The 72,089-nt window shown below is 46.6% G+C and overlaps 2 pseudogenes; one reads left to right on the forward strand and one right to left on the reverse strand.

The window, feature by feature from the left end:
- Positions 1–1,363: 1,363 nt before the first annotated feature.
- LOC146188972 (uncharacterized) lies at positions 1,364–32,992 on the reverse strand (annotated as a pseudogene).
- Positions 25,585–45,595, forward strand: LOC146188973 (uncharacterized; annotated as a pseudogene).
- The last annotated feature ends 26,494 nt before the right edge of the window (positions 45,596–72,089 follow it).

A 72,089-nucleotide genomic window follows, 5' to 3' on the forward strand; every position in this document is an offset into this window, starting at 1 on the left:
CGAGGAATTCGTGTATGGCTACTAAATAATTGATAATTCAATTTTGTTCTCTTGTTTTCATTTCAACAGATGAGCGATGGCTGACGTCAAAGTGGCTTATAGATCACGTGAGGGATGGAAAAAACGGATGTAATTGCTCCATTGTCGTTTTGATTCAGTACTGCACTAAAACTAGCATGCCTCAAAAGCTGGAATTATGAGGAAAGAAGCAGTCATTATATCGCAGCTTTTCCATTCCTAAGCTCACCTATATGCTACTTTGACGTAACTGCAATCGCTTGGCCGCTGACACTGAAGCGTGACAGAGGAAATTTCATTATAAATTATTTTAACAGTAATGGGCAAATACCATCTGGTGATGTGTGTATATATCAATGCACTTTGCAAACAGTAAAATATGCAACCAAAAATGTCATGTCTCTGCTCATTGGAGCTTCGCCTCAAGAGTGAAATGTGATAGCGCCTTTTCCTTCCTTGTTTGTTTTGCTGTGCGCCACTACAGTACTCATACACATGCAACTGTTGCAGGCATCACAACGCATTCTGTATGTCCTCAACATGCTTCGCCCAACGAACTTTGTTTCATGTGCACATTACTGGAGAGAGTGAGTTCCACTCCAGCATTATACTAATACGTTTGGCCCCCATCGGCTTTCAATCTTCGGTCGGACTCAGGCCTGCAACATGTTTCTGGCGACAAAAATTTATTACGTGCTTCAAGTTCTCCACTGTGCTAGACATTACATCCAGCATTTTCACCGAATATTTGTGACGTTTATTTGGTTATCAAATTTTGAACCGATTTGATGTGATAACTTATTCAGACCTGTTTGTGCAGGGGGCTGCTTTGTGCACCTGTATGCGAGGCAGTTTGTTGCCCATTTCTTTCATGATTTCATGAATTTCATGAATTTGCTGGTTTCTTCAGATTTTACTGACCGCTCACATTTACTAGGGTTTTTGCAGGAAGTTTATGCTTTGGTGCAGTTTTGACAGTACGGTTCTTGAATGAGTTCTTATATTCTGTTTCGCACAAGAGTCTATACAAGGAAATAATAATGATGCTTTTTCTGCTACCATTGTATCATTCTTTATACTTTGGTCTTGTGGGATTCTCCACGGGGATGCGGCTCTGCTCTCAGAGCAAACAGAGCTCCGCTAGTTTAGACCACAGTGGTGGCCCCAAAGAACAACACGAACACTGAGGACCAAAGGATTAACCGTTTAATGGACTTCCTCGACCGCGCGCGCGATCAAGCAACGCTGGGTTCATCTGAGCAGTCCGTCTCTCCGTGGACGCGTCCGATCTCTTGGCCGGTCCGATCCGCACTGTTCTCGGTACACACACAACACGCGCACTCACTCACTGTCGCTTGCGCCGCCGCCGAAGAAGATTGAGATCCGCGAGGAGGAACGGCCCCTTGCCATTGGGTACCACGGGTGGGGCGCCTTCCCCACGTTCTTTGCCGCAGAGGGCACCACTGAGAGGGCGACAGCCCCGAGAGGAGAGAGAGGAGAGCAGCGACAGGCCCAAAGTGGACTGTTTTCCACAGTCTTGAGGGTCATGGTGTGCTAAAGAGGGTGCGAAAAATGACGATTTCTCCTTGCATTAAAACATTTCTTTAAATTACACTGCCATGAGTGCTATGTACATTTTCCTTGCCTCATTTTCTTTTTCTGTGCCCTCCTTCATAGCTTTGCTCTGAAAGTTACTTTGTCGAGTACTGTCTTGTTTGTACAAGCTACCCAGATTGTGGGGCAATGGCTCTGAATTGAGTTTTCTGGTCTTCGTTAAAAAGAATGGCAAACAGTACTGTAGCAATACCTTTGCGATAGCTGTGCCAGAATAACACAGCTATCGCAAAGGTATTGCTACCTGTATAAGCTGGTCATTGTGAAGTGCGCTGCTGTGTAACACTTAACACATTTTCATCAAAACATTCGCATGCTTCTGTAATAAAGGAGTCGAATTCTGCTGCTTGCGTCCTTTTCATCATTAGCCTCTCTTGTACTGTCCTGGTGGGGAATGTTGATGCCTGCAGAAAAACAAGGTAATTTTCACTGTCTTTAGAGAGCATTATCTGAGCATAAATATCTCAATCATGCTATGAAGTCATTTACATTTCAAACTTAATGAGAGTTCTACAACGACCACTGCATTAGCCAATGATTTGCATTTGTAGAGCTCTCTTGAATAAAGGTTTTTTTTTTAAACAATATCATCTGAAAGTTTTTGAGGTGGCCTTACTTTGTGCTTTATGCATATCAGCTCAAGTCATTGTACGACCAAAGATATAAAACAAACCTTTACAGTCCATTGCGTGAGTATTGATATCTGAAACCTGAATGAATATCACATGATTTTGACAACCTGCATGCATGCATTTCAAAGCTCATGATAGGAAAAAAAGATTATGCAAATCAGTCGAGTAGGCATGAATTTAACACCATAGCTTTAACATGCCTTTTCTTTCCTGTGTACATCTAGTACATGACGTTGGTGATGCAAAATTTTGTGCCGACTTCAATAGCTCTTGCTTGTAATAAAATTTAGTTCTTTTGCTTTAGCCTGGAGGTCGGTGATCTCCTGGCATAGCTGCCGGATTACAGGGTGGGCGGGTTGTGGGGCCACGATGGGAGCTTGGGGGGATTTGAGGATGCTGGGTCTGGGGGTGGAAGAGCCGCTACAAAATCAGCCCATCTGAGCCCAGGACGTAGGGGAGGAGAGCGAGGTTGGGATATTGAGGAAGAATTCTTACTTTCCTGCTGGGGTGGCCGGCGGACGTTACCCCACGCTGTGGCGTGGAGCGGGAGTTGGCAGTGTACTAGAGTTCGTGGGAGGAAGAACGAATAGTTGGTCAGACAGTTGCACGTTGCTCGCTGGGGGGTCCTCGCGGAGCCGGAGGTTGAGGGTGCAGTGTAGGGTAGCGGCGAGGGCAAGTAGGATCCCCAGTCTTGTGCTCGGCGTTGCACAAGGACCCAGGGCATACATCACGGTGATGGCCTTTCCGGCAGCACAGTGCGCACACTTTCGTAGCTATTTGAAAGGGCAGCAGTGAGTTTCGCCACCATAAAGGTAGATGCAATAAGGAACCTGACAGCCAGAGAAAATTATCATTGCCATGTTGGAGGATCCCATGCGCCGAGCGTAGACGACCTTGTAGCCGGGTGCACGAATGTACTTCTGGAGTTCAGCTGGCGTGATGTCCAGTGGCGCATTATGAATGACTTCTTTGCAGGAGTCTGGGGCAGCGACGTAGGCAGCAATGGGGTAGGTTTTGTTATCCAAAGTGACCGACGTGATTTGGTAGAGCCTGCCTCTCAGGGGAGCAGGAGTGCTTACAATGGCCGTGTTGGTGCTGTGGCGAACACGGCATACAGCTTGGTGCTCGGCGTCGCACAAGGACCCAGGGCATACATCACGGTGATGCCCTTTCCGGCAGCACAGTGTGCACACTTCCCGTAGCGATTTGAAAGGGCAGCAATGGGTTTCGCCGCCATAAAGGTAGATGAAATAGGGGACCTGACGGCCAGAGAAAATTATCATTGCCGTGTTGGAGGATCCCATGCGCTGACCGTAGACGACCTTGTAGCCGGGTACACCAATGTACTTCTGGAGTTAAGCTGGCGTGATGTCCAGTGGCACATTATGAATAACTTCTTTGCATGAGTGGGGCAGCGACGTAGGCGGCAAAGGGGTACGTTTTGTTATCCGAAGTGACAGACGTGATTTGATGGAGCCTGTCTCTCAGTGGAGCAGAAGGAGTACTTACAATGGTCGTGTTGGTGTGCTGGCAAACACGGCATACAGCTTGAGCTTGCAATTCCATCAGCTGCAGTTCGCAAATGGCAGCGATGCCACAAGCGAAAGTGTGGTGCAAGGTGGGCGAGGTTCAAACCTTTGCGGGGTCGGAATATAACCTTATAGTCTGCCTCCGGAAGGCGAGGGAGAGTTGGTGGCCGGAGTTGGCGCTGTGGGGATGGAGGAGGGGGTACCGCTGCATCTGAAGCTCCAGAGACTGGACAGAAGTGCGATCCTACGTAGTGTGCTGTAAACCAGCCACTGTCTTCCCGACTGGCAGCATTGTGGTTGTCATTCTGCGTCGACCGGGCGAGATTATTTTCCGGCCAGTTGGGCAGCACGTCCTCGTCGGCATCGTCTACATCTGTTGCGCAGTCGTATGGTGTGTGCATCGCCGAACTGGTTGAGGCAGCAGACACCGGAGTGGCAGCCGTGTGGCTTGTAGAGATCGTTGTTGCCATCACAAAAACCGGGCAGGCAGCGATGTGTGAGATGTGGGCGCGGAGATGGCGATAGCCGCCGGGAGGAAGAGGCAGCAGCTACGGCAGCGCGGGCTGGAGCAGACGTTTTTCGGAGAATTTCAGCCTCACTTGGGGCGGCGGATCGCGGTTCGTGCAGAGACATCGGAGACGACGGAAACACGTCTGCTCTCAGTGCGCACTTAAGGTGAACTCCCGGAAATTTCGACCACCTGGGGTTCTTCATGCCCTGACACTGCACAGTGCACGGGTGCATTGCTGTTCACCTCCATCGAAAAGTGGCCGCCGACGCCGAGATTTGACTAAATTTATGAAATCCAGGAGTGAGCAATATGTGGTCCCTGCGTCTAGGCGATATACGAGGCAGGATTGCTTGCTGATAGACCAGCTATCATCAGATGCCAGACTCGTGTCTGTTTTGGAAACTTACCTGCAGTGTATGGTCCGCACTCCGGATAGTTAGCTACATCTCCTCGTCAATACGTTGCCACAGCTTGGCATGCAGATTAGTGTCTGAGTAGTCGTTGCTGGGAATATCCCACAGAGCGGGAAAATTCGATAGAAAAGAAAGTTGCTTCATCTAAACCTCGAACCGTGCAAGCATGATGGACTTTGAATGATTGAAACATCAGAGTACTCAGAAAACGAAGCGGCCATCAGGGTGGGTTGTTGACGATCATGCTTTATGTGTCGAAATTTAGCGCTTAGCCTCAGCTCGGCAGACAATTTTTGCGCTCATGTACTTCGGATCGACCAGAAGCTCGGATTGGATCTGAAAAGCTGCTTGTTGCCAGACTAAAACATTTTATTAATGCATCGAGAGTCATGGCTACAGACCTGAAGTGTAAAAAGGCCTTTTGGTCATATCATGAGTCTGCTCGTGGACTGAAGCGAAGCAGCAGAAATCAGTGACTTATAGGTTCATGTCGTGGCGGATCGCGAGAGCGCTTCGCGGTTTGGTTTGTCGTGTGAATCCACCTGAACAAACTTAGTGTTATGTACTACATACATAATGTACCATTGCACTCAATAAGTCTTGCAACGTCCACCACCTTGGTTGCAGGGTTTCCTGAAAGCAAGGTCGGGCCGCTTAAATAACACCAATTGCTACATTCAAAGTTGTTAGCTTACCACTACATGGCCATAGCTGCTCCAGATTGTGAATGATGCATACCGACGTGTGAAGCTACGATGAGAACGTGCACTCATGCTCGGTGCCTACAACTGGCTGGCTTAGCTAAGACTTTGGCCAAGCTGCCAATTACTTGAATGTAACATATTACCGCATTGTTCTGAAAAAAAAAAAGAACTTCAAATTCAATTTCATTCGTTTCACATTGAAATATATATATCATTTTTTATTCAAGCAATTTTTAACTTTTATTTATTATTATACGCTTTCAACTAGCAAAGAGTGGCCTTCTAAGAATCTGATCATTGCCATGTTGGAGGCAGTGATCATGGCAGAAGAGCATTCGAACTTACTATAGTACGTCTTCTTCTATGCATTCGAAGTGTTGGTTAACCCTTTTTGAGTTCATATATTATTTCCTAGTAACGTAGGGAAATGGTTTGGTTTTTTAAGCTCCTGAAGGCCTTAGAAATGATATGAAACAAATTTGAGGTCGATAACATAAGTAGTTTATTAGAAAAAAGTGGGACATATATGTCCCATCGGCATATTCTGTAACTTGGAAGTGGGACAACACTGTCCCATTGTCTCATGAAGACGCCATCCTAGGCTCACTTACGTGCCTATTTAGTATGAAAGGCACCAAAACAAGTGGCACAAATGGGCACTTTGCACACCCCGCACATGAACTTTGTGCGGACCTCATTTCCTGTGGTTGAGCACCACCTGCATCTTCGCCTTGTGGGCACTTTTTGTGGATTGTGGCCGCTGCCTGTGAATCTGATTTCATCACAGACTCCAACCATCTGGCCGTGCTTTCGTTCCTCCTTGTTCTTCTGGAATGGTCCAGAGCTAGCGTAGTGCCTGAATGTTTGTCCATTTATCAATTGCCGTTCAAAAACAAGCCGAAACCACAAGATTGATATGCCGTTCAACGTTACTAGACTAGCTTCAGTTGTCAAACTCTCCACGCGCGCCATTACCGGCGCTGTCTCCATTCCTTTGCACGCCACCAGATGGCGGTGCTGCTCCATCCAGCTCCACAGCAGACGCCCTGCCGCAGCCTAGAGCTCGTGCGGACTTGTAGCTTGCGCGCGTTTCACGCTCGCTGGCGTTATCCCTTGATGAATTTCTGATACCATGCAAAAGCGATATCCATCTACAGCAGGTTGGGACGCTTCCTCGCTGCTTTTTTTTTTTTAAGAATGCATCCCCGCTGCTGCTCCAGGAACCTAGCATAGAAATTCATGGGTATCGCTCAATAAATTTTAATGATGCGCGCACAGTTCCTGAAATTGCAAGGAGCACCCGACAAGACTGAGAATATTCTCTGACAGCGTTACAGCTCTCTTAGTCAAATCACCATTCATGCTTTAGGGTTCTGGTCTCGCGTGCCCTTGCGACAGAAGCAGGTTTCCAGCGGTCGTTCGCTTGTTTACCGCGATTCCAGTTCAGAGCGAATGGAGAGCTGAGAAGTCGCAGGACGATTTCTGCGTGTTGTGCCTTTGCTTAATCACGTTGATGTGGGCAGTTATGAACCAGCCAGTAAAAAATTTATCGCCACAAAAATAACAGCATAACTTTGTTGTGAAGCAACTAATGTTTTATTAAACAAAAATCAAGTAATAGAAACAACTGTGTGCCTCACATATGTAACCAAGACCAAAATTATCGCGAGACATAATCTAGGCCAAATGATCTGATCGATCTCATGAGGAAACCATTCGCACCTACAGCAACTTGGCACGTTTCCTCGCTGCCTTCGCTTCAATGCTGGCTCCCCGCCGCTGCTCCAGGAACCTAGCATAGAAATGCATGCGCGTGGCTAAATAAAATTGAATGATGCGCGCACTGAGTTCCTGATAGTGCAAGGAGCACCCAACACGACAGAGCGTATTCTCTGACAGTTCCTCTAGGATGGCCCAGAACAAGTCACCAAACACCTTGTTTGACCTTGTTTGCCGCTCTATGATACATTCAATTCCTGACAACATACACGTTAGAGCTCCAGATAGGTTCTTTAAAGCACCAGGCACAAAGGACCTAAGTTCGGTGAGAATGGCTGCATGTGGAACGGGTGGAGCATCTGATGCAGCTTCCAAAGTCGCAAGACAATCAGTGCAGCCTGTCATCTTGGAAGCCTTCTTAACAACGTAGCCACCAAGATAGTGGAGAACGGCTGTAGATGCAGAAGGGGGGCTGTCGCTGCGTTGGAGTGAGTCACTGTTGAAATCGACCGACTCCCGCAGCTTGATCTCGTCCAATACAAGGGTGCCACACCGCTCCACAGGACGTACATCTTTGAAAAAGGCCTTGATGGACTCAAGTGAAACCTCATTGTACCCATATTCACAAGGTACACCAGAAAGAATCTGGTTTAGGCGGCTGGTCGTTGGAAGGGGAAGCAGCTTCGTGTTCCGCAGAAGGTTGTAAGCTTTCGGGCTTGCGATGCGAAGTAGGAGGCAGTTCATAACCCACATTCTTGTGTATCGGACACCTCGAGGACCCTTTGCCTTCACCTGCTTCAGTGATGTCTGAAAGGCAAGTTGTTGCACTGGTGGTAGAGAGCTCAGTGCCTCCTCGATCGCAACTGATTTTTGGCTTGCAAGCTGCTTCTTTAGGTTTTCAACCTCAGCCATAAAAGAAACTCTAGCAGATGCAGCTCGTATAGCTTTCTTGTGAAGATTTTTTTATCTTTTTCTGTTTTTGCAACGCCTTTGTTTGCTTATGAAGCATTTGCATTTTCTGCTGTTCATTTTTTTTTGGGCACGGCTTGCACATCGCTTCAGAAGAGAGCACCTTGCACCTGCGTGCAAAGCTCGTACCATTCACTGCTTCTATCCCGTGACAGACATTAAGCTCGTCAACTCTGTCTATTAGCACGGCTAGGTCATTCAATGTGTGGATGCTTACGTTCTTGAAGGCCGCGACCACACGGCCGAGAGCACTTGCAGTGGCTGTATTTTCAGTACCCACCGTAACGCATTTCTCGATTTGCGGGAGCCTTTTTTGCGTTTTCAAAGTGAAGAAGACCACATATTGGCCAGTGTTGTCCTCGAGAGTAAGCGTCCGCCACAAATGCGGTAGCCGGATGCCTTCCATGTCGCTTAAAGTAACTTCCTTAAACGCTTCCAGACCGGAACATGGGTTACAAGCGATTTGCTCTTGTGCGTTTTCACATTGAACCGCACTTGAAGGTGAAAGGGTGACACCTACTGCTTGTTCAGTGTTGTGTTCTCTTCGTTTGCGTTTCTTTTCCGGCGGCTTCGACAGGTAGGAAGGGAGGTTCGGGAACACTTTCGGCACCGCGCCCTCATCAAGCGTCCATTTGCCTCGTGGTACCTCAACTGTCTGCCTGTTGATAACGTGCACATAATTCTTTAGGATGTCTTGCTCATGAAAGTGCAAATCACAAACCTTGGATTTTGCAGAAAGTTTCCGGTCCGCCCGAGGAATCGCTCTGTCCCACGCCGAGCGAAGCGTATCATTGCTGGGAGCACAAAAGAAATGACGTGCCGAACTGTTGACATCGTTCCGGTAGCCGTTCGTGCAGCCAGGAACGCAGCACGTCGGCATCGCCTGCTGTCGGTAATACACAGAGCGAAGGCTAATGCTTCACAAACGGCATGCGGGTTGAAACTCGCCGTCAAATTGCACCCACAGAACAAGACAACTCTGCACCGCGTCCCGTACTTCCCGCCAGTCCGTGGAGACGGCTACCGACGAAGTGAAGCTGTGTGCGACTGCAGCGCCACGAACTCGCGGGCGAGTGGCGGTTCCACGCGGCGCCGCGGAGTTTGACAACTGAAGCTAGTCTAGTAACGTTGGCCGTTGTTGGCGTTGTGCTGCATGAATGCATTGACAACAGAAGAATCGAAAATAAAATAAAATAGCCTATACCAGGACTTCTTGGAGCGCCTATCAGAAGTATAGGCATTTTGCTTCTGGTCAAATTTGTCCACAGCCCCCATCGACATGTTGTATGTAGTCTGCCAGAGCTTTTGGACAGGTGACAGCCACTGAACAACCATTGGCAAGCTTCCACGATACTTCCAGTTTCTGCTGGATTGTGGAAATTGGACAATAGGTGAACGTCTTTAGTGTCATGCCATTGATAGGCGGTGACCTGACCTTTAGAGCGCCACAGGTATTCACCCTTCTTCAGCTTGCTTTTGCGCTTCAATTCCTCAGGCAAGTCCTTTCTGTTAATGCGGACGGTCCCTGCAGCTAGGATGCTCCTCTCAGCGAGCGCTTCCATTAGCCGAGTGCAGGTAAAGTAGTCGAAAAATAGCTGCATTCCAGGATGTACGTTCTCTGACAGAGAAAGCACGACATGCTCACCAAGGCTCTGATTGGCAGGACTTTGTGCGTTCTTCCCCTCATACACCTCGAACTGAAGCAAATAGCCTGTCTTTGAGTCTGCCCTGCACCAGACTTTATAACCCCTCTTTATGGGCTTCATGGGAAGATACTGTTCTATACTTGATCTCCCTTTGAAAGCAACCATGCTCTCATTAATGGCCTGGTGAGATGACGACATATATTCTTCCTGATATTTCTTGTTGATTTTATCGATGAGGGGACGAAGTTTTCCAAAGCCATCTTCCCCTCTCTTCTCTTTGCTTGGGTCATTTAGCCGAAGCGAGTTCATGATGTACTGAAAGCGCTTGAAGGACATCACTTTGGAGATTTCTTCGCAGCTGAAAAGGGGGTCTCGGCTCCAGTAGTGATAGATGTTGTGTCGTGGTGTCACGCTCATCAGAAGCAGCTATCCAAAATAAGCGCAGCTCCTTTCTTGTCAGTACCACCCATTTCTTAGGGTATTTTTGCGCTCCGGCACGATTTGTGTGCTCAAATCATTTGGAACACTTCTTCATCAAAGTACAAATCAAAACAGTCTGCTGCGTGCACCAGAGGCTTTACTGAAAACTGAGGGTCCCGTGACTTTGGAATCCCAAACTGGATCTGCGATTCATTTGTAGTCCAGTTGTCACCAACTTCATTTTCTAGTACATCTACTTCGTGATCCAGGTTGACTGTTTCGCGCCTGCTTTTTCTTCTTTTCTTTGAAATTGTTGGTCGGCTTGATGGGCCGGCTTCGTTTTCATCTTCGTTGGTACTCGAATCTGGTGGTGCAAGCTGCGGCACAAACTCTTCCTCGCTACTCACAGCCTCATCCTCACTGGTTTCGGACTCATCTGGAAGGCTGACAAAGAGTTCCAGTGCCTCTTCGCGTGTTAGTGAGTCCACTGCAATTTCATACAGGCAGTTAGGCCTTAGCAATATAAGCTGATGATTTTAGAGTACCCTGGCTATAACGCAACTGTTGTGTGTCCCGCTGCTGCGATTTTCAAAACGCTGACACAAACGCATGCGCAAAACATTCCTCTGAATGGGCAGAAAAGGAAAACCTTCCCATTCATGCCGAAATCTCGTGGATCTAGTAGGACGAGCGCGAAAATTCTGAGTGCTAGAATCAAACTTTTCAACTTTACGTATCAGAGGTGCCATCTGTGAAAGTTCTTCAAAAACATCAGCAGAAATATCTTCACACATCCACATTAGATGGCAGCACAATGCTGTGGCGCTGCATTTGAATGGATTCGGCTCCTAATGCATTTTAAAGTCATAGTAAAAAGTGGGACGATTTTGTCCCGTTATGCATGTGAGATTCAAGTTCATGAATTGTGGGTGTGAGAAAACATGACCATTGTTCTCATGGTAGCCCTTTTGAATACATTCCACTCATCTTTTGACCACATCAAACTGTCCTTGTTGTGGCCCGGAGAGATTATTTTTCTGAAACAATTGCATTATGCTGGGGCAGTTGTAGCTATCCCATAGTCCTAATGATAAAAACCTCTTAGGTATATCCACCACAATGTAGATGCGCCACTAAACCTAACACAATGCAACACACAACACTACACACAAAAACTGAAACCGCACCTGAAAATGCTGGAAGAACAGGAGGTTTAGACTCGTACCGATCGGTCGAAAATGGCTGTGTACACTAGAAGTGCAGTTGTGCGAGGAGGTTGAGTAATAAGATTTCCACACTGCATCTATTTCACTGCTGAATCCCATACCACTTCTGTTGCCATAGAGAAAACAGAAGAGAACATCACAGACGGCATTATATGCACACTCACTAAGCATTCTCACACCTCTTAATGCCAGAAATGCTGTCACTCCCTTACTCGGAGACATCATAAACAATGTAACAACAGCCATTGCTCGAGAATATTACATAAAATTTTGCTAGGCCCCTAGGTCACGTGCTAGGTCACTTGGGCATTAAAGGCAATGAGAGAGCAGGCACATATGCTGCTAAAATCCGTGACAAGCAAAGAGTATAAACATACTGTACAAAGACTGTATGAAACTTGTACATTGCAGACTAAAAGAAAAATGGCAGTCTTCCTGGAATAGTGAAGTGGATAATAATCTACACTTAGTAAAACCCATTTTTGGGAGAATGGAAATCATGCCGGCGTCAGGAACGTTTCATAGAAGGGATTTTATGCAGTCTCTGCATTGGTCACACAAATGACACAATTTTTTGTTGTCAATGAAGACAAGCACCAATGCGAAAAGTGTGGAGAGGAGCTAACCACGTTTTCTCATGCACAGGTCTTGAAATGCTGAGAAAAAAATTTACCCCATTTTATAGACACATTCCTTTTCACCCAAAACTGATTCTAGGGGAAAGTGGACCTTTTGATTTGTCTTATGTTTTCAGTTTTCTGCAGGAAGCAAGTCTTACGCAAACTCTAGAATAAATGAAGTGTGCTACAAATAACAAATAAATAACCTTGTGCTGGGCACATGATGGCCCTAAGCTGCTTATGCGCCATTAAAACCAACACAGCACGACTACGCATATAGTTCTAACCTGCTTGGCCACAGCTCGCATGCTCCGTTTTACTTTCAGTGCACCTATATAGAAATTGCACAGCTTAGGCAGAATAATTTTACCAAAACAGCTTCCAAGAGCATGGATATGATTATCCATGAAGCTCACTTCTTTTTCCACTTGTCAAAATGTCTACTTTCACAGTGCTAGCAGCATCTAAGCAAAAGTCTGCTTTAGTTTGCCCTTCCTTGATATGGTCAACAGGGTCCACACCTTAAAGGCTGTACAAACACTTCACCTCGATTACCAATGGTGTGCGGCACTTGCAGTGAAAAACCCTATCTTGTCTGCATTCAAGATGGATATTCTGTCAGTATCATGAGTCTGCACTCTTCTAGTCTGGCATCTATGTGCTGCATTTTATAGGCATTGAGGGTTCCTTCCTTGACTAGAGGCCCAAGCCAATGCCATATTGGATGCGAGCACTGAAAATCTGCATAGGATGCAGTAATCTATTAATCAGAGAAGTGCATCTGACCTTAAACCAGCTTACTTCTATAAAGCAGTCAGTAATCCATACTTTATTGTGGTGGAACCACACAGCACTATATGCTCTTTTGCAGCAGCTTCAATTTCTTGTAATTATTATGATTGCTGCATGGTAACTTTTTTTCTCTTGCTTTGGAGGTTTGAACTTGCAGAGTGGTTTGTCAACTCTTATTTCATACTCTGAATTCTCTACCTCACTCTGGTTGGCCTCGTTGCACTCATTTTGATACTTATCTGCAGGAGTGAAGTATCTTACCCTTAGAGCAACCTGTAAAATGAAATTTTCAGTGTGATATTAACCCAAATCACAAACATGAAGTATGGAGCACAACCAAAACTGAATATAACATAGACAAAGTTAATGAGCTCTGTGTTGAGAGATGAGCAGCTCAATGGTTTCAGAGACAGTGCCACTAAGACTAGAAGTATAAAAAGTTTGTGCCAAAACATGACTGCTTGTTTTAATGAGGTCATAAAATATGTAATGCTTATATAAAAATTCAAGGAATATAAGCTTAGCTTAGGTTAGCCAATGTTTTAAATCAAATATAAATATAACCACAGATGTCTGATAGATCATGTAACCTTGTGTTTGGCACATGATAGCCACCGTTGCTTATGTGCCATAAAATGTCATACAACTAATCTTATCTCAATAACAATAGAAGGTCTTGAGAGTCATCCATGTTGTATGAACCACTCTGGCTGGGCTGAGAAAACAGCCAAAACAATCTCTGAAAGTTGATATTAACTCCCTAGCACATGGCACAGGTGTCCTAAATCTGATGGGGCTAAACAAATTCTCCAAAGTGTTTTGGCTTAATCTGCTCAACATCAGAAATTTAAAGCCTAATTTGGCTACATACTGCCTCTAAGCTAATGCTGGAACTGTAGTTTTAAAATGGCACCAGTTCACACTGGTTTCCAGGCTCCTTTGCCCATTTTGTCCACGATCGTAAGCCCTGAGAACAAATCAATAAAGTCCCGTAGGGACTGCTTCGCATCATCTGCTTTTTGTGGGCAAAGATCACCTAATGCAGTCTTTATAGTGCGTGATGTCGTCATTGTGAACCAGAAGCACACTCTATCAATAAGGAATGCAGTCGAGGGCCACTTTTGGCAGAAGCACTTTGAATATCAAATATCACAAAGCTGCAGCAGTGCTGTGATGCAACAGTGTGTGGGCAGATGCAACATTAATTTTTTTAATGTGATCTGGGTCCCCAAATCACGTCTTCAGATGTGGCATTAATTTTAATTTGTGCGTGCTTATCTATATATGTGCCTGCCAGACATGTCCAAAGAGACTTTCAAGAACAAGCAAAGACGTTTATAGCCCAGGAAAAATTTCAAGGCCTGCATTAGTTACTAAAGAATACGTAGAAGCATGCAATCATGTTGCAGAAGTCAGAAGCCGTATGTGCTCACACTTCCTACGTGTTCGTGACAGGGGTAATACAATCTCTTATTCCTGACGGCCGCGCGCCAACTTCGTGTCCCGTGTTTTGCACTTATTGCGGCAGAACACCGAAGGCATCCCAGGCGACAGTGACGGAACTCAATATGCACGAGGCGGCGCAGTGAATAAGTGCCCGGCGGTTATATTACTGTTTTCCAAATATTGTGTGAATGCCGCTCTTCTTTCTATAGAACAATCGGGAATGATAGAACTGTTATTCGATAGTTCAAGTGCAGAACATGCTGCCAATGCAGCAACTACCTCGCTGTTTTCTGTGATCAAAGTCGACATTCTTAGATCCCGGAGCGATCTATACTTTTGAAGGTGATCTGCAAGCGCAGAGTACAATGAGACTGGCCTCTTCGCAGTTGAACCACACTCCAGCATTTGATGATAAGAAAGTGATGGTATGGTCCACAAAAAATCTAGCAGCAGTAGCAGCAGAGTGCCTTGCCTACAATTTTTTATGCACACTTGTAACATTTATCATTTATCATCCTTGAAATTAGATGTCTGTCGTGACCCAGATTGCGTGTTCTAGGCCCAGTTGGTTGTCGGAGCAGGAACAAGGACCAGGCTGGAAACCGGACTTTGAAGTGTGATAGGAAAACTTTATGTATAAAATTTACATGGTAGCGTTTTAGTAGGAGACTGACTGGAGCAACAGGTCTCCGTTTTACTGATCTACGACACTCACTTGTCATCCGTTTTATAGGGCTGATACCTATGTTCCCCAGATGGAAAGGCAGGGCAGTTTCTGAGGGAGTGTCTCTGTCACTGCACTCTCACACACACGCACCAACACCTTTCGCGCTCATTGACACACCCTGCTGTCTTGTTCTGGCTTGAGGGTGAGGAGGTGGTCGTCTAGACGGCGTAGATGGCACCAGCCGCTTGTCTTCATGCTTGTTTGCACCTGGGCCGGCATATCGGTTCCGGCGTTGCCAGGCTGCATTCCGCGAGGCCTCTTAGCCGAAAGCTGTCCCCCTAGCTCACCACTCTCCTCCGTAGCAAGGCTCGACAATTGAACGGACCGGAATTTGGTCGCTTCCACTCCATTGTCCGTTCGTCGACTTGTTGGTGGGACCCCTAATTGCCGCTGCGTAACGAAATGTTCCCTCTGGCCAGGGTGGTTAGGGCGCTAGACTACTGTTCCCAAGGAGGCGGGATCAAATCCCGGCCTCGGCGGCCGCTTTTCGATGGAGGCGAAAAGCTAGGCGCCCGTGAGTTGTGCGATGTCAGTGCACGTTAAAGAACTTCAGGTGGTCGAAATTTACGGTGTCCTCCACTACTGTGTCTCTCATAGCCTGAGTTGCTTTGAGATGTTAAACCCCAAAACCAAACCAAAACAAGGCCCCAGTTGCAATAGCGTCTCACCGGCGCCGAGGTTGGGCGCTCATCGCCAGACGATTCCCCCGCTCTAGCTTGGGAGGGCAGCTCACCCGATCACAGAGGGGTGAGTGGCACCTGCTTCCCGTCTCGATCTTTTGTCGCCGCTCATCCGATCACAACACTGCCTGCTGGGGTGCGCCACTGGTATCTAGCAGGCAGCACGCGCCAATTAATGAATGCTGAATTGAGCATTAACTGATGATTTTCGGGTGAAATGCTAATTGTTCCCTGGCTTTTAGGTCTAGTGGCTCTACGTCTAGCAGTAAGCAAAAAGGAGATTCGTCTACACTGAGCATTCTGCATAAACATGCCTTGTAAGCTTCGTTGCTGGATCCTTAGTTCAAAGACGGGGTACCCTTTGCCAGCGGAAGCGGATATGAATATGCCACATTTGCTTATTGCATCCTTAGACTCGCCCGCTAGAAGGGTCTCGGCCAGGAGAGTATGACCGAGCTGGAGGGCTTAGAAAGCGGTTTGATAGGATCTACCTCTAAGGCACGTTTTTAGAGAACTAAAAAGCCATTTTTGCCTGTAACAGATTTTTTATAAGTGGGCTCACCTTCATCACTATGAACTGTCACTACATCATCATAAAATTGAAAAGAACCAATTCATACAACTGCCTCCAAAATTTGGCAATCATTATATTTAATACATGCTTGTTATGCGTACCTTGCATTTTTGGTTTGGGATTATGTATTAATGCTTTTTAAGTAAAGTAATCCTGACAATAATGTACCTCAGGCTATAGATTAGGAACTTCTGCCCGGCTTTGTGGCACTTGCAGTGCTCGGTGAAACTGGTGTCATCCTCCATGCTTTGGTTGTCATAACTTGTGGAGGGAACTGCAGCGTCGGGCCCTTCTACACCTTGATGGGCAATCATCAGCATGAGGAACTCCAGTGGAGGACACTTTTCCCCGAGTGCAGGATAGCCGAGTTGGCGACTGTCCTCTGGTGTCAACTCTGGGGAGTTCGAAAGCAGCCCCCCCCCCCCCCCCCCCCCCAAGGCCTTTTGCACAGCTTTATGGTGTTTGCAGAAGGCCCTTTGGCTCCCTTTCCAGCAGGTACAAAAACCGAGGTCAGCAATGACCTCATATATTGCCAGCTGCTTCGTGCACACTGAACAAATTTCCACCCAGGTGAGTGACAGACTGGCGGTCGGGCAGCCTCTGCAGTGTCTTTTCAAACATGAGCCGATGTGATGGCTCGCGGTGCTGGGCATGCCGCAGTAGTCTAGTTTCCAAGTACTGCTCCAAGGTCGTTGCAATTGTTTCCGTCGCAACAACTGGATTGAAGGCCTTGCTTCGGCCAAGCACCACATCCTTGAGTATTCAAATTGAAGATTCGCTGTAGTTGTTAGTGTTGTGCCCTCTAGTTGTCAGTCCGGTGCAGTGCGGAAGGACTCACTCTTCCTCGCACTTCGAAAAGGCCTCGCCCTTTTGGTGTATAAAGGGTAGGCAAGGGACTGAAGGAAGTCCTTTGCTATTCATCATCAGCATCATTTATTCATCATTTATTATTTCTTTAAAGATCCCTATCAGGGACATTACATAAGGGGGGGAGACAACGGTGAGAAAGTGTCATACATTGGCATAAAAACAATGGAAAAGAATAATTGACGAGAGATTTCAACATTGAAATTTTGAACAGATTATTATTGAGTTTTAGTAGGATTGTGCTAGAAAGTCTCCGTGTTGTAGCTAATTTTATCCTTATCAACTCTTCATAACTGGAAGTGCCCGGGTGACAGCTCTTTCACACTTCACCTTCCACCATTCTATTTTTCATTTTCATCTGCCCTACCCTCCTTAAATTTAGGTCTCCTTCCATTGTGCATTGTGATTTTTTGAAGTTTCTTCTCTAGAGGAGTGTCCATTCAAGTTGCTACCTTCTTGAAGGTGATCATGTGTTGTCTGTCTGCAGTGTCAGCTACTGGTATTCATCTAGATTTGAGCAGCCATTCATTTTTTAGCACTTTTAGAGTGGCAAATATTGGTAGGAACTGCTCACTGTCGCTTCCAGATTTTTTAAATACAACTATGTTACATGAGGATACATAGAATTCTTTCAGGTTTCCAATTTACTCCTGACCATGTACAATTGATAGATCAATTTTCTTGTTTTGCTTTTTCATTTCTGCATCATGCTACCTACTCTTTCTATAGCTGCTGAGGCTCTAGTAATTTGAAAAATGAAAAAACTATCGTTGCTATACCTTTTGGAAGGCTGCCATCAACTTCTGCCCGCCTTCTTTTGGCACTTTGCTGCGTACAAATGTGAGCCAGCACCACTCATTTTGCAGCGTGTGAAAGTGGTAGAAAAACTGCTTAGCTCCTGGCCATGTCTTGCGCAAGGCGTCCTCAACCCTTGAATTATCCGTCATGAAGGCCATACAAGCCTGCAATCAGAACGCCCATACATTACAAATGCATTTGGATATAATCAGTCATGACTTCAAAGGACTGATTCTGGTGCTGGGGTGAAAAATAGGGGAGTCGGTATATTGGTAAAGCAGTACTCACTGAAGTTTATTGCAACTGCAAAACTAAGGATACATGTTCATATTACGCACTATATAAAATACACACTGTCCAACACTATGTCATACAATGATATACAAGTTGCAGGTCCATCCTACACTATGACCATTGCACTAATGCCAAGTTACAAAGCACACATCATGCATGTGTTAAGACTTCAACATCCGTCCCCAAAAAAGGGAGGGGGGGGGACGTTCAGAAGAAACACCACACGACACTTGATGACACTCAATAGAGCAGTGCCGGCGGCATGGCGAGACCATCCGGACGAACAACAAATAAATGTGTATGCCAGATTTCACAGTGCTAAATACATTGCGCGTGCCGGTTGCCTGCGTGCTTCCGCCAGGCAGCGGCGACACCACAAAATAGACATGACACAACACACAAACAGACATGCAAACACTCGGCGCGGGCGACAAACGCCTGGCCCATAGTGTACAGAAAACACGTCTCACGAGGCGCCACATGACTCACGCCGCAGTTGAGATTTGGCGTTACGACGCCCCATCAAGCCAGATGCTGACGCGTGGGCAGAACCCCTCAGTGCCGTCGCCACTCAAAGTCTGACCTCGGGGGGCAGGTGGCTGACTGCCCAAGGCCTCCATCTATTTGAGGTGTGCCGCTGATCGTCCAGGCTGAATCGCAAGCTGGCGACCATCTCGCTAACTACTGTTGGTGGAACCGCATCTATGTCCACCTCGGGTAGGTCGGGCCCCCCAACACCACTTCACTCAGTAGAGAGGTCATCTTTTGATGCACATTGAAGCAACACAGCCTGCATGCAGCGCAGTGTTAGGATGATGAAGTCGGCATTAGAAATTCCGAGGTCTCGGAAGTCCATCAACGCTGGCTTTTGCCCAGCATCCTTCAAAGTTGATCGTTGCAGTGGCAATGACTACTGGTTCAGTAGATACCTGTCTCAGGAGGTCTTGGTTAGAGTACTTTGTTTTCTTGGCGTGATGGGTATCCGACAGCGCTACTGTTTGGCTCACCACCTGGACGTCCAGGATCACGACCTGGCTCTCCCTTTTAAGGACCAGGTCTGGTTTCTGAGGTCCGAGGTCTGTTTGGAACACCGGTTCCACCCGAACATTCCAGCCAACGGCCTGCAACCGTTTCACCAGGTAATTCACCATGAGATCATGGCGGTGGATTCTGGCACTGTTCGTTCTGGGGCAGATTTGCAAGATGTGGCCGAGGTACTCTGGGGCATTACCCTTTTTCCTCTTCTCGGCCTCTTTTCGTTCTTACTCGGCATGGGAGCACATTCAGGCAAAGCTTCATGATGTTGACGAATTCTTTTCCTGCCAGTAGTGAGGTCCCTTTGGCCGACCACTTCATGGCCGCCGGCATATTCTTCGTCTCCCGGAGGCCGAATCCATCCGTTCTCCTGTGCAGCTCCCTCGCCTGAAATCTGCTGCAACGCGATAGAATGGGTGTGGCTTTCGGCCTGTGGGCCACTCTGTCGATCCGCGGTGAAAGCTCGACTAGCTGTGCTCATTAATTAGTAAGAGCGATCTCGCCCCAGGTACCAATCACTATCTAGCAGTGTTGTAACTTAACCATGAGGACTCGAGCCACTGTGTTCATGCAAGGCAGCCCGAGCCCTCCTCTGCTAGTTTGTAGGTTGCAGGAGGTGGCGCGCGATAAGAGCCGTCCCACCATCCCACACAAACGTGCCTATCAAAGACGCGAGACGGCTAGCCGTGCGGTGCAGCAGGATGGCCACTCGTGCCACATAAAATGTGAATGCGCATGCCCGAGATTTTAGTAACGCGACCCTGGAGTTAGCGACAGCTCGAAGCACACGGAGTCAGCGAGCATTCGAGTCGTGCGTGAAACTACTTCGTCCCTTGTGCGAGCCGATACTCTGCTTGGTTCAAATAGTACTCCCAGTACGCAGACCGCGTCCACAAAGGGGACCTCGGCTGGCAATTAACCCTGGAATGATTCAAATCTGAGCGTGAGGATTTCCTGACACTGTGGTGCATGGTTCATTCCGCTATTATGAATCTTGTTATAGCGCTTAATGTTTTGTGAAGCGCATTCTTTGTTGGTACGTGTCATTCTTAGAATAGGGGGGGGGGGTTCTCTCTGCCAAGCTCCTTATGCTATAAGTTCCCAGTAAATTTTGTTCTGATGCCTGTGCTATTATGATCAATTGCCTATCACTGATTTAGCCACTTTCTTTTTAATTCTGTCGATTTGCATTTGATTTGCAATATTTTGTTATATGTGACGAAAGTTTGTCAGAATTACTAGAGAAACAAGATGTTGCTGTTCTCGATGTGCCAATAAAAGGCAGGTGCTGATGTTGCGTGCACTGATGGCTAATAACCTCACTTGAGTTTTTCTTAGAATCTCATTGTCCAGCAATTATGTTCAAAAATGCTGCAGAAAACCCCTTCAAGGTAGTCTGTGTTGCTTTGGCTTTTCACAGTCCTATAGCATCTTCCTAAAGAGCAGCTGCATCACTTTTCGAGAATTTTGCAATATATAAGGATTGAAATCTACATAGGCTGTAGGGAATGCATGCAAATTATTTTTGCGCTAGCATTCAAACCAAGGGCGTATTCGGCGATTAAACCTCGAGCTTCTCCTAACAGCATTTAAGTTCTACGGAAAAGCTCGGTCATGACGTCACGAACGGTACTAGTTCTGATGCTCGTTGCCTTCGCGCACGTCCTGCCGTGCCTTTTTTGACGGTGCCAATCAACATTTTTAGGGCTTTGTTTTCGGCAGCCTTGTTTTTGTTTCTTCAAACCAAGTGTGCCTATGAAGTAAACAAACCGGTACCGTCAATGACGTCATCATGCATCCCCCCATCCGTCGCTGTGCAGTACGGTGAAGCCCGATAGCCATCGCGGTTTTAATCGCTAATTGCTCCATTGTTTCAAATGCTAGCACTAAGATATTTTGCATGCTTCAACTGCAAGCTATATATAATCATTCAACCACTGAAAACTGACCGAAATCTAAAACCGATGCAGCTTTCCTTAAATAAGGTGTGCATTATTTTTTATCACACCCACAGCTTTCCATGACGATGACACAAAATGCTGTAATGCTTCTGTGCCTTTAAGTGCATTGATAATTATCAGCTATAGGAAATGAGCTATGGATGTTTACAGCAAACTCGCTTCTTCAGCAAATTAAGCACTTTTGGCAGAGATTCGTTGCTATGTATTGAAGCTTTATACTAATCAGAATTGCTTGTTGCAAACAGTCATACAAAACCTGCAGATTTTTTACCTAGGGGGTTTCACTGTCGGCTCTGTTTCTCTGACTCGAACCTCTTTATTTAGCTTATTGCAAGTTGCTTTTTTTTTTACAGTCCTTTGCATTACTTTCTTTGATATTTAGAGCCCCTTAATAGTGTCTGAAGAATGTTACACCTAGGTGGTGAGGTGTTATTTCCGGAACACACAGCTTTAAATAAATTTTTGAAAGTACAGTCGACGACCGATTTTTCGGACGCCCAATTTTTTTGGACATGCTTGATTATTCGGACTTTTTCCCGGCCCCAGAACATACCTTATAGGGAACCAAAGCTGGAGTTTGCTCCGCGACGCCAGCGCTCGGTTTCCAGCGGAGCGGAGAGGAACTACAAAACCTACGCGCATCCGCGCCCGCGCTGCGCGCGGCTGTCTGCGGAGTCTGTGCAGCCCGCTCGCTCGGGAGCACGTGCTACAGGCAGCCGCACGTGCTCGCGGAGCGGGAGGAGAGTGAGGACGAGGGGGGATGGTCGTGCGTCTGTGCGTGCAAAGCCGCTCTTTGCCAGTGGTGTTTCTTATTTTTGCTTTTTTCTGTGCCCCGGCTGACATAGAGGCTGGCTGGAGTCACGCTTTTTATCGGTGCTTTCGAAAGTGAGAAATTATGATTAATTGATCGCCGCGGACATTGTTTTCAAAGAGCGCTTGTTGGCAGGCTCAGACAAAAAAAAAAACGAACGCTAATTCGGTACTCCAAGGCAGAGGCAAGCGACAGGTATTTTGAAGGACTTGAGGCGGCATCTCTTGATGTCTCTTCCCTGTTGTTCAGAGAATGAAGGGTCCAGCCTTCTCGTTGAGAATTGATACGCGTGTACACAGCGACGAGTGCTCTGGGCACTGGTTGGGGAGCTTCCTTTCCATTTGTGACTGCTCACTTGAAAGGGGCCTATTCAACTCTTTGGGGACAGACGTTTTAGGCGATGCTGCCGGCGCCGTGGTGCCTGCTTTCGACGCGTTTAGGACGCGTTCCCTAGAAAGGCACAAAGCATGCCGCCTTACCCTTTGTTTCCTGCTGACAGCGGTCAGGGGGAGTTCGCTGCTGTGGCGCTGCCATCCGAAATCAATGACTTATCTACCTTTAACGATGAAAGGTTTCTTAACGACCTGGATCACTGACGAGAAGCCGAGGCATGTCATTCTTTCGGCAGTTTCCTCTCTCCGTGAGACGAAGAGCGAGGAAATGCCTGACGACTTTTCATGCAGGCGGGAACATCTCTCCAAGTAAACCTTTGTTTTCTTAATTCCACAGCTACGCTGTGCAATCCCTAGTTCAGTTATCTCCTCTAACGAATGCGTAGTTTTGAGCTCCCGAAGCAGGATCGCGTATTAACGTATGTGTTTTCCCTTTATAAGCGCCGAGTGATGGCATTAATGACATATATCTGTTTCTTGAGGCCGACTTGGTTCTGCGATGGCTGCTGCGGCACCGCCAGTTAAAAACAGAGGTGCGAGATACGAGCGGTACGAGATACCTAAAAAAAAAACCGACAACCATCGTTTCAACACGAAAGAGAGAAGAGAGAAAAACACTTTCACGAGTTTTGCGAAAAAGCGCGCCGTCACTTTTCCATTCCAGTTTTTTTTTTTCTTGCCCCCTTTGTTGGAGCGCGACGGCGGCCAGAATGCGGCCGGAGGAGGAGAGAAACAACCGAGCGCGCGCGCGCAAACACGTGCTGGAGAGCAGCGCGGAGCAGACAACAGCATGCTTTTCTATGCGGCGGCTAGCAGACGACGCGGCCGAGCTGCGCATAGATTTTGACGGGGTCTCCATGGAGGGCGCTGACGCACAGAGCGGCGCAGCGCCCCCTGGCCCAGGTTTTCTCCCCTATAAAGTCAACGTGTTTTAAGCGGTGTCGCCTCCATCTTGTTTGTTTACTTTTTCCTTCAATAGCCTCGAAACCGGTGCAGGCCTTGCCTGCCGCTCCTCAGCTAAACACGCTGGATCGAGGCTATATTATTTGCCTATCAGCTTCCGTTTCCGGGACGTCGCTGCTCGTCGCCAGAGTGCTTTTTTTTTCTTTTAGCATGATCGCGTAGCGAGTAGGCCTAGTCATGGTCGATGCGAGAACTACGTTCTGTCGCTACTGTGGCTCGCATTTAATTGAATCGACTTCAGTTCTTCAAGAAGCTGTTTCTGGATTTTATAAGGAGTTCTGTTTTTTTTTTTCGTGCAACGCGGCAGCGAGAAGGCACTCAACAGAGTCTGTGTTGTGATTCAGTGGTTGCTGGTTGTGGTGTGCCTCGGCAGTGGGAAAACCTACTCTGTTGATCTGATTTCAGTGTATTCAGTGTATATTAAAGAACTCCATCCATGTGGCCTAAATTCCCAGAGTCCTGCACAGCGACATCTCTCATGCCCAAGTCTCTCTGGGATAAACTCTACAAACCACTACTGTTTCAAATTTCAACACTAAATCAATGACATTTTCCTCCTGGCACATTTTTCAAACACACTGCCTGAAGCTTGAGTGCGTTTTGCTTTTTTTTTTTGTCTCCTGCTTTAGCTAGTTGCTCAGAAGCAGTATGTACTGAGTGCCGTGGCTGTCCAGGTCGGCGTCTTGCCAGGCTTGTGGGTTGCACTTTGATTTTTCGTCCTCGTCACCGGTCGGTAGCAGTTGCAGCCGTTATCCGCATCACAGTGGCACATGTGGCACTGCTAGTGGCTACCGTATTTATTTGTGCGGTGACTGTTTTTAACAGTGACCAGTAAGCTGGATTGTTTCCTGCTATGTAGGACTACGTGGTTGATGTGCGGGTGCGTGTGAAGAAGCACTTCCTCGCCGACTGTGAACTCCACTGTTCGTCTGCCCTCGTATTGGTTGCAATGTTCCAGGTGGGTGAGGTCTAAGTTCTGTCTGGCCTCCCTCAGAGTTCCGGCAAGGCGACTAGATATGTTCTGGGTGAATCTCGAATAACTGGGAGGCTTTGGTTCAGTGTAATTGGTAAAGGCATGTTCAATAGGACATCGAAGCTCACGACCACGAAGTATAGCCGCAGGCGTAAAACCAGTTAACCGTTCTCTTATTTTTGTTGGTCTGAAGGTGGTAGGGAGTAGTCTTTTTATGCTGCACTCCGAGAGGTTTTCAGGTGTCACCAAATATCCTGCCCGTAAAATATGTCACATTATTAGTGATCAGCTGTGCCAGAAATCCAAACTGAGTGAATGCGTCTAGGAGCTTATCCCCAGATTACAGTTCAGTTTACGCAGCGGGTATATAATTCTACCCATTTAGAAAAATGGTCAGACCCCAATAGCAAGTAGCGGTTTTCTTTCACTGATCTAGTAGGATAAGAGCCTATAATGTCACAGGCAACAATTTCCCATTTGTAACGGCTCTCCACAGGTTGGAAGAAGCCCGGTGGTTTCCCTCCCCTTGGCTTTGCTGTCTGGAATGTAAGACGAGTACGGACGTATGTCACGACATCCTTTTTATACGTTTTCTTGCCATCACTGTGGCCTACGAGGCGTGTGTCGTCAAAATACTCTAAAAAGGGCTTGCGGAGGCTCTTCGGTACAACACGGAATGAGAACTCACCATTGTCCATGTTGGCAGCGGGTTATATACCGTAGGAGTCTATGTGCCCATCCCACGCAGAACACCTGTCACATATATTAGTCTATAGCGAGGCTTGTCGCCACGCGTGTCAAACTCCGCATCTTCCCCGCGTTCACCATCGCCTCGCCCAGCAGCATGCAGCGCAGGTAAGCTGCCTCGTCGCACTGCCCCCCGGGGGAGGAGCGGACGGCCTCAACCAATACTGCCATAAACTTGGTGTCGATGCACGCAGGAAAGGAGAAGAAACGATTTGCCTGAAATTCACCGGTAGGCTTCGATAGCATTGAAGCGATCGTGTTGAATCTCTGTGTCACTTCCAAAGTCGGTTCCCCGGGCCGCGATTGTGCATTTACTCTCACGAACCTCATGGGAAGAGTGTCAGCATATGATGTTAACGTCGTGGGTATTACAGAAGTGGGGTCAACGACGTACTTGATACCCCCTAAGGTCAACGGGTCAGCCCAGCTCCAGGGTGTCATCTGGGATGGCGTTTTCGCCACGTTCTGGGTGACCATTTGGTCTAACGGGGGGAGGGGGGGGGGGTTCCCCCACGTTTAGGTCCATGGCCTGCGGAAGGCTCTGTTTCCAGTATGCCTGGGCAAGTTGTAGTGGCAGGCTCTGATTTTCATCTAGCTTGGTTTCTTGCTTTGTGTCTTCCATCGGTTTTTGTTGGTTTTGTTTTACATGGTGTCAAGCACCACCACAACTAGTTGAGCGAGGGGCCTAGAACCCACAGTGAATTGTCACTGCTTCCCAGCATAAATGCTATCCCAGAAAGAATGATTTTGACCCAAAGTTTCTGAATAGAGGGGGCGCTCATCCCGCCTCTTCAAAGCAGTCATAGCTGCCAGTAGGCGCTGTGCTTCCTGCATGCAGGATTGGTGCTGTCCAGGCCTTTTTGTATCCGGATGCACTGAGCATCACTTAGCTGAGCTTCGAGCAGCTGTTGACGGGAAACCAGTGTGCCCGATGCATTAACCAGGAGTTGCGGTGCTTGCTCACCACCTGCAGGCCGGACAAGGCGTCAGCTGCCTTGTTAAAGGTGCCTTTCTTGTATTCCATCCTGTTTCTATACCTCTGATGAGTGAGCGCCCAGCGGGCTAGGTGGCAGGTTGGGTTTACAACCAAGATAGTGCCTGATGATCGGTCTTAATCGTAAATTCGGCCCCATCTAAATACGTGTCGAACTTTTTTGGTGGAAATACAATCGCCAAGCACTCTTTCTTTGTTACCGTGTAGTTTCGCTCCGACGATGAGAGAGTGTGACTTGCAAATGCAAAGGGCCAAAGCTTCCCTTCATGCTCCTGAAGCAGAACAGCACTAATGACATAAGTCTGCACTTTAAAGGGCCGGTTTAGGTCCCGGGAGCTGCAGATGAGCAGTATCGGCGATAGGCGTTGACAGCACCCGAAACGATCCTTGCTTTGTTTTCGTCCAGGGCCAACACGGCCCTTTCCAGAGAAGCTGATGAAGGGGTCTCACCAGGTGCGCGCAGTTTGGAATGAAATGGTGGTAGAACCACCATGCCCAAGAATCGCTGCAGGCTCTAGGATCTCATATTTATAAAAGATGACGAAATTTCGAACGTAGAAAACAAACATTCTGCTTTCCCAGAGGTTGCAGCTAATGTTGAATATTGATTAATGCGTGTGGAACGCTTTGAAACAGTTCTTTGCACTTGATATACATAGGTGGACGTTGCACTTTTCGCATTTCATTTTTGCCCGACTTTGTCATATCTCATGTCATACAGGCCTCTGGGCTGTGAACTTTTTTTGCCTTTTGAGAGGCTGCAGGGGAGAGAATGATGATGGTCTTCCACATTTTCGTGGCATGTTAGTAGCATCAGCTTTCCACGATACTTAGAGTAAATTCAAGCAAATCCATCTTCTCTTTGCTTAGCCCTTGAATTTCAACATCGCGCCTGTATTCAAGCCACGAGTTAGTTACAGCCAGGTTCATGAAATGCGTGATGACTCGTAGTGTCCATTTTCGGCTGCGAATGGATGTACGGTACGAGCTTATCAAGAAGTCAGTCTTGTCGACACCTTCCATGCTTCTTCGGTTGTATTCCCGGACAACTGCGGGGCGCTTCACATTTACATATTTCCCGTCTGCTTTACTCCATCGAGAAACTTCATCCTCATCTTCAATGCCGAGGAAATTTGAGGCTAAGTTGACCGCCCTATTGTCCATCCATCTCGTGACGATGACTTTTCCATCGCTGCTCACCATGCCGTCAGAGGACCCTCGTCCCTCCTTTTTCATTTAGCCTTCTGGCTTCAGCGGGCATTTCTCTGTCCGATTTGATCGGATTGTCCCTGCAGCATATATTGTCTTCTCACGAAGCACTCGCAGAACAGGCAAGGAAGTAAAATAATTGTCAAAGAAAAGTTTATGCCCAGCACCATCTGGTATGCGCCTCGCAAGATGGAGGACAAAAGCTCCGGTCACACTGAAGTCCTTCTTGTCTGCTGGGATAAGTTCCGTAGTCGAACCTTGATAGACGAGGAAGTCGTAGATAATCCCCGAGGCACCGCATAACGTAGCTTTGGGCATCTTTCACGAAATGCGTCTAAAAGTGACCTGACCTTCCAGAGGCGATCGCTACTGATGTGGTTTTCATTCACATCAACAATGTGCAAGCAGTTCCTCAGCTTCTCAAACCGGTTTCGTGACATATTCACAATTGAGAAAAGCTCAGTTCTGAGTGATGGCTTCCAGTACAAGCAAAGGCGGGGGTAACGAAAGATGCCCATCGCCATATGCAATGAGATCAGCTTTCTGATTTCTTCTTCATCAGTCTCAACAGATTTTCCCTCTTGGGAAACAGAATACCTGTTTGTTTTGTCCGCAAGGTCAGCAAATATGCTCTTTGGCATATACTTGGAAAAATACTCATACGGGGTCGGTGGATCATCAGAATCATTCTCTTTATAATCACCAGACACTTCAACTTGGCTGCTGGCTTTTTGAAAGCTCTCCTGCTCCATCTTTCCTCCTGTGTTGCTTTCTCACCTTCATCATCGCTGGAGGAAGCTGACTGCTCCTCTTGTGCATCACTAGCACCGTCACACACGTCATCAAGAGCGTCATCCACGTCATCCTCTCCATCTTCTACCTCCGACACGTCACCATCCCTCAGAGCGGCAAACATGACGTCTGGATCCTCGAGGCGCACACCTTAATCGAAGCCGCTTTGCAGTTGAATAAAACAACCCGGTCAGAATTCTGGCTTCTGCAATAGAAAAAGAATCCAAGAGAATGTTGTCATTAGAAAAAAATGTTTTGCCTTCTCATGCAACACATCCGATGGTTTATAACCACTGAGCCCTGGTGTCCTTTATTTAGGACACGCACATCGCGGAGTGCTACGACAAATATATTAACAATTGAGAATCCTTTGTACAACTGTTTAGGCATAATCTATACAGATTCTTTAAATGTGCTTACGGCATTACATTCCAAAAATGCAGTTGAGCCTATAGTAGGGAACATCATTCACGGCATAGAAAAAATCACAACGCAAGGCCAAACCATAATCTTTTGCTGGGTTCCTAGCCATGTTGGGATAGATGGTAATGAAGTAGCCGACTCATGTGCTGCACAAGCTCGAACTAAGGAAATAAAGAAAATACCAATTCCCTACAAGGATTGTATTAAGTTAGTAAAAAGAAGCCTGATAGATAAATGGCAGAAAAAATGGAATAACGAAGAGCAAAATAAACTACGCACAGTAAAACCCATAGTAGGAGAATGGAAATCATGCACACAGAACAAACGCTTCAGTGAGGTGATTTTGTGCCGTCTTCGAATCGGACATACACATTTGACACACAATTTCTTACTCAGAAAAGAGCAAAACCCATTATGTGAAGAATGTGGAGGTGAGTTAACCGTGAACCACATTTTGAGCAAAACCCATTATGTGAAGAATGTGGAGGTGAGTTCACCGTGAACCACATTTTGATCTCATGCACAGAACTTGAACAGTTAAGGAAAAAATATTTCGCTCCATTCTATAATGAATGCATCCCATTCCACCCCTGTTTACTATTAGGAGACAACCCGCTTGTTAAAATTTCATCTGTTTGTAGTTTTCTTAAAGAGTTAGGGATTCTAAATCAGCTGTAATTTTCTAAACTTTTCATTTTCACTCATAAAGAAGCTCAGCAACCTAGTATTTCGGACAACACATTTTTTTAGGTACACCTCGCAGAAGAGGATTCGAAACAGTGTAGAGAGGGTATTCGGCATTTGGAAAAGGTGCTTTCTAAGCCTTGATATGAAATTGCAGATGAAGACATTCACTTCTGCACTGGTAATAACAGATGTGCTGCCTTTCACAACCTAACCTGCAGGATCCAATCCCTCCCAATGTCCAGCCTTCCACCATCACGCTGCCCTCTCCTGCTGTGCATCCTGCCGTACCCGGAGACAGCTGCACAGCCACAGGACACCCAAAATGGATTCAGAGTCCGTAACTTGATTGTTCGACAGCACTTTTCATCCCCATAATAGTCATCTGAAGTTTATGCCACTAATCATACAGGGCCAAGGTATGCGTATGACAAGGAGAATTGCTGGCTACATACCAATATTCACATATTAGTCACACTTCATGGGAGGACTCGGGATATATCGTAACCCTTCCGATACATGTAAAGTATGGCAATTTAGTTTTCAATATAATCAACCTAGGATGAGAGAAGCCTGCAGTAAACTTTTAGTGATTCTTTGGGTTTGGTTGATCCTTGATTGATAAAAAATTACCATACCCAACCTTCTTCAAGCATCGGAAGGTTTCATTGTATAATGTGTTTATTGCAAGTCAGCATCATTGCTTGCTGCCGCATAATCGAGCTACTCAGATCAAAAAGGCCGAACTTGACTTATTGCTGCACCAGTCATTTATTCATCCGCATGCGGAGAAGGTGGTCATTTTGCTTTTGCTGTTTTTCATCAGAATCAGCTTGCGGCTGTGCTTCAAGCTCTTTTTCGAGAGCTGTCCGGCGTCTGTTCGCTGGGTGGGGCTGTGGTGGTGCCGTAACCCTAGCAGTAGGTTACGGAGAGGAATGCCGTAAGTGTTGCAGTCCTGGATACATTTTTCCTGACAACTGCCGACAGTACCTGCGCTCAACGAATACATAGCTGCTGTGACTAATGGACACATTAGAGAGAAGCGCAAGTTTTACTGTGCGTTATAGCATGCGATGAGAAGGCAACTTACCTGTACGGAACAACTCCTTTGCGTCCGTGGCCTTAGCTCTATGCCACTTTTCTTTAAGGTTTTCCCAGCATTTCCGAAGCTGCTGGCTGCAGCAAGGCCGCACACCGTGCCGGCTGTTAAACTGAAGAGCGATCTCCCACTTTTTTTTTTTCTGGTGCACAGAAACTGTGTCCGTGCGCTTGTTTTCGATGGTCTTTTTTGTGTCACCAGATCAATTAGTAGCGCTCGCTCTCCTTCGGTAAAGTTAATCTTCCTTTCTGATGCCATTGCAGAAAAAATACACTGACAGGCTACAGTATAAAAAAAGCATGAACTTGATGAAATCAGCTGACTTTGAGGAGGAGTGAGTGAGTGAGTGAGTGAAAACTTTATTGGATATTTCAAGGGTTTCGCGGTTGTGAATTCTCCGTCGCCTTCTCTGGCGCTGGCGACTTGAGGCTTCTCGTCAGCAAGGAAGGCTCCACTGAGTCGTGCTGCATCAGTCGCGTGCTGCACTAAGGCCCTTTGGGTCGCGAGCTCGCCGCTGGTGAGCCGACTCTCCCATTGCTCCGCACTCGGGTCTTCGTGTTGGTGGAATGCTTTGTTGCGTTCGCATTCCCACGTGATATGATAGTGTAGGTGTGGCATCGCACCAAGGGCACTGTATTGTGTCGGGAACATTAAATTAAGTATGTGTAGGTTAGGAAAGGAGTTGGTCTGTAATCTGCGCCAGCCGGTCGCTTCCTCCTTTGTTAGGGCTTTGTGTGGTGGTGGATATCTAATTCTAGCTCCCCTATGCAAGTGCAAGATCTCTGCGTATCCCCCCTCGCAAGCCTGTAGGCGGAGCTCCGGAGCATTTGACTGCCCTGCTCGGAATGCATAACCTCGAGCTAGGCTGTCTGCCCTTTCGTTCCCCCCTATGCCCGTGTGGCCCGGGATCCAGATTAGGTTATGCCTGGGTTTCTCCTCGGCGGAGGTTGTCCCGCTGAGTATTTTAAGGGCTGTTCTGCAGATCCTGCCCCTCATGTAGTTCCTGCACGTCTCCTTCGAGTCCGTCAGTATGTTGAGAGATCGGCCCGTTCTGTAGCCTTCTGCTGCCGCCAGCGCGACGGCAATCCGCCTTTTGCGCGAGTTTTCTGCGCATGCGCGAAGCCCCAGCGGCGACTGATGAAAACACACTGAGCGGTGTCGACTGCGCTTCTCGTCGCCGCACTCATAGCCAACGCACGGGGCTGGAGGCGCGGTCACGTTCACAGCCTCGGTAAAACGATGCCAACCACCTGTGCCGCTTACGGCTGCCACTCTCGAGGCGTGCCAGGATGCAAGACGTGTTTTGTTAGGTTTCCTTCGGCGAGCCGCAACCTGCAACGGTGTGAAGCTTGGATTAGGGCAACCAAGCGTCAAGACGTGAATGGGCGACCTTGGCAGCCGACTGCGTGCTCTCGACTGTGCGAAAAACACTTCGTTACAGGTATGTATGCATCTAAAGGAAATGTGCATGATTAAAAGTATCTACCGGAGTTTGCACCAAGCCTATAACCCACCAGTGATAGCCGCAATGAGCATTTGTTCGGCGCGTCTGATGGCGATGTATTTTGTCGTTTGTTTTATTTATGTGCGAAGGGGCCGGGTAGCGCAGATATCACAGGGGGCTATGTGCGCTAGACCGTAATATTTAGAATGTTTTATCGCGACTGCCGCCTGACTAAAAAGAAAAAAAAGGGTGTTTGTTGTGATGCACCGCCGAGTGGTTGAGCACACAGCACACAGGCACATCTTTCGTGTACTACATTCATTTTGTTACATATGAATTTTTTTATTTACCTTTATTTAGCGAGCCGAGTGGTTGAGCACACAGCACACAGGCACATCTTTCGTGTACTGCATTCATTTTGTTACATATGAATTTTTTTATTTACCTTTATTTAGCGAGCCGAGTGGTTGAGCACACAGCACACAGGCACATCTTTCGTGTACTACATTCATTTTGTTACATATGAATTTTTTTATTTACCTTTATTTAGCGAGCCGAGTGGTTGAGCACACAGCACACAGGCACATCTTTCGTGTACTGCATTCATTTTGTTACATATGAATTTTTTTATTTACCTTTGAGTCCACACACTGACCAGCGGCTTTCCACGTTACACCATTGCTGGCCAAGTCTTCGATCTGCTTGACGAACGTCCTTAGGAGGAGGTTCATGTTGGGATGACTTTATCCATACCACAAATCTGACACAAGAACATTTTTGTGCTGCAGCTGCGGCGGCAGGTCACTGTCAGCTGCACAGGCCAAATCGAGAATTTGGAAGACTTAAAACACAGGGCTTCCATCTGCATTAAAGCTCAATAAAGTCAGATTGCTTTTCGAGGGCAATTTCTGCCTGAATTCCTTGTATACTGACCCGTCAGTGATGTCTGACATTAAGTCTGTGTCTGCAGCGAGGTTTTGATTAATGCATTGCAGTCTTTCATGAAGCGCGTTGGCAACAGAGTTTTCAGCAAGCAGTGACAACAGTCCTTGCAAAACAGTCCTTGCAGTAGTTATAGTAAGAGTGAAACACAGCACTCTTAATCCCAGCTCCCACATACTTCTTGAAGCGATATTTTGTCGCAGGTGTATCATGTCTATCGAGAATGTGAATAATCAGTTTCTGTAGCGCTTCGACACCTTTCCAGGCCAGGTCAAACTCGATGACAAAGTTCAGTGCCAGTGCAAGCAAGTCACTACACTGCATCCTATCCGATGAATCGGTTTCTCTATTGTTGGATGGCTGTGCCTGATGCATCTCGAAGTGTGTGCCGCCATGAGGATCGATAGAATGTGACGTCTCGCGGCCTTCACCACAATCCAATGGATCACTTTCAGGGTATTGCATACGATGCGACGAATCGATACCTGTTACCGGATGGCTGCGCAAGATTTGCCTCTGTTACCCCGCTGTCAGGAGCTTGCATGCACCACGACGTCTTTGTGTCTTCTCCACAATTTGAAGGTGGGGAATCACTTGACGAGGACGTCGAAGGCGTTGCAGGTACAAGCGTAGCGTCAGGGCTTGTCCAGCAGGCTGTGAGCGCACAGACCTCCGCAGATAAGTTGTGGTAGCATACGGCCACATTTTTGTGATCTAACCAAGGGAGACCAAGTGCCCAAAACGCGACGCAAAATATCAATTCAGCAGGAAACACATTTGAGAACTACTAGCGTATGCATATGCCCTCGTGAAGCACGCCAAAGCACGCGACGTAGGGCTTATAAAGATTACTAACGTGATTGCCCGTTCAAAAGGATGCCAGCATGCGGCCATATCGCCTTGTGTCCACTGTTGCAGTTGTTGCAGTGAACGCACGTCAGTCGTGTGAAGTAAATGATGTTTGCTCTTGTGCGGTTTGTTCACGACATCGACCGAAAACTGTATGTCATACCAACAAAGGATATATTGAATTTTCAACCAAAGGAGAAGACTGATTTCAATAAGCACACTGCTTACACTGCATTCTGGCAGGACCCTGCTGATGAAGACAGCGGCAATTACAGCGCCCAAATCCTCATGCTTGGAGGTAGGACTGAATTTTGTATCAGATTTTGTCACTGCATGGGCTAATTATGTGCGCACTTCCCACTGCAGACGGAAAATGAAATTAAAGACAAAATGGTGGCAAAAAAAAGGCCTCTGCCTAAAATCCCCGAGGCTGCAGAGGAGTCGTTGAGTGATGAAGCCGCAGAGACGCCAGCCCAGAAAAAAATGAAGAAACAGCTTTTGTTTTGGTGTTCAAGAAAAATACTAATCTTTCCACGAATTATTTGCAGCCCCAGAAAAAAATTTGGCGCCAAGCTAGTACGGAGACCTCTAGTAGTGAGGATTCTCTGTGCGCGAAAAGCGAGCTCCAAGAAGCTTTGCGCCAAAAGGAGCACTGGAAAAAAAGCCAAAGAGCTGCAACAGGAAAACCAGTTCCTGAGAGGACAAGTCACGACATTGCAGAGATGCTTAGAAAGCAACATTTTTCAATGTAATGCATCTTACTGCTTTTAAAATCCTACTGGTTTATGTTTGGCTCTCATTGTTATATTTGCAAACATATCTCTTCGTACAGTGGAAGACAGACAAGGGACAGCAATGCAAGGGGGTGCAAGAGGCAGTGCAGGTTTGTTTGATTTTCATAATGGTAAGCATTTACCATCACTTCCAGATGAATATAGATCCCACTGCAGTGTAAAGTCTCCTTGCTTACCTCGCGAAAAGGTTTTGCATATGCAAAATAATTTTTTACTTTTGCCCTTGTACATGAAGGGAGCAAACATTTCATTTCCACGATGTGACAAAGCATTTTGAATGCTGGAGCTTGGTTTGTATTAACTGTGTTCACGACTACCATACATATATCTAAATTCATCACCTGTAGTGGAACATAAGGCAGGGAACATAGCTTTGGGTGCATGTCTATATTCTATTGTGGACGTGCTTTCCATGGACCAAGGTTTTTAAGAAAACCTAACCTTTCCAAGGTTCCATTTCATGTATGTCACCTTTTAACACTGAAGTATCCCTCAGGTACTTGATTAAATTGTTTGATGCATGGAAAGTCATGCACAAATATCTGCTTTACATTGCAGCAGGAAGACAAGATTTCTCCTACCTGGATGGTGGCTCTGTGAGTGGCAGTGCTGCTGTCTCAACTTCAAGTTGTGCTTTTTTGCTGTCATTTTTTATGCATAATTGTGTAAGCCATTGGGCAGCAGGGAAAAAAGTTTCATAAACAAGTTGTCTTTTTTAATTTTTTCTCTTTATCATGTAAATTTCTGAGTTCTCACATTATGTACAAGTTGTATAATGTGAAAATCGATGAGCATGTAGTGTGTGCACTTTGTTTTAAGCTGCATTGCAGGTTGAAATGTGAAAACTTATGTATCGTGGCTGCTTTTGTTTGCCTTCATAGTAATATCTTTTGTAGGCTCTGTTTAAACTTCATCACTACCATTCCTCGCAGTTTGTCGTCCAAGGTATACCTAATACGTACAGATTTAAAAGCTATACAGTGTATATCATCAGAATGCCATAAGTTTAAATAACTGTGCATGCTCTGAACAAGGGTTAAAGGGGTACGTCTCAGTTCGCAGGTCGAGCCAACGTTTCGACAAGTGGGTAAAAAGAAAGTAGATGAACAAGTGTGGAGGGGCGGATGGGTGAGAAGAAAGTAGGTCATGAAGTTTCAGTTGTCATAATTAAAAGTCAACTTTCTCGACACTACGGTATGAGTGGAAAATGGAACAGAAAGCCAACGGGTAGGCAACAATACCTAGATTTTACGAGTTATCATTCGAGACATTGTAAGCAAGGAATATTTGTAGGACAGGTGGCACAGCTTAGAACAATATGAAGCGATGATAATGACTGCCTAAACGAATTACATTCATTGAAAGCAACACTAATCCAGAGGAACTATCTCGATAACTTCCTTAATATGGCCTGTGAAAAAGCAAGCAATTTAAACCGCAACGGATGCTCACGAAACGACCAAAAGCCAACACTGAACGCCAGCCTTCTTTAGTAACTAAATACAGTAAAGCCCCATTGTTACGTTCCTCACTGCTGCGTTTTCCCGGCTGTTTCATCCGGTCCCGGCATTGCTCCCGTAGGATCCACTGTATTGGGATCCTTGTTACATTGTAGCTGTAAAAACCTGCATGATACGTCGCAATTGGTCACCTCGAACCCGCCTGAGGCAACGCGCGCTGACCACCATTTTGACTTTTGAAGAGTCTTGGCTAGACTTGGCTATGGAACTAACTTCAAGCCGCACGCGAGTTGGAGAGGCCGCCACTAGATGGCCATCTGCCTCATGAACGTCGGCTCGGTGGCGTGCACTGCCACTGCCCGATTCAAAGGGTTCAGCTTCATCCATCTATCCGTCGAACCAGTCCACGACAAAGCCGGTCGTGAACCAGTCGAACTAACCCTTGTCCTGTGTATCCGACAATCGTGATCTGACGTTCTTCGATGGCGTCGCGGAAGGGCTTTCCCTGCAGGAAAAGCTGGACTCACTCAACGCTGTCGACATGCAGCCAGCACGGAAAAGAATTGATATTGCCAAAGACCTTGGTCTGCCACCATCGACGCTTAAAGGTCCACGGAAACGGCCCCCAAGAAACCACTGATAAACGTGTTCAGTGTGTAGAACACATCCTTTTGAGCGTTAACGCAAAGTATAACTCCTTGGAACAAAGCCAGCGATTTATTATTAATTTTTAAAAACAGCGTTTTTTGAAATTCGCGGGCAGAGAGATTGTCGCTTGGCGGTGTCGCATGGAACTATTACCTAGTCCCGTGACGTCACGGGTTGGTTGACTGGCAAGGCTTGCTAGAAGCTGCCATTCGCTGCGGTCACTGCAACCATGACGTCACGGACACACTTCCGGTAGCTGCGAAAGTCGTCTGCTCGTGCGCTGCTCGAACTCTGTGCGGGCTGTTACACAGCTCGCCGCCCTTATCGGTTAGGTGGCCATTGCCGGCGCAGTGGTTACGGCGCTCGACTACTGTTCCCAAGGACGCGGGATCGAATCCTGGCCTCGGCGGCCGCTTTTCGATGGAGGCGAAAAGCAAGGCGCCCGTGTGCTGTGCGATGTCAGTGCACGTTAAAGAACCCCAGGTGGTCGAAATTTCCGGAGTCCTCCACTACGGCGTCTCTCATAGCCTGAGTTGCTTTGGGACGTTAAACCCCACAAACCAACCAACCAACCAACCATTAAGTGCAACAACCGAAGCGACGCAGGGATCGGCAGAACGAAGCTGCATTTACAAATATCTTATTTATATAACGTGGTTTCAGGAGTATCGGAGTGTCGTCCGACGAGGCGTCAACAGCACGGTCAAGCACCGCACGATGGCAGCACCTCCTCGACCGCCGTAAACACCGCCGTTGTGGCCCCTCCTCCCGCATACCGTTCGCGAAAGACACGGCGGATCGTTAGCACCGATGTCCGAAATAAAGCGTGCTAAAATTTGTTGGCGTCTGGAATACTGAGCCGAATATCAAGTATGAAGCCCTCGTGAGGCTCGCTGACCAGCAGCAAATTGCTGGTAAGAGCGATAGCCGTGATACAAGCTAGTTTCTGCTAAAGCCAGCTGCCGCTGGTGCATTTCGGCTGATTCGATCTGCTCGTACTAGCTCTGCGATTAATGCGTCGGCAGAGTTAATCCTATAGTTATTTTACTATGGCAGGATAGGAATGACTATAAGGCAGTTTCATAAGTAGACGATTTACGACAGCGTTGATCATGTTCTAAAGTGTCGACCGCCGCGGCTTCGAAGAGAAACAATAGGCCTAGCGACGACTAGGGACGGTCACGCACGGCGCCGGCGTTCGCCGCGCTCGCACGTTCCACCCCCGCGGTAATTGTGTAACGTACCTCAGCCTGCTCGCGGCATCCCGTGCTGCAAGCGTTGCAAACTCGTGTACTTTCATAGCTAAGGCCGCGTATTTTTTGACGTTCTGCTCAGCAACAAGCCGTTCAAACGATACTGTAGGCAAGACAAGGCTTCGGTACGCAGTCGCTGCGCTGTCGGCCGTATCAAAGACGTCGGGCGGCACCATAATCTATACATCGATCTTTAAACGTGATACAGTGGGCAAATGAATAACTTTGTGAAGCAGACCCACTCGTACGTTTCGCGCACTCGGGCGCCGACGAGTAGCTTCCGTCAACAGACGCCGTCATAACCTCGGTTAACGCCGCAAACCGAGGTCGTCAATCTCGGTTTGCGGTAACCGCGGTTAGTGGTGCAACCATGGTTTGGTCCGCCGTGTAACATAGGATAACCACGGGTTTGCGGTTACACTAACCGTCGCTGCGCGAACTGGCGAGCTCCTCAGGCGTGTGCGAGCGAGGACGGGTTGGCGCGAGCACGCCAGCGAGCGAGCGCGCGGCAACCGGAAGTTCGTCGAAGTGACGTATGTCTGGGCGGAGCTTTGAACTTGCTTGTATTCTTTGTTTTTTTATGGCTCCCTTCGGCGTACGAGTTGAGAGGGAAAATTGGAAGGGTCATTTTTAATCGCCGATATCTCTGGTGTTGCAGAAGTTAGATCGAAAATTTTTGCGGGAGAATGATGGGTGGTTCAATAACTATCAGTGTTATGGCGTTATTTACCCTTCTTTGTGACCCCTTTCTGGGGACCTTTAACAGCATCGTCTCAAAGCGTGCCGAGGTTGAAGGCAAAGCAGTGCTTTTCGGCCCGAAAGCTAAGCAGGCTCGTGGGACCAAGTATGGAAACTCTTCCGACCTGGTTCAAGCAAGCTCGCGCTGCCGGCGTCAACTTTGATGGCAGCATTTTGCGCGAGAAGGCAGTGGACATCGCCGACAGACATCACGGACTTTGCGGCGTCGAAGGGCTGGATCGACAGTTTGCGGAAGAGGCACAGCATCGCGTACAAGACAGTAAGCGGTGAATCAGCAAGTGTGAACTTGGTAACAGTCGGCGATTGGAAGGCCACACTATCTGCTATACTAATTGAGGGCTATGCGCCTTGTGACATCTGCAACGCTGATGAAATGGGCTTTTTTTTTTTGGGTGCATTCATCGAAGTTCCTAAGCCTGAAAGGAGAAGCGTGTCACGGAGGCAAAAAACAGCAAAGAGCGATTGACGGTGCTCCTTTGCTGCAACATGGATGGTTCCGATAAGTTGAAGCCATGGATAATCGGCAAATATCGGAACCCGCGGTGCTTGAAGGACACTCGCCTAGGGCAGCGCCGCGCCCATTTGCGGCCTTCGTTTGCAGTAGCACGCACTACGCATGCGCCAAGCTAGCTCAGCCCGTTTTCAGACAGAACGTCTGGCGCTTTTTCAGCGTGTTGCGAACCCTCTGCGTGCGGCGGCTGACGTGGCTATGGCGCCTGTTGACGTTAGGAAGCGGCAGATCTCTCGTTTTTTGCGAGTCATTATGCTGTACGTACGGCGTAGCGTAAGATATGGCGACTGTGGACGTTAAGAAGCTGCAGTTTTTTTTTTGAGGGAGTCGTTTATCCTTGCATGTATGAAGCTATCACGCTTTCCAATGATTTTGTGGCTATGGACTGGCGTGATAAATCGAACGAGCCATCACAGGCACTCTGCCAAGTTCACTCCCCGCCACCGCAAGAGCTATCATAAGGTAAACACGCCGTGGTGTTATCGCTGCGCAGCATCTTGGCACGCTGCCGAGAGATGAGCTGTGGATTAAACAACCGAAAACGGAGTGGTGCGCGCCATCGACATGCAAGCGAAAACGCTCGCGATTTCTGCCGCGGTGACACAGAAACCTTATTTTGAGCTGCCGCGGCGGCTCGAGCGGCGACAGGGACACAGTGCCGACAAGTTGAAAATTTTTCGCTCTGTCGCTGCTGTTCATCGCTGAGATCGCTCAATCGCTTGCATGTGAGCCAGCTGGCCTTAACGCTTTTTCAAATTCTTGGGTGCAAAAGTGGAGGGTGCATTATGGGTGCGGGTTGATTACGCAACAAATACAGTATCATTTTTTCGCATCGTAAGTGCCGTCACAAACCGATTTCTGTACACCGAATTATCGATATATCAAACTATTTTGCGATCCCCTTCGAGTTCGGTATATCCGGGTTGGACTGTGTGTGGTTTCAACACGATCATTTCATACCTCACGGGCATTGTGGCCACTCACACAAGTTAACATGGCTGAAATCTTGTCTGTAAGGGACCTATTGTCCCATATGTTCCTCTAATAAATGTTATGATTACTGAAAAACATCTTGCATAGTTTTTGCATTGTTTCTGTGAAAGAAGCTCAGTTATTCATTCTTTTAACTGATGCCTCCATTTCACACCCTACTTTTGCTATGGCCTCAATAATGTCATTTTTACCTGCTTCTTATAGCAGCACGACAGCTGTAGGGTGGCTAAAATGAAATGGTTTTTTTCATATAATGATCCAATGTAATACAAATGTCCCCGAACAGGTCGAATTAACTTGAAATTGATGTACGCTCTCAGTGTGGATAAGAGCACCTACATTGATCACATTGCACAGTTGCTTATTGGGCAAAGCTACACTTTTTGTGTGCAGTCGTGGTCAGAAGCAGGTTGAAGGTTTATTTCCACGAATGGTGCTAGGACAGCGGGGGGAAAAACTGTATAGACAGCTTGAGAGGTCTGGCTTTCTCTTGCAGAGCAGCATTGATGGTGGTGGAGTACATCAAACTAAATTTGAGGAAAGGAAAACATTCGGTACAAAGAAAGACATGTATGTGCAGGCCTAGCAGCCGCCTCTCGGCGAGTTGGCGCGCCCATTGAGTGTTCTGCCGCTACACGACTGTGCAGTGGCACTCTACGAAGCTGCCTGTGCATTGGTGCGTGAAAATGCCAATCGTATTCCTGGATATGAGAGCGTGGTAAGGAGGGGCAGATTCAAATCTTCAGCCTTCCATCCAAAAGTGGTTCAAGGGGCGTCTTCAGATATCTGCCGAAAAGGCATGCTTAATTGCACTAGCGTACATCGGCTCGCAGATTACGCTATTGGAGACAAGTTTGATGTCGCCGAATCGTCGGTGCATGCTTGCGTGACTCGAGTAATCTACTTTCTGCATGCGTATCAAGGCTGGTTTCCTTGCAGAGAGCGGTGGCAAGGGCCCAAGGAATGCTATTGGATGCATAGACGGGTCGCATATACAGATACTGACTCCAAGTGAATCGGCACAGTCCTACTTCAACAGAAAAAAGTGGCCGTCAATCATTCTGCACGTCTTGAGAGAGGGCCCATACTCGGGGACAGTGCGTACCCTTTGATGGCATGGCTCATGACCCCGTTCAGGGAAGCAAAGAGTGGTGATTGAAAACACTTTTGGACTGCTCAAACAGCGCTTCAGGCGGCTGTTGTACCTTGTTGATGCAAAAAGTGTTCCACAGTGCTGCTACATAGTTATGGGTGCGTGCGTGCTGCATAACCTGTGTAATGGTGAACGGGACTTTCTGATTTTGACAGCAATGCTCCAGGTTACAGCCAGAGCCTGCGAGAATTCATCGCCAAGGAGCAGTGTTAGAAGCATACCTTGGCCCTGTGAATGCACACTGTAGTGTTGCACACAGAAGCCATGGTTTCATTGAAAATAAATGCAACGTGCTGTGCTTATAAAATAGTTTTATTTGTTTCCCTGTTTTCAAGGATATTCATAAGGTGGTCAAACTGCTCCATCCGATCATTGTGCCTCTCCTGTTTGGCTTGCTCCTACTTCCTTGCTTTCAATTCTTCCTTTCTTGACTCTTCTCGATGGTCCTTTTTTTGCTGATTTTGTAGAGCGTTGTGACTTGCTGCACTGTTTTCGCTTTTGCGTAGGCCCATTCTCTACCGGTACTGGCATGTTTTCTTTTTCGATAGGTGCTTCTACAGTGCTTGTCCTATAAAACATGCACATAAAGGGGCCACATCAGTTAACATTTTGTATTTCACTTACTCTGCACTTCCACTGGGCAGAATTACTCTGCCGGGTTCGAGGAGCAACCTCGGATTGACGCTATGTTCTTTCTCGAGGACTGCAGCACATTCTCTGCATGATACACAATTGATCAGTACCACTGCACAGCTCCAGAAACAACAGCAACTTAACTACCCTTCATGCTCGCAGGTTGCCCGATGGCGCCAGGAAGAGCGGTTGTTTTTCTTTGTATTTTTATACGCCGGGTCAAGACTTCCATTTGTTCTCTACTTGAACTGGCGTTAGTGAACATTGGAACTCAGTATTTATGAGTTCTGTTAGCTTCTGCCACAGCAGCTTCCTTGTTCTAAACAAAATAGACAATAGCAACATTACTTTGTGTCATGTTTTTACTTTAAGTTCTTTTTTTCTTACAGCACACTAATACAAATAGGTATTATTTATTAGACCATGCATTCACACCTTAGCTGCCATGCATTTTAAGCAAACTGTATGGGCTTAAATCTGATGTAATATTCAGTATTGATGTAATATTTAATACAGTAGGTTGCTGCCACGCTCCGTAGCATGTCAACTCGCTTGTGCTCGGTAGCAATCGATGCTGGTGTTCTCCGCGCCGCCCTGACCCGCTCCTGCCAGACCCGCCTCCAGTTCTGAGGGGCCGAGTAGCCGGCCCTATACTATTTAAATTAGCCGCCAGCTGGGTTCATAATCTCCGCCTGGTTTCGGCGGCTATGCTGTCATCGGCCGCGTGGGCCAGTGCAGGGTGATAATGTATGACATTAAGCATAGTTTCCAGTTGGAGAGCACTGCAGCGCAGCGCATATGCTCCGCGCTGCTCGCTGTCGGACATGCTGTCTACACTTTCGGATTCCATTTTCGATCTGGCACTTCGTAGAAATAGCAGCGGCTGCAGCAGCCGTACTGTGCCTTTTGAGCATGACTGCATGTGTTGCTAGACTATGAGATAAAGTTGTTTGTGTATAAGAGCACAATTTACGAAAGCAACATGGCCGACAATCACCATATTCCTAGCCAGTCACCTTCATTGCACATTTTCATAGCACGCATGACATGGCTTTGTAATGAAAGGAAGCTTTCTTTTCAGCGAGCAATTTATATACTAGTTGCTGCACGCATCTTGTAAACTCAGTCATGTACTGTTGGTGCACGACAATGTTCTGCTGGCGCAGAGAAAATGTTAATAAAGACGGCTCGAAATAGTTGCTGCAGAACAAGCGACTTGTGCTCTGGGTAATGAAAAGTTTATTTTGCATGTGCCAGAGTAAATGTAATTACTGTGCCCAGGGCACAAACCAACGAAATGAATTTTTGTGTGTTAGCGCGCTTCCCGTCCTCTGGTTTGGTTTAATTAATACCACATGAAAATGATTTTTATTTCCAGCTGGATTATGAAACCGAAAATGTTTCCAGCTGGAAATATTTCCAGCTTGAAGCATTTCCGGTTTTATAATCCAGCTGGAAATTGGTAACTTCTAGCTGGAGGTAGGTTGCTGGAATGTGGTTGTGTGGTGTTTTAAAAAATGAAAACAGTTGTGATTTTCATACAGTACCATTTACTGGCAACGTATACAGCTGCAGTATACAGCTGCAGACCTACAGATCCTTGGATAATGTTCTCTTCGTGTCCTGAATTCTTTCACTTAGCGTGCGCATCACACTTATCTTTGCCTATGAAGTGTCGACGCCATTCACTTTACCCCAGTGGGCCAGGCAACCTGCAACAAAACAGTATATATGGGCACAGCGAGTAATATTCACAGAAGCCAGTCAAAGCACAGTAAGCTGTAATACAAAACACTAGTTCAATACGGCACCCTCACCTGACCATTCGTTTTGATCAGGTGCATCCACATCAGCATCTGCAAGATACAATAGACCATGTGACGACACCTTTAGCAAAATTAAAACTCGTGTGTTCACCTTAACGAAGTCTGTATGTGACGAAATCTGAAAAACTCACAAAAACTTGCTTACAGTCAGATAGCCTCCTGGCCTTTCTCCATTTGGTTTGTCGGCCAGGGTAGCTGGTGCTGCGACGGGTTGCTACGGGAGTTGCTGCGGCCATGGTTGCTGTAGCAGCCACGGGGGCTGCGGCGGCCATTTGCGCCATGCCTGCAAGTTTGAAGTGCAACAATAGTAGCATCTCACCTTTTTTGGCCCACATAAGTGCAGGCTTTCAAGCAACGTCATTTTACAACTGAAGGCCATAGCAGCATGTCCACTAAGATTTTCTGCAGATTTACCATGCTTGCTACCTTCTGTAGCATCTGCTGGACTGAAAAAAAGAATAAATTTTTAGAATACCTTCAAATCTTTGGATGATACCAGGCTTTCATCCGAGCTCGAAGTATTAATGTCATCATAACTCTTCCTTTTCTGCCAATGATGAAAGTTTTGAAATACCAAATAAGCATTGTGACATAGAACCATGTTTACACAGGGCTTTTAATTGAGTCAAGATGTTCTTATGCCATGTGTAAATCACAATTAGCATTGCAGACATTACTTGATGAATTAAAATGTTATCCAACACGTTTAAGCAGAGAATTGAAGGCGAACGGCTCGTTATTGTAGAATTTAAAGGAGCGAACAGTCTACGAGTCCAAGGCAATCGTTGGGGATTTTTTTTATGTTTTGTTCTTACAACAGTTAGTCTCGTGATGATTTTTAGGGATAAAGAATATTAAATGCAAAGCGGAAGGAAAAACAATACACCGATGGTGGGAGTTAGCCGCACTTCATAGAGGCACCTGCCAGTCGCCTGCAGTGTGTATGCCAACGGATAACTGCAATGTCATGAGAAGCCATTGATGTGACTGGTTCGACGGCCTTTTTGAGTGGCATTTTTTTGCTTCTGCATTCTTGAGCTAACTGTACCTCTCAATTGTCTGTAAGGTGGTACTATAAATTCAAAAACTAAAAAGCAGCAAAACTATGACTGAAGTTGCCAGCATCAACTGTCATCTACTATCGTAGGAATTTATCTCACCTTTTCGCTGAAGCTGCATGTTCCAGCAGCGGATGCAGCTGCATTGTTTGCCAACAAGTGTTGTACATATTTTCCAAGCACAGCTGAAAACTGCGTTTTGTTTTGTTGTGGCTTGGTACTGTCGTCTTTACTTTGCATCCTGTTGCAAGGAAATGTTATAGCAATGATAAAACATGGAGTAAGGGATAATGCATGAACAAAAGCACTAACACATGCTACATCGCCACAAGCACAAAATACAGCTGCTACAGAAAGGTCACGTTTTGCAGCCTTCTTAGCAGCAGACATGTCATCTTTGTCTTGTCAGATTATTACCCACTATTAACAGCTCAATCATCAGGGACAGGAAGCATTTAAAAAGAATGCATAATGCTTATGTGCACGTAATAAGGTGATGTTTAAGAGATGCATGCACTTGCTATTCGCGCGACCCGGAGCGACCGATGATAGCTTTTGTCATGCCATCTCGTGTCAGTCGATCTCGCTCACTCTTCAACGATCCATTACATTATTCCATGCATGTAATTCCGTATAATCCAGGAATAATTGGCAGCAAGCAACAGCAACCAAATTACAGATTTAAACTGCCAGTTTTCTCATTCACACCTGGTCCAACTTATTCAATAAAATCTGTGTTGTGGGGATCGCTGCATACTGACTGCATGCGGTCGCAGTTATTCACGATTGCAAAAACTAGGAAATGTGGGCCTGCACGAAAAGGGTCGAACAATTTGTTCACTTACTGGCAAGCTTCAGAATTTGCACGACATATTCTGCGCTGTTCTCTTCGTCCTCCGGGTCGTCCCAGTAAGCACTATGTCTTTTTTTTTTATTACGTCTTTAGTTCTGCTTACGGTAGGCGTTTACCTTGCGGCAGAACTAAGTTGCTTCATGGATGTAGGGGTGGGGGAGCGGTTAAGGGTGGGGGTGAGGGTATGAAGGTTGGGATAGATATGAGGGACTGGTGTCCACTTCTTCCTCAAGGTAGGGTCATCCCAAGGTCGGCTCCGTGAAGTAATGGCCTGGTCCTTCTTCCTTGAAGTAAGAAAGAAAAGTTCGCCAGAGCTGGGTTGCGTCTGATGGCCCGATGTGCAATGAGGGATCGACCCATGCTTGCAGAGTTGCAGGTCGAAGCCCGCCCAGGGACTTGAGTGCTCTCTCCCGTACTGCGTCAAAAGTAGAGCAGCTCCACAGGAGATGTTTGGCCGTGCCTCTGGCCGGGCATGTCGGGCACTGAGGAGAAGGGTATACAGTCAAACCCGGTTATAACGAACTGCGTAATTCAACGCAATTTGTTCGCTATATAAAGTATTTCGCTATAACCAAACCCGTTTATCCCCGCAGGGGGCATCTGCTAAAGCAGATGTTTGCGTGTACTGTGCGACACCACGGACCCCGAGCACCCACGCTTAGCCGTGCGTGGCATCGCCGTGTCTGGGGAAAAGGGGATCCTGGTGGTTGAGCCGATGCCGAGTGTTTGGACCTTTAAGGCCCCTCGGCGGAGGCAACACACCACTTTGGCCCACGCTTCCCACAGACGGCACCTTCGGGCTGACCCACCCGGGGGAAATCGGCAGTCGCCTTTTCCTATCCTCCCCTTCATCTTTCACGTTCCTATCTTCTACCCTACAACTCTCCTGTCCTCTACTCTCTTCCGGTTTTTCCTTACTTCCAGGTGGCGAGGGTTAACCTTGTGTGGCTGACTACCCTGAGTTACGCCATATTAGGTTATAGTTGCGGTGTACAGCTGACGTGGACAGGACTTGCCTGCCAATTCCTGCCCCGTCCCCTCGTTGGGCTCCATGGTGGGTGGCTGGCGCCGCGGCCGAACATCATACATTATTTATGGCTTCTTCCTCCAAACAAACTGATCGCCTTTCCAAGAAAAGGCGGACCGATGTATCAGCCCAGTTCTTTTCAGCAAAGCATGACACTTTCCCTAAATATCATGTGATCCACAGTGAAAGCCCTGCCAAACAAGCTCGGCTAATATCCCCCTTTGCAGTATCTAGGTCTCTCACAACCATACTAGGCCCAGGATACAAAGTTAGTAAACTGGCTAGCGGGGATCTCCTGCTTGAGCTGCAAAGCGAACTCCAGTACAGCAACCTTCAGCAACTTACAACATTTGGGGATATCCCAATAACGGTCAGTGCTCACAGATCCTTGAACACAGTCCAAGGCGTGATATCAGAGAATGACTTCCTGTCACTCACCGAAGAAGAACTTCTTGAAGGTCTTTCTGAGCAAAATGTGATCGGTGTACACAGGATCAAAATCCGGAAGAACAACCAAGAAATACCAACAAAGCACATAGTTCTGACTTTCAACTCCAGCAAACTCCCTGAATCCATTGAAGTCGGTTACATCAAAGTAGACATCCGGCCCTACATTCCAAACCCTAGACGTTGTTTCAACTGCCAAAGATTCGGTCATGGCTCCCAGAGCTGCCGTGGCCGACAAACATGTGCAAAATGTGCCTCAAATGAACACAAATCTGACGAGTGTGAAGCTGCGCCACACTGCGCAAACTGTGCAGGTGAACACGCCGCGTACTCACGGTCATGTCCTTCTTGGAAGAAGGAGAAGGACATCATTACCATAAAAGTCAAGGAAAACATAACGTTTAAAGAGGCACGACAGCGATATCTTGTTAAACAGGGCACTTTTTGTTCACAGCCAAACCGAACTATTCCAATGTGGTGGAGCATGGGGGCAGCACACCACAACAGGATTTGGTCTCCGCCGAGGGTAAGCCTCAGGCAGGGCCATCCTTGCCCCAGGCAGAAGCAGCGAAAGCTGCCCTGCCATCGCAGAAACAGGGCACACTGGCCCCAGAGCCAACAGCCCAAAAGGCTTCTCCCCCAGAAGGGAAGCCTGCAACCAACACTCCTAACTCTCCCCAAACGTCCAAAGCCCCTGAGGCAATGGACACAACCCCTTCCTCGTCCACGCTGCAGCGGCGGCATAACTCTCTAGAAAGAAAACGGAGAGAAAAACCTCGTATAACAGGACCAGAAAAACCTGAAACCTAAATTCAGGTACATTCCAAAAAAAAAAAATGGCGTTCCTCATACACTGGAACTGCCGAGGTCTCATAAACAACTACAACGATATAAAGGACATTTTACATTCATTTTCTCCTGTAGCCCTTTGCCTACAGGAAACTAACTTAGGACCACACCAAAACATTTTAAAAGGACACAACGTTTTTCGCTGCGACCGAAAAGAAGCAAATAGGTTATCTGGAGGTGTCGCTATTGTAGTGCAGAATGGAGTAGCAACACGTGAAATTAGCCTCAAAACCAAGTTCGAAGCTGTTGCTGTCTCTATCATTCATTATAAAACAATAACTATATGCTCACTGTATCTCCAACCGCACCTAACTGTAACCCTTCATGATCTGGAAGAGCTTTTAGAACAACTGCCAGAACCATATCTGGTTGTTGGAGATTTTAATGCGCACTCCACTTTTTGGAGAAGCGATCAGACAGACACTAGAGGTCGTATATTAGAGGATTTTATATTATACAATGATGTCTGCCTGCTAAATACAGGAAAGCATACATACTGCTCCCCAAGCACGGGGAAAATGAGCATTTTAGATTTATCATTTAGCTCCCCATCAATTTTTACCGATTTTAAATGGGACGTCTTTGACAATCCTCTAGGAAGTGATCATTTGCCTGTCATTATCAGCCTAACACCCTCACCCTCCATCACTCTAAACAAACCCAAGCGGTGGAAGCTGCACCTTGCGAACTGGGCTCTATTCCAGTCTGAAGCCAGCCTGGAAAAAGTCTTTTCCGAAAAACTCAGTGTTGACGAGATAAATGAAAAATTTACGGCCTGCATCATTGACGCAGCACTTGTAGCTATACCGCAGTCTTCAGGAGTGGTACTGAAAAATCGCAAAGTCTGGTATTCTCAGGAGTGCAGAGATGCAAAGAAGAAACAAAACAAAGCTTGGGGAACCTTTCGCAGGTACCCTACAAACGAAAACCTCGTAAAATTCAAACAGGCGAAAGCTAGGGCACGGTACATCCGCCGAAACGCTGAGAAGGCTTCTTGGCAAAAATACATATCAATAAATAGCTCAATCACATCAAAAAAAATGTGGGAGCTTGTTCACAAACTGGATGGCAACTTCTCCCCGTACACAGTCCCCTTTCTAACATCTCCTGGCACCCAAACAAACTTACAGGAACAGGCAGATATTCTAGGCGATCATTTTTCTGCAATTTCAAGCTCACTACACTACCCAAAATCTTTTATAACATACAAAAACAAGGCCGAAAAACAAAAACTGCCAACAAGTGGAAGTACTAATGAAACATATAACAAGTTAATAACACTACAAGAAATAAACACTGTTCTATCTGCCGGCAAGAAGACTGCACCTGGCCCAGATCAAATTCACTATCAGATGCTAGCACATCTTTCTACACCTGCATTAGAAGCACTTCTGAAATTTTTCAACAAAGTATGGGTATCCGGGAGTATTCCCGAGGCCTGGAAAAAAGCTATTATTGTGCCTTTCCTGAAACCAGGAAAGCCACCAACGGCCCCCAGCAGTTATAGACCCATAGCTCTCACAAGTTGCCTAGCAAAGTCTTTTGAAAGTGTTCTTAATACCAGATTAGCCTTTGTCCTTCATTCCCAAGAACTTCTAGACATACACCAATGTGGGTTCAAAACAGCATGTTCTACCACGGACCATCTAGTCCGCCTTGAAAACACTGTTCGTGAAGCATTTATTCACAAACAGCACTGCCTTGCCGTCTTCTTTGATATGGAAAAGGCGTATGATACTACATGGAGGTTTGGCATCCTCCGTGACCTAGCATATTTAGGCATACGTGGTAGGATGTTAAACTGTCTAAAGGACTTCTTGTCAAATCGCTCATTCCGTGTGCGTTTGGGCTCAACTTTTTCAAAGAACTTTGTACAGGAGAATGGCGTACCACAGGGATGCGTCTTAAGCACAACTCTCTTTATAGTAAAAATGAATTCCATAAGCACAGTTATCCCGAAATCCGTAATGTATTCAGCTTATGTTGACGATCTACAGATTGCATACACATCCTCTAACGTATCTACATGTGAGAGACAGGTGCAGTTGACCATAAATAAACTAGCAGCATGGGCAGACACAAACGGATTTCAGTTTTCTCCTCAAAAAACAGTGGCTCTCCTATTCTCTCTCAAACGAGGCTTACAAACAGATCCTACACTACACCTGAACAAAACGAAATTACCGGTGAAAAACGAACACAAATTTCTAGGCGTAACTTTTGACAAAAAACTCACCTTTCTTCCTCATATAAATGTCCTGAAGAAAAAGGCTTCCAAATCTCTAAACATACTAAAAGTTCTTTCCCGTAAACACTGGGGCGCTGACAGGACATGCCTTAAACACATTTACAGATCTGTCGTACGCTCCACCTTAGACTATGGCTGCATAGTGTATGGGTCAGCTAGACCATCATATTTAAAAAAACTAGACCCGGTACATAACACAGGACTTCGACTCTCATGTGGAGCATACCGAACTTCTCCTATATCCAGTCTGCTTGTGGAAACAAATGAACCTCCTCTTGAAATCAGAAGAACTTCACTTACATGTGCCTATATATTTAAAATCAGATCTCTGCCAAAGCATATCTGCTATTCTCTAGTAACTAAATGCCCTTTTAGAACACTATTCACCAACAAACCCAATGCAGTGAGACCACTGCTCCTAAGATTTGAGCAAATGTGTCAAGAGGTTGAGCTACCGGATTGTTTACCTAGCATTGCCAAAAGACCTAACCCTCTGCCTCCTTGGTACCTGGTCCCTGAAGTTTGCGACCTCTCTCTTACACAGTTCCAAAAAACAATAACCCCACAAGAGCACTTCATACAAGAATTCCTTCAGCTGAAAGAAAAATACAGTAACTTCACAGACTTTTACACGGATGGCTCGAAAACAGATCATTATGTCGGAAGCGCAGTTGTTCAAGGCGAATGGGAGGAAATAATGAGACTTCCACAGTGCGCGTCCATCTTTACTGCTGAATGCTATGCTGTCTCTGTTGCCATAGAGAAAATAATGAAAGAAAACCTCAGGAGAAGTATTATTTACACAGATTCCCTAAGTGTAGTCACAGCCCTTCACACAAGAAATGCAGTTATACCAATACTTGGAAACATCATACACAGCATAGCAACACTTACAGATGAAGGACGAAGCATAAAAATTTGCTGGGTACCCAGTCATGTAGGAATCCGAGGTAATGAAAAAGCAGATATGTGCGCTGCCAAAGCTCGAGACAAGAAAATAAAACAAGTGCAGATACCATCTCAAGACTGCATGAAATTGGTACAGAGTAGACTGATACAAAAATGGCAGTCCACTTGGAACACTGAAACAAATAACAAGCTACACCTCATATAAAGCCTGTAATAGAAGAGTGGAAATCGAGCACCCATCTTGAACGTTCCAAAGAAGTGGCTCTATGCCGTCTTCGCATAGGACACACACATTTAACACATAGTTTCATTTTAACTAAACAGGATAAGCCCCTGTGTGATTCATGCGGACACGAGCTAACAGTCATCCACATTTTAATCTCATGCAGACAACTTGAACAACTGAGGAAAAAACATTTTACACAGTTTTACAAACAACACATTCCTCTTCATCCAGCTTTGCTTTTAGGTGAAAATGCGCTTGTTGATTTGCCCTGTGTTTTCAGGTTTTTAATAGAAGCAAACGTCCTAAACAGAATGTAAGATTAAATTACATAAATACAACACTCTTAACCATGAAATTGGCGCATGATAGCCTAAGTTGCTTATGCGCCACTAAACACAACACACACAAACACACAAACCCGTTTATAACGAACTTCAGTACCAAATTCGTTATACACGATGCCCAGACAGCGCAGCGAAAACGCACTAACTAAAGAAAAACCGTGCCGCTCACCATGAATCTACAAAAAAAATTTATTGCAGATAAATGCTCACTTATTTGCAGTAGGCAGTGATCTTCGCCTGAACACTGCATTTAACTCCATCAGCGAGAATCGCACTTTCCACACGCGACATCATTTCCACAAACTCCAGTCCGCTTCCCTGCATTCCGGAGCAGCATCGGCGCAGCAGATTGGTAGCAGCGAGGGCTTTGTGCAACGTCGGGCGAGGGCGATCGTCCTCCGGCGGCGGCTCCTCGGTCTCCTCGTTCGCACCAGATGCCAGCATGTCGGCAACAATTTCCGAGTCCAACGGGCTCGCTGTCACGGCTACGTTGTCGTCAACAGTGAGAAAATCCTCCAGGGCAACTTCTTCGGGCACAGCGTCCGGAACATCAGCGAGTTCTTCCCACAGCGTGGCAACAACGCTGTCATCTTGCACAGTGCGCGCTTCACTAGCAGCTTCTGCATCCTCTCGACATAGTCCAGCATGGTGGAAGCAGTTGCGGATTGTGGATTGCGTCACGTCTTGCCATGCACGGTTAATCATTTCTATTGCGGCCAGCAAATTAATCTTGAGCTCGTCGTGAACCCGCAATTTCACCAACAGCCGCTCAATGACGCGTTTCCTGTAGCCCAGCTTGAAAGCACGGATGATCCCCTGATCGAGGGGCTGCAAAACCGCTGTTGCGTTCGGTGGCAGGAAACAAAGCTCGATGTTCTTGAGCGTCACGCCGCAGTGGTGCGCAGAACAGTTATCGAGGAGGAGGCAAATCTTTCGCCCGCTCGTTGCAAGTTCCTCGTCCCAGCCACGCAGCCACGCTTCAAACAACGTTCTGGTCATCCAGGCCTTAGAATTTGAGTTGTATGTGACTGGGAGTGAAGTGCATCCTCGCAGGCACATAGGAGACTTGAACCCGCAAGCGCACCTTGTGCAAACTAGGTGTTGGTGCTTGGTGCCACCACGGACCCTGAGCCCCCATACCGAAGCTGTAATCCGTACCGTGGCGATAGGTTGAGAGGTGAAGGGAAGAAACCTTGAACGGTGGCGGTCGAGGCCATGGTCAAGCCTCGGCCGATGGGCTCCTCGCCTGTCCACCAGGCGAGGGGCCCCGGGACCTTCCTCTGTGTATAAGGGTGAACCAGAGGCGACATATATTAGGACCCCTTAAAACAATCCATACTGCATGGAAAAACTACCTTTAAAAAAGCCTGATCGACCCCCGAAAAGGAGTCGCACCGAAGTGACGCAAAAAATCAGTACACCAACTGAGAACTTTCCAAAATTTCTTGTCTTGCACTCTGTAACCGAATCTCAACCAGTAAATGAACTGTCAGTCTTTCTGATTGCCAACTCTCTGAAGGCCATCATTGGGGCAAACTACAAAGCGAAAAAACTATGATCTGGTGACCTGCTAATAGAGGTATCAGACAAAAGTCAATCTGACAACCTTCTCATAACAAAAACGTTCGCTCACCTTGACGTTCAGGTATCACTCCACCGCAGTCTTAACAGCTCCCTTACCTGTGCAAAATGCAGCGCGCATGACCATGCAACCGATAAATGCAGTGCAACTGACTACAAATGTGTGAACTGTGAGGGCACCCACCCTGCATACTCACGGTCCTGTGCAGCCTTTCAGGCCGAAAAAGAAGTAATCAATATACAGATAACTGAGAAGATAACATACGGAGAGGCCCGAAGAAAGCACAGAATGCTTTCCTCAGCTCCCTATGCTAACGCAGCCCGCAGAGGGGCCAGGCCGCGTCTAGTAACGGTGGGCACGCAGTGCAATGCTGCTGACGTGCTCCCACCACGGCTCCTCACTAAGCAGCCACCGGCTGCACCAATCTTTGCAATCCCGGAGGTCACTTCCCCCAGACGTCCGGGACACCAAAGACATCTGAGAGGGACTTTGTTCCTCTTGAAAAACCTCCTGCCTCCATGCCTTCACCAGAGGCGATGGAGGTGAGCACGGACTCTGCAGCGTCAGCGGCGCCTAGGGAGTCCGCCAATGAGAGGCGGGGCCTGCTGGACCGTCTCAAATCAAAAAAACATACACCAGTTAAGCCCCCTGATAAGGGCGGTGAGTCCTAACCCTACTCTATATTCCTTCCACACCTACCAAAATGGCTACCGAGAGTCATTTATTGGAACTGTCGAGGACTCCTAAAAAATCTGGATGACGTATATGAAATCCTCGCCGAACACGAACCAAACATAGTTTGTCTGCAAGAAACGCATCTGAAACCAACAGACACAAGTTTTCTCAAGCAGTATCGTATATTCAGGAAAGATAGGCAAGGCAGTACTCACCCCTCCGGTGGCGTTGCCATTATAACACAAAAGTCAATCGCTTGTCAAAACATCTCGATTAACACATACTTGGAGGCAGTGGCAATACAAGCCTTAATATTCGGTAAAATAACAACGGTATGTTCGCTGTATATTCCGCCAGATCATAGGCTATGCAACAAAAATTTTGAAACGCTGATTGACCAACTCCCAGAACCATGGCTGCTGGTCGAAGACTTTAATGCCCACCACCCATTATGGGGATGTACAAGAACGGACTTCTGAGGTGCACTAATTGAAAAGTTCTTGTTGTCCTCAGGATCATGTTTACTCAACTCAAAACAGCCAACATACTACAGCTCAGCTCATAATACGTACACAGCCATTGACCTAGCCATTGGCTCTCCGATGCTCTTGGCAGCTACAGAGTGGGTTGTTATTGACAATCTATATGGAAGCGACCATTTTCCCATCTCTGTGAAGTACACAGGCAATAAAAATGTAAATGCATCTAGTCCCAGGAAACTTAAAGAATATGTGGCCAACTGGGAGATGTTCAGGGAACACTCAGCTCTGCCCTGTTCATCAGTTACTGGCTTAGGCATTGACGGATCTCAACTCTTGATCACGCTGCACATTATAGATGCTGCAGAAAAACATTCCACAAACATCAAGTAAGCCACGAAACAAACGAAGGCCGTGGTGGAATGCAGAATGTAAAACTGCCCGTGAAACGCAATACAAGGCATGGTCGAAGTTACGCTGATACCCCACGGCTGAAAACCTAATAGAATTTAAGTGCGCAAAGGCAAATGGCAAACGTGTTCGACGCATCTCCAAGCGAGAAAGCTGGTCATAATTCCTTTCTTCTGTGAACTCTTATTCTGATTCTCACAAAGTATACAACAGAATAAGAGCACTCAAAGGAAATAACACTCTCCCAACACCCCTTGTCAGCACTAGTGGTGACTCTCTTGAACACCAAGCAGACACACTAGGGCAACACTTCGAATATGTATTCAGCTCAGCGCACTATACAGAATCTTTTTTGCGGCACTAGGTAACTGAGGAGAGGAAGCCTATATGTGATAAAAGACCGTGCACAGGAGGGTACAATAGCCCTTTCACCATGCAGGAGCTGAAGATTGCACTTGGCACATGTGGGAACACAGCACCAGGTCCTGACAGGGTCACATATGGAATGCTCAAACACCTGCATACGGGCACGCTTGAAACCCTACTTTGCCTGTATAATAAAATATGGGCCACAGGACGCTTTCCTAAAGCATGGAAGGAAGCGATCATTATCCCGATATTAAAACCCGGAAAAGAACCCACTCTTGCTGCCAGTTATCGGCCTATTAGAGCTGCTTATGCAAGCTTTTTGAAAAAATGGTAAATCGCCGCCTCCTACATTTCCTTGAATACAATGGTCTTCTTCATCCAAACCAAGCTGGTTTTAGAGCTGGGCGGTCAACTGCTGATCAGCTCATTGCATTCGAGTCTTATGCAAGGGATGCTTTTGTACATAAACAGCATTGTTTATCTGTCTTTTTCGATCTCGAAAAAGCATATGATACCACTTGGCGCTATGGTATCATCCGCGACCTCTTCTCTCTTGGCATCACAGAGAACATGTTGAATACAATTCGAAGTTACTTGTCTGAGCGGGCCTTCAAAGTTCGTGTTGGCAATGCATACTCAAAGCAGTACATACAGGAAAATGGTGTCCCTCAAGGTGGTGTTTTCAGTTGCACACTTTTCATAGTCAAAATGAACTCTTTAAAAAGTGTGTTGCCAAAAACCATTTCTTGCTCTGTATATGTTGATGACGTCCAGATAAGCTTCAAATCTTGCAACTTGGCCATCTGTGAACGACAGATTCAGCTAGGTGTAAACAAATTGTCGAGGTGGGCTGATGACAATGGGTTTAAATTTAACTCTGGAAATAGTGTTTTTGTACTTTTCTCTAAGCAGCGTGGCGTCAGACCTGACCCCAACATTACACTGAATTTCTTGGCGTAGTTGTTGACGAAAAACCCTCCTTCATTGCCCACATAAAACAGTTGCGACTGAAGTGTCTCAAAGCAATGAATCTGCTAAAAATTCTCTCTCACCGGTCATGGGGTACAGATCGCGACTGCCTTCTGAGCCTTCTGAATAGTGTAGTTCTATCACGCATAGACTATGGCTCGATGGTCTATGGGTCAGCATCATCCTCTGCACTAAAATTACTCGATCCCGTGCAGCACCTCGGCCTTCGCCTCGCTACGGGCGCTTTTCGAACTAGCCCAATTGCTAGCCTTTATGTTGAGGCGAACCGATGGTCACTGCAACGAAGGAGAGAATTTACTTGTGTATCTTATGCTATGAAGGTACTATGGCAACTGAACCATCCATGTCGCCGCCTCCTGCTTGACAAAACTAGCACAGCACTCTTCTCAAGAAAACCATCTCTAACACCGCCATATCCAGTCAGAGTTGCCACGCATATTGAACAACTGGACATTCCGATTAACAGCCTTCATACAACTTCACCAAAAGACTTAATTGCCCCTTGGGAAATGCATGCTGTTAATTGTGACCTGTCGTTTCTTGCAGTGGGGAAGCACGCATCCTCTATTGCCATACAGCGGCACTTCATGTTACTTCAGGCGAAGTACACTTGTGATGAATATTACACCGATGCTTCGAAGTCTGCTCAAGTGTCCTGTGCAGCACATGGACCACACTTTTCATTTTCAAAAACACTGAACAGACATACAAGTATATTTACCGCTGAATGCCATGGAATCCTGCTAGCTGTGAGACACATTATAGAAAAGAAAATACAGACATCGATCATCTACACAGACTCCCTCAGTGTTTTAATGTCCCTATCCTTTCGAAAGTGGCACAATAAGAACCCATTCCTGAATTCCCTTTATAACTCCCTTATGTCTGCCCATAAACTAGAACTTAATATTACACTGTGTTGGGTGCCAGGCCACCGCTGTATACCAGGAAACGAGGTAGCAGATAGGCTTGCTGCATCAGCTGCCCTTCGAAACACTACAGACACTGACAACATATCATATCAGGATCTCTAGCCTTACATCAAAAACACGATCAGACAACAATGGCAAGAGGAGTGGGACATGGCAACGGAGAATAAACTACACACAATAAAACCAAGGATAGGCAGATACACTACAGAAAAACAAAACAGATTCAAAGAAGTAGCTCTGTGCAGGATGAGAATAGGTCACACATACACAACACATTCATACCTTTTAACAAACTCTCCTGCACCACGTTGTTCGAGATGTGGTTGCCGGCTCACAGTACTCCATATTTTAATTGAATGTCAGACTGGAACAGCATAGGAGACGTCACTTCCCTGAATTATACACGAAGCAAATACCGCCACATTCATCCATCTTTCTTGGCGACCATCCAATGTTTCCTTTAGAAAGACTTTTTAAATATTTATTAAAAGTAGGCTTTTTATACGGAGTCATTTATCAACATGGGCGTCAGCCCATTTCTTTTAATTAAATGGCTTTCTTTTAAAGAAATTGTTGCTGAGGCAACTTATTCTTTTAACACGTACACCTCACCCTTTCAGTTTTACTCAGACCACTAAACACCTTAACTCAATGTTTTTAAGCCCTATACACCACTGCTTTTAGACTACACACTCCGGAAAAACTTTTAGGCCCTATATATACACCATCGTATTTAAGTACTTCATTAAACACCTCACCTCGGACATTTTATTAAATTCAGTTGTGACTTCACCTTGTGTTTTGGCGCTCTTTGGCCAAAGATGCCCTTGCGCCATAAAAAATCAGTCCATCATCATCATAGGAGACTTGAACTTGCCTATGACAAGCGGCCGCAGCTTTGATGAACCGTCCATGTTTGTCGTGAGAAGAACGGTGACTCGGGCCTTATTCAATTTGCCGCCATGGCACTTCTCATTCTTTAGCGCCAAGGTTCTGCGTGGCAGCAGTTGCCAAAACAAGGCAGTCTCGTCGGTGTTAAAAATATTGCACTGTTCATATCTCTCCGTGACAGCACGCCACACGTCTTGCACCCACTTTTCAGCACTCTCGGCGTCCACTGCTTGGCTTTCACCTGCAACCACCTTCCCGGTGATGGAGTAGCGGTCTTTAAATCGTTGGAGCCAACCACTGCCCGCTGTAAACCCCTCGACGTCCAGGACGAAGGCAAAATCTTTTGCCTTCTGTTGAAGCATGGGGCCAGAGACCGGCAGATTTCGCGCGCGAACGTCCAAGAACCATTGGTACAGCGCTTTCTCTACTTGGTCGTAAGCCGGCTTGCGGTGGCGAAAGCCGTCACCATTTGGTCGTTCCTGTGCATTGCCTCTGATGGCCGACTGGTTTTTCAAAATGGTGCTTAACGTGATCCGCGGAATCTTGAAATGCGCGGCAACGTCAGACTTTTTTTCGCCGCGGCCAACGCGGCGAATTATCTCCAGCTTGTCGGAAAGCGGTAGGGCACGCCGCTGCTTCGTCGTCATCTTGCAGGATGTAGCGCCGGAATGCAAGCCAGCAGCAACGTAGGCACGTCCGGAATCGTGAGGATAGCAGCAGCACGACTTGCAAACGCGAACAAAGAAAGCTCCGAGGATGCGGGAAAGTTCGCCACTGACGCTTTCGTTGTTCGGAGGCTGCCTTCCCTTCGCCCAAACTTGAAACCAGTTCTGGCCGGTGTTGCTTCTTTCTCGAAGCGCAATAGGTCCGGAGCTGCTCGAACGTCTGATCACATGGTAGGCAGCTGCCGAATAGGAGCGCTGCAAAGAGAGGCTGGCCGATGGCGCGGATTTTAAAGGCTACTCACGCTACTCCAGGCGACGGCCGCGCATGCGTACAGGAGGGTCCCTCGTGGAAGCTGCTGTAGATAGCCCCTCCTGCGTTTTACGGAAGCGTGGCATCGGCGCAGAAGCACCCTAGCGGGCGCATGATGACGTATGCGCTGTGTGAGACCTTGGGGAACGGAGCCGTCGCCAATCCCCGTCCCATCTGACAACGGCATGCGCTAGAAGTATTGCGGCCCGGCAGCGTGGGCTGCCCGGAGAGAACTCGGAGCCGGCACAAAGGCCCGCCCGTTGGCGGGCATTTGGCGACCGATCGCACGCGCTGAGTTTGCTATATCCGATGTGTAGTTCGTTATAAAAAATACATTTTATATGCATAATGCTAGCGGAAATTCGAGTGTTCGATATAAAACATAATTCGCTCTATCTGAGTTCGTTATATTCGGGTTTGACTGTACCTGCGGGTTTATGAGGTGCAGCTTCGCGGGTGACAGAAGCTGACCAGCCTGGGCTCGGCGAAGGAGTACTGCCTCCACTCTCCGTAATGAGCTATCTGGGCGGCGATATAGTTGCTCAGGGTTGGCCAAGTGCTGGAGTATGCTTCGACGATAGCGTTGTGCTCGATGCCATGTCTCCGCCCTATCCATATGAGGCGACGACGAATACGTAACGTGCTCAGGGGGCCACGAAGCGGAAACGAATGTGGATCCAGGCAAAGGTGCGGAAAGAGCTGCTGCGCGCGCTGCCTGGTGTGCCTTTTCGTTTCCAGTGATTCCTTCGTGTGCAGGAATCCATTTAATAATTAAGGTGTAGCCCTCCTCTCTCAGGCGACGGGCTTGTATTCGAATAGTGTTCAGAATGGCATAGTCTGCTCCCCCTGCGCAGCATGCAGTGTACGCTGCTTGTGAATCTGTGTAAACATGGTAGGTGCACAGAGCCCGATCCTGTCTTCCTGCTATTCGAGTAATGGCAAGTCGTATGGCAATGAGTTCGAGATTGGTAACAGTGTGTTCCTCGGAAAGCCGTTGAACTACCGAGGTATCTGACACAGAGTCTTGACAAGCTATAGCTGCGCAGTGTTGAAACTGAGCGGCATCTGTGTATAGTTGGATAGCTCCTTCCTGGGCTAGCTTGTGTGTCATCTTCCTATGACGTTTGGCGGCAGCTTTGCGCCTTTGAGGATTAGCCGAACTCATATTCTTTGGTAATGGTATACCATCTACTAAGTCAATCAACTCCCATGGTGGGGCGGCGGACGAAAGTGGCTCTAAATTGTCGACGTTGGAGAGACGGACTCGCTGGGCTTGCAATTGCTGCTCTGCCGGATCCTGAAGGGCATTAATATTGCTGCATGCATGTAGGTTCACTACTGGGCAGTACTGTGGCAGACCAGTAACTAGGCGCATCGACTTGCGATTGATTCGCTCAAGCTGAAGGCGTTGGGTCACGTTAAGTCGCATGTACGGATATGCGTACAGGATTTTCGATGTTATGAGTGCTAATGCCATCTGACGGAGCCCCACCTCCTTGATTCCCCATCCACGCGCAGACGCAGCGCATTAGATGTAAAGCCTGATGACAGCTAAGCATCAAGTTTGCGTTCTGCCTCGGCTCATACCCGCGGGCCGTTTATGACAACCACATACTCGGTTTTTTCCGAAAAGGTTTTATTCCCCACTTCTCGATGTATTCATGGACGGCATTGAGGCCTGTTTGTAGGGCTTGTTCTTGCTTTTGTTGTGAAAATCTGCTTCATGCTTGGGATAGAAGTCTATAATAGCATCGGCAGGTATAACATGCAGCCGACTGTCTGATGTATCTTCAACAAAGTGCACCAGGGCGAACAATCGTCGGCTGAATTTGCACATGCCGCTTGGGCCGAAAAAGTCACGAACGTCGCCAACATCTTAATTATTGATTTAGATTAACTAAACCATCATTCTATTTCTTAAATTTTTTGTTTCTACATTACTAATATTATGCCACTTCTCTGCTTTTAAGCCACCAATCTTCCAGTCGTTTTTTGCTAGTTTCCACCGCCGGTTTATTCACCCGGCTAGTGGTATCTAAACCGCAGAGCTTGAGGAAGAGTTACTGCGCCTGCATCAACTTACGGGTGAATACCATTACATTCGTGTATAATATGGTCAATTGTATGTGGTAGCTCCAGTGAAACAACACATGCGCCATCTTCATTGTTGAATTTCTTTTTGTAGCTGTGTGTTCTAAGGCACCCTGATCTAGCTTCAAGATATAGGGCACTGCCTCTTGAGTTATCAAAGAAATCTTCCTTCTTGATCTGCATTTTCCACTTTCGGTATAATTCCACACTCTGTTTCTTCTCCATCGAATTCATCCAATTTTTACCTTCTGTGTTTACCACCTGTTGCTTAACGCTCTTCATTTCTTCGTCCTTGTGACCAGCATACCTACCAGTTAGTTTCCTAGTTTTTGTCCTCCATTGTGAGTCAACACTTTTTAGGTATAGGTATTTAACTACTTTAGCTGCCCATCTGTTACTGTCCAATTTTCTCAGGCATTCCTATTATAATATTTTACTCTGAGCTTCCTGTACTTCGAAAGATGTCCAGCCCATATCTCTCTGTACCGCCTAATTTGTGGTTTTGCCGTGGGCACCAAGTGCTAATCGCCCGACTGCTCTCTGATTTATTTCTAATGTCGACTGTACCTCTAATTTTAGGCACAAAACCGCATTTCCGAAAGTAAGTCCGGGCACCATAATTCCTCTCCAAATACCCCTCAAAACCTCATACCTATTGTATCCCCACAATGCCTTATGCTTCATTATCCCGGCATTCCTTCGCCCTTCGGCCTTAAGTGATTGTTCATGCTTTCCAATGTATGCCAATCCTTCGTTTACCCATACCCCCAGATATTTATATTCTGCTACTCTAGGTATTTCATGGCCTTGTATTTTAAGACCCTGATCAGTTGAGCCGTTGAAAATCGTCAGACCCGACTTAACTGCACTGAAACTGAAGCCTAGAGCGTCCCCTTCGTCTCCGCAATACTTAACTAGAGTTTGCAATTCTTCCAGACTCTCAGCTAGCAGCACAATATCATCTGCATACATCAAACCGGGGAGGCGCTGCTCTACCGCCTTTCCACCTAATCTATATGACAGGTTAAAACCTAGGTTACTGTCTTGTATCAACCGTTCCAGGTTTATCATATAAAGCATGAACAGCACCGGTGATAGAGGACAGCAAACGATAGCAAACGACCGCAGCGCCCTTCGCCCCTGCTGCGGTGGTAGGTGGGTTAAGCCACTGAGCTAATACCAACACGGGTGTAAATATTAGAATACTATTAAACCTCTTTTTTTCAGCAATGCAACAGAAATAAGATTGCGTTTTCGTTTTTAAACACATCTTTGTACGCATGAAACGCCACCGTGTTTACAGACATATCTCAAGCAGGCAGCTAGCAGATGACACGCTAGAGCCGCGTCTGCAACTTGCTTGTTTCAGACTTATCAGTAGTGATTTTCATATGCGTACTAAAGTGTGTTAAAAATGCAAACACAATTTATTTTCTATAACATTGCTGAAAGAAGAGGGTTAGTAGTATTTTAAAATTTCCACCTGTGTATTTGCTCAATGGCCTCACCCATCTACCGCAGATGGGTGAGGCATGGAGGAAGGAAACAACTTAGGAGAGGCCCTTGCCATTCCCAATGCATTGGAGAAAATGTGGCGGAAGTGACTAGTAACAGCGTTGCTAAAAAAAAAAATAAACGCCCTAGCTACGTGAGCGCCGTGGAGAAAGAAAATGCGGAGGGTAAAGGGGAGGAGAGACGGAGCGTCCGGTCGGGGCGCGGCCGCACCGGCTTCAAAAAAATGACGTCAGACGCGTCAGGGCCTCTACTAAGTGCGTTCCTTCCTCCATGGGGAGAGGGGTGTTGCGGTCGCTTTGCGATCAACTCGCACCGGACCAGCGATCGTTTTGCCCCCCTTGGCAGCGCGGCGCGCAAGCGCAGTTTTCCAACTCTAATGTTGGAAAACGTTGAGGAAGGCTGCTCATTGAATAACGTTGAGGAAGGCTGCTCATTGCCTTCGGCAAATTAAACTAAGTTCCTGTCTGGAAAAAGTCAGTATAATTTGCATTTATTACATTTTTTAAAGTGCAATTTGGAAAAGCATAATGTTCAGTTCGTATCGTTCGTATACATTTGTGTAACCTTACGGGCTTCCGGGTTCTGGCGGGTGAGTCCTGGGCACGGTGTAAGAGTAGCAAAGTGATTCTTGCCCCATGATCGGGGCGCAGTTTTAGCATTGGCGGGGCGTGCGGGAGGCCGGGCCAAAGGGGCGCAGTTGCTCGTGCCATATGTAGGCGCTCTCTAGAAGCAGAGCCTTTCCGCCGTGGTGGTCCTGGGGTATAGTGCTGTAGAAGATTGGGGCCCGATCCTCGATATTCGCCTTTCCGGCCATATTGTGACGTAACCGTGATGTGCAAATTAGGGCAGCGCTAAAACGCGTGCAGACAGAAAATGATGACGAAATTTGAAAGCGTAATAAAAAAAAACAGTCTGCTTTTTGGCACCAAATACGAACCTAGGGGAGCCTAGGACGATACGAAACCGATCCAGCTGAGAAGCAGCGGTAGCGATGCGTGCTTCGGACGCCGCGTACGCGTCGCATAGATGCGCAGCCGGCGCTGCAGCTAGGTGTAGCCGCACATGCGTGTAGGCGGTGGTATTAGGATCGGTCGCTTTGGCATTCAGTCACTTCTGGTTACGAAGCACTAGAGGCCAGTTTTTTAAAGCAAGCGTGGTCTAGGGCGTTGTACAATCCGTTTCTCGTCCACAGCCGGTATTAAAAAACGTGTAATGGTCGTATGGATTTACGGAGCGAGCGCTCGCATTTTCCTCGTAGTAACCTCACTCTTTTGAACTATAGGAGTCGTGCAAACATTTTATGCAAACCTGACCGAGCATTGCGATGAAAGACGGCAGGTTGGGTAGCCCTCAGCTCATCGCGTGCAGCAATCTCGCATCGCGTCGATTTAAATTATCGTCAAAGGTAGCGACTGCGTACTTACGTAATGCGACCAAACGCACAGACGATTTGGTGCAGGTGTCTCGATCACTACCGAGTGCAGTATTCTTTATGGGCATAATTGACGTTGACTAACAATAACCAGAAGCGCACAGCCAGCTACTGTTTGTCTAGCATCAAAGCTCGTAGCCCGTGTGTTCTGCGATGCCAGTGCACGTTAAATGAAGAACTCCATGTGGTCCAAAGTTCCAAAGACCTCCACCACGGCTTCTCTCATAGCCTGAATTGCTTTGGGACGTATACACCAAACAACCCTATAGGGGAGCGCAGCTTCGCAGGGGGGCGCTGCAAGCGCCAGTGAAAAGCCCTCTTCGGCGGCGTCCCGATAATTGACCGGGCAGGCCCCGCAGGGGGCACCTGTTAAAGCAGGTGTTTGTGTGTTTTGTGCGACACCACGGACCCCGAGCACCCACGCTTGGCCGTGCGTGGCATCGTCGTGTCTGGGGAAAAGGGGATCCTGGTGGTTGAGCCGATGCCGAATGTTTGGACCTTTAAGGACCCTCGGCTGAGGCAACACACCACTTTGGCCCACGCTTCCCATAGACGGCACCTCCGGGCTGACCCACCCGGGGGAAATCGGCAGTCGCCTTTTCCTGTTCTCCCCTCCATCTTTCACTTTCCTATTTTCTTTCTTAGAACTGTCCTGTCCTCTCTTACCTTCTTCATTTCTTCCTACTTCCAGGTGGCGAGGGTTAACCTTGTGTGGCTAGCTACCCTGAGTTACGCCATATTGGGTTATAGTTACGGTGTACAGCTGGCGTGGGCAGGAATTGACAATTTCTGTCCCGTCCGCTTGTTGGGCTCCATGGTGGGTGGCTGGCACTGCAGCCGAACAATACAATTTTTTATGGCATCTAAACTCCTTAACCCCGATCGTCCTCCTTCTAAAAGGGGGCGCACCGAGACCACCATGTTCTTCTCAAAGAACATAAACAACTTTCCTCGTTTCCATGTGGTCCACAGTGACCACGAGGAAATCACTGCACGACTTGTGTCCCCATTTGTTGTTTCCCGAACGTTGACTGAGGCCATTGGCCAGGGCTATAAGATAAAGAAACTTGGAAACGGTGACCTGTTACTAGAATTAATGTACAATCATCAGTATCAGAAGCTAAGTGCAGTCGAATCATTTGGAGAAATACCGGTACAGATTAGCCAACACCGACCACTAAACACTGCCCGAGGAGTCATCTCTGATGATGACCTTAGGTACGTGAGTGAACAAGAACTTCTAGAAGGCCTGAAGGAACAAAATGTCACAGATGTTTACCGGATAAAGATCAGACGAGATAACAAAGAGATAGAAACAAAGCACATTGTACTCACCTTTGCTGCAAGCACTTTGCTGCTGAGGCCCTACATCCCTAACCCACGCCGTTGCTTCAAATGTCAGAAATATAGCCATGGCTCTCAGAGTTGCCGTGGCCAACTCACATGTGCAAAGTGTGCCTCGCACGAACACCCTACAGACAACTGCGAAGAACAGCTGCTTCTCTGCTCAAACTGTGAAGGTAACCACCCAGCTTATTCACGCTCATGCCCATACTGGAAAAAAGAAAAAGAAATAATTACACTGAAAGTCACCGAAAACATATCTTACGGAGAGGCACGAAAGCGGCTTTCTCTTCCTCAAAAGCCACACTACTCCGTTGTGACGCAGCAGGGCGCGGCATCACAGCGGTCGTCGGCACCTGCCCAGGAAGCACACAGTTCTTCCAGGGCAGCGCCACCTGCGCCCTCGGTGGAGTCAGCTAGCGCTACTCCACCACCACCCGCAAAGCTGGCTGCGCGGACCCCCAGGTCAGCCGGCCCAAAGGCCTCGACCCATGAGTCGAGGCCTAAAACTGACAATCCTGTGCTTTCTGCCCAGTCGTCCACCGCATCTGAAGATGCGATGGACACAACTTCACCCCAGCTGCCTAGGCGGCAAAGCTCACTGGAGCGAAAAAGAAAGGGAAAAGTCCCAATAACAGGTCCCAAGGACCTACAAACCTAAATTTAAACTTGTCCCTTAAATAACTTTTAATTATGGCGCTCCTCATTTATTGGAACTGCTGAGGATTCTTTAAAAATTTAGATGATATATATGAAATTCTTGCGGACTATCAACCAAACATACTTTGTCTGCAAGAAACCCATTTAAAACCAGCAGACTCAAATTTCCTTAAGCAATATAATGTATTCAGGAACGACAGGCAAGGCAGCTCTCACTCCTCTGGTGGCGTTGCCATTGTAACACAAAAATCTCACTCAACACAGACTTAGAGGCAGTGGCAATCAGAAGCTTAGTTTATGGCAAAATAACAACCGTATGTTCCCTGTATATTGCTCCAACTTATAAGCTAAGTAGCGAAAGTTTTGAAAAATTGATTGATCAACTTCCGGAACGTTGGTTGCTGGTCGGAGACTTTAATGCTCACCACCCATTATGGGGATGTACAAGAACGGACTCCCGAGGCGTTCTAATCGAAAAATTCTTATCGTCCTCGGGATCATGCTTACTAAACACGAAACAGCCAACTTACTACAATACAGCTTATAACTCTTACACATCCATAGATCTAGCCATTGGCTCCTCGATGTTCCTGGCAGCTACAGAGTGGACTGTCATTAACAATCTATACGGAAGTGACCATTTTCCGATCTTAATAAAATATACTGGGAACGGAAATGAAAATGTGTCGAATCCCAGAAAATTCAAAGAAAATGCAGCCAACTGGAAGATGTTCAGGGAACAGTCATCATTGGCCAGTTCATCAGTTACTGACTTAGGCGTTGATGAAACTCAACGCTTAATCACGCTGCACATCATAGAGGCAGCAGAAAAATACCTTCCACAGACGTCAAGTAAGCCACGGAATAAACGAAGACCCTGGTGGAATGCAGAATGTAAGACTGCTCGTGAAACTCAAAACGGCATGGTCGAAACTACGCCGATACCCCACAGCCGAAAACCTAATAGCCTTTAAGCGTGCAAAGGCAAATGGCAGTCGTATTCGACACATCTCCAAGCGGAAAGCTGGTCATCATTCCTTTCTTCAGTGAACTCCTATTCTGACGCACACAAAGTTCACAACAGGATAAGAGCACTTAAAGGATATAGCACAGTCCCAACGCCCCTTGTCAGCACCAGTGGTGACTCTCTTGAACATCAAGCAGACACACAAGGGCAACACTTTGAATACATATTCAGCTCAGCACACTATACAGATTCCTTTTTGCGGCACAAGGCAAGAGAGGAGAGGAAGCACATAGATGATAAAATGCCATCCTCAGGAGGATACAATAGCCCATTCACCATGCAGGAGCTGAAGATTGCACTAAACACATGTGGTAACACAGCACCAGGTCCTGACAGGATCACATATGGAATGCTCAGGCATCTGCATGTGAACACTGTTGAAACCCTACTCTACCTGTATAATAAAGTATGGGCCACAGGACGCCTTCCTAAAGCATGGAAGGAAGCGATCATCATCCCAATATTAAAACCCGGAAAAGAACCCACACTTGCTGCTAGTTATCGGCCTATCGCACTAACCAGCTGTCTATGCAAGCTTTTTGAGAAAATGGTAAATCGTCGCCTTCTCCATTTCCTTGAATACAATGGTCTTCTTTATCAAAACCAAGCTGGTTTTAGAGCTGGGCGATAACAGCTGATCAGCTCATTGCCTTTGAGTCTTATGCAAGGGATGCTTTTGTACATAAACAACATTGTTTATCTGTCTTTTTCGATCTTGAAAAACATATGATACCACTTGGCGCTATGGTATCATCCGCGACCTCTTCTCTCTTGGCATCACAGGAAACATGTTGAGCACAATTCGAAGTTACTTGTCTGAACGGACCTTCAAAGTTCGTGTTGGCAATGCATATTCAAAGCAGTACATTCAAGAAAATGGTGTCCCTCAAGGTGGTGGTCTCAGTTGCACACTTTTTGTAGTCAAAATGAACTCTTTAAAAAGCGTGCTGCCAAAAGCTATTTCTTGTTCTGTATATGTTGATGACGTCCAGATAAGCTTCAAATCTTGCAACTTGGCCATCTGTGAACGACAAATTCAGCTAGCTGTAAACAAATTGTCCAGGTGGGCTGATGACAATGGGTTTAAATTTAACTCTGGAAAGAGTGTTTGTGTACTTTTCTCTAAGCAGCGTGGCATCAGGCCTGACCCCAACATTACACTGAATGGCCAGAGCCTTGCCTTTAAAAAAGAACATAAATTTCTTGGCGTAGTTGTTGACGAAAAACTTTCCTTCATTCCCCACATAAAACAGTTGCGACTGAAGTGTCTCAAAGCGATGAATTGCTAAAAATTCTCTCTCACCGGTCATGGGGCACAGACCGCGACTGCCTTCTGAATAGTGTAGTTCTATCACGCATTGACTATTGCTCGATGGTTTATGGGTCAGCATCATCCTCTGCGCTAAAATTGCTCGATCCCGTGCACCACCTCGGCCTTCGCCTCGCTACGGGCGCTTTCCGAACTAGCCCAATTGCTAGCCTCTATGTCGAGGCGAACCGATGGTCACTGCAACGAAGGAGACAATTTACTTCTCTAACTTATGCTATGAAGGTACTATGCCAACTGGACCATCCATGTCGTCGGCTCCTGCTTGATAAAACTAGCACAGCACTTTTCTCAAAAAAACCATCTCTAACACCACCATATCCAATCAGAGTTGCCACGCACATTGAATATCTGAATGTTTCGGTTACCAGTCTTCATAAAAGACCTAATTGCTCCTTGGGAAATGCACGGTGTTAATTGCGACCTGTCGTTTCTTGAAGTGGGCAAACATGCATCCCCTATTGCCATACAGCAGCACTTCATGTCACTTCAGGAGAAGTACACTTGTGATGCATATTACACTGATGCTTCGAAGTCTGCTCAAGTCTCCTGTGCAGCACATGGACCACAGTTTTCACAGTCAAAAACCCTGAACAGACATACTAGTATATTTACCGCTGAATGCCATGGTATCCTTTTAGCTGTGAGACACATTATAGAAAATAAAATACAGACATCGATCATTTACACAGACTCCCTCAGTGTTTTAAATTCCCTATCCTTTTGGAAATGGCAAAATTAGAACCCAGTACTGAACTCTCTTTATAACACCCTTATGTTTGCCCATGAACAAGAAATTAAAATTACACTGTGTTGGGTGCCAGGCCACCGCTGTATACCTGGTAATGAGGCAGCTGATAGGCTAGCTGCTTCAGCTGCCCTTCGAAATGACACAGACATTGATAAGATAACTTATCATGACCTCAAACCACACAAAAAACATGATTCGACAACAATGGCAAGAGGAATGGGACGCAGCATCAGAAAATAAACTACACACAATAAAGGCAAAAATAGGCATGTACACCACAGAAAAACAAGACAGATTTAAAGAAGTAGCCCTGTCTAGGCTGAGAATTGGCCACACATACATAACCCATACATATCTTTTAACCAACTCTCCTGCACCACACTGCTCGAGATGTGGTGATCGACTCACTGTCATTCATGTTTTAATCATATGTGCACAACTGGAACCAGAAAGAAGACGTCATTTTCCCTCCTTGTTCACTCATCAAATACCTGCACACCCATCCATTTTTATTGGCGACAATCCAATGTTTCCTTTAAAACAGGTGCTTAAATTTTTATCACAAGCAGGCTTTTTACATGAAATTTCTTATCGACGTGGGTCTCAGCCCGCTCCTCCTTGAGAGGACGGATGAGATCTTTTAATACATCTACTTATACATTGCGCATCCATTATATATCACAAATTAATTTTAGGCCCTATACACCATTGTTTTTAGCGATATTACAGAGCGAATACATTTTTAGGCCCTATACACCAGTTTTTTATCCCTGCATGAAAAATCACAACTATTCCATCATATAAACTTGAGTGCACCATTAACCTTGAGTTTGGCGCTCTTTGGCCTGAGTCGCCCTTTGCGCCATTAAAATCCATCATCATCAATTGACCGGGCAGGACGGTTCCCCCTCCCATTGAACAGCTGCGCGAATGGCTCTTGAAAGGGGTCAGTTCTGCACGTGCTGGGCTGCTGCAGATCTGTTTATGCAGTCGTGCTTGCTGAGCGCTTACGCATGCGCATTCTTCAGAGAATTAGGAAAATCTTTTAGCGCAATTGCGAAAAAAAAACTTGTGGATAATGTCCTCTCCGTGAGGCAAATTGACGAAAACGCCATTATGTTAACGGCGCTTTTAGTGGCGCAAGTAATTAAGTGGCAAAACAGTTTACAACTGGAACGTGGAAAGTAAATCTATTTTTTTACATAGTCATCTTCACAATGCAAAATTTTATTCGATGGCTCAATGTGATGCACGGAACTTCGCTGACTTAACAGATTGGATTTTGATATTTTTTGTGCTAATAGTAATGAAAATTGCCGTTATTTTAACGCAAATTAAGAGTCCTGAAGGCGATATGCGAGGCTGAAGAGAAAGACGAGACCGTTCACCGAATATGTCTACCAACTGCTCGCTTATGGTTAAAAGAAAAATGTCGTAAGCTTGATTAATAAGTGCCATAGAGAAAAGCGGTTGCTGATTTATTTCATGCTATCACAGCGCACGCGTACCCTCAAGACAACCTATCTGCAGAGCCATCGATCATAAGCGAATGCTCACTGATGAGGATGACAAACGTTTTGACTTCAAAATTCTTTTTTCGAAACTGCATTCGGCCGCATGAACATTCGTAAGTAAATAACAATAATGAAAAAATGCTTAACTAAATTCTATGATTCCGTGCAAAAGTGTGGTAAATAAATGTTTCTGCAATAACTAATGTCATACTTTTTTAAATTGGATAGAAGTCTGGTCTAGTTGGAGGCCGTTCAAGGCAAAAAATTATGGGCGCGTCTCCTCTTTCTTTGTACTCGTAAACTGTGCGACAAGGAAGTTTCATCGCGAACATTTTTTTAGCCTTCACTATGTTCTCCAAAGCAGCAGTTTACAAGCAGTGGCAAATGCACTTGCATGGCTAGCATTCTGTGGCACTGCAAGCATGGTGCTGTTGTGTGCGTTTAATAAAAAGAACCAAGGGGGCCATTCCGCATCCCTGCGGACACTAACTTTTTTTGCCTCTGACCACCGTGGAATGCCAGCCAGACTCACAGCGACCAGCAACATCTCTTTTGTGCACCTTCGAGTGAGACGGCGCGTGCATACAATGAAGGAGAGGGTGCCAACGGCGCGAGCAGCGCGCGTACCAGTCGGGACGTGGGTGGTTCAATGCGCTCCCCCAACGACGTCCCCGACCAGTCGTTCAGAAATGACCGCCAGAAGAGGAGGCCATGATTTCCAGCTGCATGAAGGTGCCATTTGCAGCTGGAAATCTGGAAAAAAAATAATTTCTAGCTGGAAAAATTCCAGCTGGAAAATTTCCTAGCTGCAATTTTTCTAGCTGGAAATTATGCCATGCGGAAGAATTCCAGCTGGAAATGGCATTTTCTAGCTGGAAAATTTCCTAGCTGGAATCTTTCTATCTGGAATTTTTCCAGCTGGTAAAATTCCAGTGAGGAACTGTATTTTCCAGCTGGAATTCTCCCAGATCAAATTTTGTAGCTGACACTTTCCCTGGTGAAAAATAGAAATACAGCCAGATAAATGTCGTAACAAATTCACCAAGGAGGCCTATTAGCAAAATAAAGAGACACTGAACGGCTTCTCTGATAATTCAGTAGTATATCTGGATGCAAAAATATGGTACATAAGTCCACTATTGTCCATTTGAAGAAAGTAGGACAACCCTGCAAGGCACAAAGAGCTAAGAAGAGAAGCTCAATGGGTACATGAAGGTGATACCTTTATTTGTGCACTGATTATAGTTCCAGTACTATTCAAGCTTTATAAAATGGCATGGAAAATCCTAGATTCAGGCACATATGCAATTCAAGAAGACACAAGGCTCGTTTGGCTCTGAAATGTGAAAAAACAGTCTACTCATGTAACAAATTAAGACAGTGCATCTCAAACATATCATGCACATAAAGAAAAGCATACAGGTTAGCAAACAAAAAGCTATTCTACAGACAAGCTGTGCATTTGATCCTAGCAAGGTTGTTCATGTTGCCAAGGAGAAGGAACAAATATGAAGGACATTAATCCAGTGCAAATGTTATTATAGACTTTAATACTAAATTCACCAGCCATATTATACTTTCCATCTCAGCATGCTTCAAATCCTAGAACCTCTATT

This window comes from Amblyomma maculatum, chromosome 5 (assembly GCF_055883805.1).
Source record: "Amblyomma maculatum isolate TAMU_Amacu chromosome 5, ASM5588380v1, whole genome shotgun sequence".
Lineage (NCBI taxonomy): Eukaryota > Metazoa > Arthropoda > Arachnida > Ixodida > Ixodidae > Amblyomma > Amblyomma maculatum.